The sequence below is a fragment of the Martes martes genome (genome assembly GCF_963455335.1).
Source record: "Martes martes genome assembly, chromosome: 2".
NCBI lineage: Eukaryota > Metazoa > Chordata > Mammalia > Carnivora > Mustelidae > Martes > Martes martes.
In genome coordinates this window covers 60,662,571-60,734,659 of record NC_137889.1, presented here as the reverse complement: position 1 = coordinate 60,734,659, position 72,089 = coordinate 60,662,571, and the positions used below count along the sequence as shown (strand labels likewise).

General features: G+C 39.5%; 1 protein-coding gene across 3 annotated transcripts; it reads left to right on the top strand.

Annotated features, from left to right (window-relative positions):
* Window positions 1-35,817: 35,817 nt before the first annotated feature.
* Window positions 35,818-58,042, top strand: BNIP3L (BCL2 interacting protein 3 like). Of its 3 annotated transcripts, none has more exons than XM_080795968.1 (6): window positions 35,818-36,012; window positions 43,182-43,365; window positions 48,049-48,121; window positions 53,023-53,126; window positions 53,268-53,417; window positions 55,245-58,042. In XM_080795968.1, the coding sequence occupies exons 1-6, from the start codon at window positions 35,913-35,915 to the stop codon at window positions 55,291-55,293; spliced, it is 660 nt and encodes a 219-aa protein (XP_080652094.1). In that variant the 5' UTR covers window positions 35,818-35,912; the 3' UTR covers window positions 55,294-58,042. The 3 variants fall into 3 exon arrangements, with proteins under 3 accessions (XP_080652094.1, XP_080652095.1, XP_080652096.1); XM_080795969.1 differs by having other exon boundaries at window positions 35,820-35,976; XM_080795970.1 differs by lacking the exon at window positions 35,818-36,012 and adding an exon at window positions 42,342-42,440.
* The last annotated feature ends 14,047 nt before the right edge of the window (window positions 58,043-72,089 follow it).

The window sequence follows — 72,089 nt, the reverse complement described above, 5'->3', positions numbered from 1 at the left end:
GAAGAGCCCTCTCTCATCATCCATCATGTTGCAAATCTGGAGTGTGGGAAACAACCATCCACGGGCCAAATGGGACCTCCCCCTGTAATCTGTCAATCAAGTATGGTTGGAACATTAGTTATGGATGGTCTATGGCTGCTTCCAAGCCACAGTGCAAGAGTGGCATCATTGTCAGAGACACCACATGGACTGCAATACCTAACAGAAAATCTTAACAAAAGACTTTACAGGAAAGTCTGTGCCGATCCCTGGTCTCAAAGATCCTAGGATCATGTCCCTTCTTTGAGTAGAACATAGTGCCTTCTGGGTAAAATCTAATTTCTTCACTCCCAAAGGCAAGGACTTCCATCCTTTTAGCCAGAAGTCCATCTCCATTCTCCTCTATTTACACCTTGAACGGCACATCTACATGTCTGCAGCCCAACGGGAATTCACTGTCGTTTACTTGGTAGTGATGCTAAGAAACGGAAGTGTAAAGGTGAACTTGTGAGGGTGAGCATGTGTTTCCTCTTTATTAGCCACAGTGTGCAAGGAGAATACAGTGCAGTAGCATGCTTTCTGTCCCACAGCAGTGGCCACGCAATGTGGTTCCATCATGATCTTGGAAGGAAGCCACCTTCATAGAATAAACTTCATCTGGGAGGACTCCCAAATCCCTTGTCCTGGACACTGTGTTCCACTGAAGCTGGGGGCACACAGAGGAACAGAGACACCCCCTGCCCATCAGGGTTTTGAAGGATGCCTGCTGTTCCAGGACAAAAGATCCCAAAACTATTCATCTGCCTGTCATCCAGCCAGGCATCTGTGAGAGATATCTACTCCAAGCAGAAAGGGCAGACCGACAGACAACAAATGACAGCCTTGTGTGACAAGTGCCACAACAGGGGACACTCAGAAGGACTGGGGAGTGTGCAGGGTTGGCCAGACCTGGGGGTAGGGGGACCAGGAATGCTCCAGGAGGGTGATCACAGCTATGTCACTATGGGGGATGCTCGGGAGGACTGGGGTGTGCAGGGTTGGCCAGACTGGGGGGCAGGGGGACCAGGAGTGCTCCAGGAGGATGTCACAGTTGTGCCCTTGTGTGGTTACATGTGTCAGTGTGACTGGGCATTGGCCAAACCGGAAATGAAAGGGCAGGAGGGTGAGGGGCGGTGTCCCTAAACTGTCTTCTGCAAGGCAAATTTTGGTAATGAAATTTCTTTCAGTACAATTTCACTTCACATGCATCTGTGAGTCCCTAAAGCTGATTGTGTAGAACATGAAGTATGTAGTTGGCCATTGCTTTCAAGTCTGAGGTGCCAGGGGCAGAGCACACTGGATATTTCATACTCTGCTTTCAGAGTGTGATGACTTTTCCCGCCTTCATTTCTGACCCAAGGACAGGGAAGAAAGGCAGCACAGATCTGCACTTTGAAATGTCAACAAAAATCCGCAAACCCAAGTTCTCACAGGAGCTGAAGGTTCAGGACCAGGGTGACAGGAAGGGGAGGCAGATAGCAAGGAACCAAAAGAACGCATCATGTGCATGTGAGCTGGCCCACTTCTCTACCTGTCGGAAGCAAGCCATGCCTGACAGGGAGGAGTCACACCTGCACCTGGTCTGTCTGTTTGCTGCCCTTGAACAGAGCAGAGGATGTGCTGAGTTGGGTGTGGGTGTCAGGGGGAGATGCCCAGCTGGCCACAGATGCTACCTACAAGTACTTGTAGGACCAGTTCCTGGTCCTCAGCTAAGATGAAACAATAATTGTGTTTAGTTACCTATTTCCTGAGACAGGTAATGTGCTCAGTGCTTTGGTGACTAAATCCTCTCCCATTTTATTTTTTAAAAACACTTTAGGCAGGAAAGATTGACATACAAAAAGCTGCCCATAGTTAATGTATGTAACTTGACCCTGACCCTAACCCTAATATCTAGTTAAGATATACTCGATTTAGAATATTTCTCATAAATTAGAGGATGTTTTTTAGGAGCTAAGGAATTTAGGGACCAACCTTCTCTGTTTTATTCCCCCTTGAATCTGGTAAGTCAGAGCACATTTGGCCAGTGCTATCTGGAGAGTGGCCACATGGGGGAAACAGTGAGTAAACAGTGCCGCAAACCCCACTGCAAAGACAAGTCTTCTTCATCCTGTGAAACTTTGTTCATTCAATGTTTACAGATCATTATATAGATTATGGAAAGTGTGATTTTGCTGAATTTTTTAAAAAACCAAACTAATTCTTTCAACCTGTTAAGAATAGAAGATGTTTTCTAAAATCTCAGACTTGGTGAGCCCATGAAGGTCCAGGTGCCTGGGAAAAGGCTATTACTATTGAATCTATTCAGGTCTACTTAGGAAACAAGGATGACTTCTATTCCACTTCTTTTCAGGAAGAATTTGTGTCGACTAACCGCACTTAATCCACACAAAATAATGCAGTTCAGAGGATTACAACAGAGAATCAACAGCCTCCAGAAGCAGAGAAAGAGCCACACCCAGGAACAAAGAAGACACCACGGAGGCTCTGCTCAGGCCAACTTTCAGTCTGTAGATCCTCTGGAGCTAGAATGCCCTCAATGTCCCTGGAGGTTGTGATTCAGGCAGAGCACACACCCTGATGCTGCAATGTTGTAACCTGTGACAAGTTTCCTGGTTCCTTCCTCCACAAGACGCCCCTTACCCCCTGATGACTCCAGTCTGCTTCTTGGAACTCCCATTCCCTTTTCTGACCCCATCGTTCACTTTTCCCATCACTGCCATAGTATAGAGTATGTTTAACTTCTTACTATTCTGTCACTTAAATGTTTTTTGTCATGTTTGCTGTGAAACTATACCTTGCATCATCTACCCTGATGTAGAATCAATTGTTGCATTGCATGACTTAACTGTGGACTCTGAGTGCCCTCATGGTGTCATGGGGTTAGTGTTCTGGGCAAGGTCCTCACTAAGTCAGCTCAGCCGTTTCAGTGAAGGCCTGATCCAGGCACTGTTATTTTTGTGCAAGTAAGACAGCACAGCCAAAACCTTGATTTGGGTTCACAATTGCTCATGGACCCTCAGCCACATCAGATGGCATGGAGCACAACCTGAAGACACTTGCTAGTCCAGTGTTGCTCCGGGGAATTTCCAAGGAACAGCCATTGTGTCCAATGGGGAAGTCAATAGGATTGGGGTGGAAGGGAGTCAGAACTCCTGGGATAGAATCCATCTTGGAGACTGCCCAGAACTTCCTAGGAGTTCATTCCATAGTCTTGAATGAATCAATTAATCTGAAAACATTTCCTCATTTTAGAAATGATGAACCTCAAGATCCAAGGAAGTGACTCTCCTAGGTCGTACTGGAAATCAGCAAAAGAGCCAGACTGAGATGTGAGATGGCCTCTAGCATGATTCCCCAGAGTGACTGTAGCTAGAGCCATAATCACCCATTTATCTTTCCTGGACTCCCAGATTCTCATGGGACTCTTCATGGGGCATATTCTGGGAACAAAGTTCATGTCAGTGCCACAGAAACCTCTGACACTGGTTATAATGAGACTTTGTGATGTCAGTGGAGTCCCAAGCCATAGGCCATCTCAGAGTTTGTCTGCAAAGATATGGTTGGTTGGAAACCCAAAAGTTGACAGAGGGTAGAGGAAGATGGCAAAACCTAGGGAAAGAGGGGGTGCTCACATCATACCTGGCCCCAGATGACATGCGGGTGTCCAGCAGGACAAGCCCTCCAAATGCCCCCCAACACCTTCACAGACCTCACCCCTAAGGTTTGAAGCTGAGCTTCATACACAGGTCATGAGAGCTCCGGCTAGCTCAGGAAAGCATGACACAGGACATAAGAAAGCCACAGCCTTGACAGATGTATATTCATGGACCAATAGCTTTCTCCAAATATATTATCATATGGTAAAAAATTCACTGATAAAACATGCATATTTTTTATTTAAAAGAAATCCATACTTGTTCAATTAATAAATATTTATGGAATATCTACTTAATGCAAATGTATAGCTCTAGTCCCACCTGGGAGCTTGCAAAGAGTGTGGGTTATAATCAGTGGATCAATGATAGGAAGGAATGCAGGCTAAGGGCTAAGAGAGCCATTCTATTCAGAGAGGCCCATTAGGGAAGCCCACTGAGAAGATGCTTTTAGCCAAGACCAGAAAGACAGGGCCAGCGAATTCTCCTGAGAGAAGAGTCACAGAGCAACTTGATTTTTAATTATTTTGACCATAAAACATAAACATCAAGAAATATTGTCTTAAGTATTCCTTTGGAAGATCTGGTTCTTCTCCGTAACTGTTTGAGTTACATGATAACATTTACTCACTGTAAAATATCCTAAGAAAATGTCTTATTTAAGCATGGACATCTTGTATTAAAAGGCAAATATATTAACCCTAGCAAACCTCTAAACCCTAACCCTAAACCTGACCCCAACCATGACCCTAAACCTGACCCCAACCCTGACCCTAGGTTGGGGTTGGAGGGTTCTGTCCCCAGAGACCTGGCACCAAAGCCCCAGGGAATGGGGACACCTAAGTGAAGCAGAGGGCTTATCCCACAACAAAGTCAGAAATCATGCCTTTTGGAACTCCAGAAAGGATTTAGAGGAAGAGAAATCTGAATGACATCTTGAACCAATCCCTGCTTATTTATACTTTCATACCATAGTAAACACAAAGTCTGAGTCTGATACTCTCCTTAACTCTAGCCCTCAATTCAGATGTCTCTGAAGGTCTCCACATCTAAGCAGATTACACCTTCCATGCTCCTGGGAGTACTCCTATCCTATCTTAAGACATAGATGAAAATAAGAACACACCTTTCTACCAAAAGGACATACTAGAGACCAAGAGACACACGAAAAAGTGCTCCACATCCATAGCCATTGGGGAAATACAAATCAAAACCACAATGAGATACCACCTTACAACAGTTGGCATGGCTAAAATTATCAAGGCAGGGAACAACAAATGTTGGCGAGGACATGATGAAAGGGGAACACTCTTACACCACTGGTGGGAATGCAAACTTGTACAGCCACTCTGCCAAATGTTATTGAGTTTCTTCAAGAACTTAAAAATAGAGCTACATTATGACCTAGGAATTGCACTACTAGGTATTTACCCCAAAGATAAAGATTGAGTGAAAAGTAGTGGCACCTTCCCCCAATGTTCACTGCAGCAATATCCACTCTAGCCAAACTATGGAAAGAGCCCAGATGTCCACGGACAAATGAATGGATAAAGAAGATGTGGTTCATATCTACAATGAAATATTATTCAGCCATCAGAGAGGATGAAGACTTACCATCACAACCACCTGGATGGAACTGGAGGGTATTATGCTGAGTGAAATAAGCCTATCAGAGAAAGACAATTGGCACATGGGTTCACTCATACGTAAAATAGGAGAAACACCACAGAGGATCAAAGGGGAAGGGAGGGAAAACTGAATGGGAAGTCATCAGAGAGGGAGAAAAAACACGAGAGACTTTTCATTACAGAAACAAACCGAGGGTTGCTGGAGAGGATGTGGATGGGAGATGGGGTAACTGGGTGATGGATATTAAGGAGGGCACGTGATGCAATGAGCACTGGGTGTTATACACTCCTGATCTATTATTGAACACTACATCTGAAACTAATGATGTACTATAAGTTGGCTCATTGAATTAAAGTTAAACAAAAAGAAATCAAGCAAACACTCCTAAAAATTTGTATGGAAGCACCAGATACTGAACAGCCAATGCAATGTTGAGAAAGAAAAATAAAGCTGGAGGAGTCACAATTCCAGATTTCAAGTTATACTACAAAGCTGTAGTCATCCTAACAGTATGGTACTGACACAAAAATACACACAGCGACAAAGGGAACAAGATAGAAGCTCAGATATAAACCCACAATTGTGTGGCCAATTAATCTTCTCCAAAGCAGGCAAGAATATAAAAAAGGAAAAGTTCTTCCAACAAACAGTGTTGGAAAAAATGGACAGCTATGCACAGAAGAATGAAATCACTGGAAAAATTGGACAGCTATGTATAGAATGAAGCTTGACCATTCTCTTACACCATACACAAAGATAAACTCAAAATGGATAAAAGATCTCAAAGTGAGGCAGGAATCTATCAAAATCATAGAGGAGAACATAGGCAGTAACCTCTTCAACATCAGCCACAGCAACTTCTTTCAAGACACGTCTCCAAAGCCAAAGGAAACAAAAGCAAAAATGAACTCTTGGGACTTCATTGAGATCAAAAGCTTCCGCACAGCAAAGGAAACAGTCAACAAAACAAAGAGGCAACCCACAAAATGGGAGAAGATATTCTCAAATGACACTACAGACAAAGGGCTGATATCCAAGATCTACAAAGAACTCCTCAAACTCAACACTCAAAAAACAGATAAGCACGTCAAAAAATGGGCAGAAGACATGAACACTTTTCCAAAGCAGACATACAAATGGCTAACAGACACATGAAAAAATGTTCATCATCATCAGCCATCAGGAAGTGTCAAATCAAAACCACATTGAGATACCACCTTACACCAGTTAGAATGGCAAAAATTAACAAGACAGTAAACAAGTGTTGGAGAGGATATGGAGAAAGGGAAACCCTCTTGCACTGTTGGTGGGAATGCAAGTTGGTGCAGCCACTTTGGAAAACAGTGTGGAGATTCCTTAAAGAATTAAAAATAGAACTACCCTATGACCCTGCAGTTGCACTACTGGGTATTTATCCCAAAGATACAGACGTAGTGAAAAGAAGGGCCATCTTTACCCCAACGTTCATAGCAGCAATGGCCACAGTCACCAAACTGGAAAGAGTCAAGTTGCCCTTCAACAGACGAATGGATAAAGAAGATATGGTCCATATATACAATGGAATATTATGCCTCCATCAGAAAGGATGAATACCCAACCTTGTATCAACATGGATGGGACTGGAGGAGATTATGCTGAGTGAAATAAGTCAACCAGAGAGAGTTATCATATGGTCTCACTTGTGGAGCATAAGGAATAACACAGAGGACATTGGAAGGAGAGGAGAAGGAAGTTGGGGGAAATTGAAGGGAGAGATGAACCATGAGAGACTGTAGGTTTTGGAGGGGAGGGAGGTGGGGGTTCAGTGAGCCTCATGGTGGGTATTAAGAAGGGTATGTATTGCATGGAGCACTGGGTATGATGCATAAACAATAAATCTTGGAACACTGAAAAAATAAAAAATAAAGTTAAAAAAAATGAAATTATTTTGCTTCCTTACACCATACAGACAAATAAACTCAAAACAGTTTCAAGACCTCAATGGAAAACCTGAAACCATAAAAATCCTGCAAGAGGGCACAGACAGTAACTTCTTGACATGGACAAAAGCAACATTTTTCTAGACTGTCTCCTAAGGCAAAGGAAATAAAAGCAAAAATAAACTACTGGGACTATATCAAAATAAAAAGTTTTCACAGAGCAGAAGAACTAGGAAGAAGTAATAATAAGAAGAAAACCTACTAAATGGAGAAGATTTTGCAAATATTCTATGCAGTAAAGGGATAGTGTCCAAAATATATGTACAACTCAACACCCATAAAACTAATAATCCAGTTAAAAAAAAATAGAAGACATGAACAGACATTTCTCCAAAGAAGAAATATAGATGGCCAAAGGTCCCATGAAAAGATGTTCACCATCACCCAAGCTCAGGAAAATGCAAATCAAAAGTATAATGAGATATTACCACATACTGTCAGAATGGCACTCATCAACAGCACAAGAAACAACAGGTGTTGGGGGAATGTGGAAAAAGGGGAACCCTCATACACTATTGGAAAAGCAACCTGCTGCAGCCACTCTGGAAAACAGTATGGAGCGTCCTCAAGATGTTAAAAATAGAGCTACCCTAGGATCCAGCAACCACACTACTGGGTATTTACCCAAAGCCTACGAAAACAATAACTCAAAAGGATGCATGCACTCCTATGTTTCTTGCAGAATTATTTACAAGATCACAATATGGAAACAACCCAAGTGTCCATTGATAAAGTGATAAATGACACACACACACACACACACACGCACACACACACAGAGTGGAATATTACTCAGCCATAAAAAGAATGAAATCCTGTCATTTGCAGCCACATGGATGGATCTAGAGAGGATTATCCTAAGTGAAATCAGTCAGTCAGAGAAAGACAATACCATATGATGTCACTTTTAGGTAGAATTGAATTAACAAACATACATAAATAAGGGAGAAAGAAGAGACAAACCAAAATACAGATTCTTAACAATAGAGAACAAACTGAAGGTTACCAAAGGGGAGGTGGATGGAGGGATGAGTGAAATAAGTGAAGGGGACTAAGAGTACCCTTTTCTTGATGAGCAGTGAGTAATATATGGAATTAATGATTCACGCTATTTTACACCTGAAACTAATATAACACTGTATGTTAACTCAACTGGAATTAAAATAAACAATAAAAACAATTTTTCTTTCAGTAACCTATTTGAAAAACCTTTGGTACACAATGTTCATATGCCCTACTTGGGAGTATTTCCTTAACAATATTTATTCACTCTATTCCTCGAATTCAAATTTCACTGAATTCTTACATTTTACCTGTTAATCCTAGCCCATAGAAGCCATGGTCCATCCAGGATCAGTACCTGCGCCTTCAAGAGAGTTTAAGTAGAGATATATGCCACATCATAATCCGGAAAGCTATTACTGTTTCTGTTTTAGTATGAGATGGTCAGAGTATGGAACAGATTTCAGAGCAGGTTTGTTCTCTGTCCTGGATCACTAATTCAGTGGTTGTTACTTGGATCCATTTGGCTAATAGGTTCCCTGTGGATGAGCTTGCTTCCAAGCACATCCATGGAAGACACAAAAGTGGGTGGGCTCAGTACAGGATAGGAAGAGGACCAAGTACAGACAAGGGTATGATCCCTCCCCTGATCCAGGAACTGGCATGGGTGCAAGTATGGGAGACAGAAGCAACAGGAGAACATCAAGCTGAATGCAGGAGACACAGGTCAAGGGACCTCATGATGGGTGTGGAGGCGCCTCGGAGCTACCTCTGAGAGGGAGAGGGGGGAAGGAATGAGGAAGAGAAACTGCCTGCACATGGCCCATGCCAGTTGCCCACCACTCCTGGCACACCTCAGTCTACACTTCTGACACAGCCTGGGCTCAGAATGGGCTGGCTCAGGTCCCTCAGCACTCAGTGAGGCAGCTAACTCCAGGGCTCAGGGACATGCAGAGGGAGGTGGCAGGGAAGGCTGCCCCTCCAAGGTCACCCCCCCTTTGAGAAGACAGCCCTGCAGGACTGCTGAAATCCCACTGAGAGGTTCAAGAGACATGCCGTGGATGAACTAAGGCACGGAGAAACAGAACACAATATAGGTTTTTAAGGTCAGAGCCGTCAGTTGAGGAGGTGGGAATAGCTTCGCTGAGGAGGACTGAGGGAAGGGCAGGCCAGGCTGAAAAGGAAGACGTGGCTCTCCTTATTGGAGACCTGCAGCCTCCATCCAGGGCAGGGCATCATCCTTACCTCATAGGGGATCCATGGAAGTGTTCCATCAGGGGAATGACAGAGCTGCCTCTTGAAAAGTCTACCCTAGCATCGAGTTGCACAAGGCAGAGGGTAAGGACCACATGGAGGGAGGGCAATAACCCGGGGACAATGGGGCAAGAGCAGAGGCTCATGATCATGAAGATGATGAAAAGTAGGAGGTGGCAGCATGGGAGCCCCAGCATGAAAGTGCCATGGACACAGTGCCCACAGTATAGTGACTAGGTGCCTTCTGTGCCAGGCACGATTCACTTCAGTGGACTTCAGATTAGTCCTGACCACAACCTAGGAAGTGTGCACCACCACCGTCCTCCTCTCTCTGTGCTGCTGCTAGGAATCACAGTCACCAGATCCTGATCGGTTTTCATGGAATCTGAGCACTGGCTTTCACCACACACTGTCCCCCTGGTGGCAGTCTAGTGTGACCCTCATGCCTGGCCAGAGACTGCTGTCTACCTGTCTCCACACTACTTAACAGACAGGAGAGTGTCCCTAAATTCCACAGGTACTGATGAGACAGATCCACAGGCCCCACTACCCCCCCCCCACCACCAACACCCAGTGGGTCACTTGGGACAACAGCTATTTTCACAAAACTCACCATGCCCTGTTTCTGTCACTTCCAACAGAAAATTGGGTTCTGACCCCCCCAATTTACCATACATCCTGGTTGCTGACTTGGGGCCATGCCATGAACCCACATGGCACCTTTCTGTTAGAGAAGGCCACCCCACACCCCCTGGAAAATGTTTCTAAGGAAGTACAAGTCCATCAGGGCTACAGAGTGAACAGTAGCACACAGCCTGCATGGTAGTAATCAGTAATCTAACAAGGGCTTACCACCTCCCCCTGCCAGTCTCACAAAACCTTCCTCTGTCCCCATGGAAGTCATGGTCTCCCCTCAGAAATACCCCAGGAAACTAACCTTTAAACAGAATGCTCCCTTCACACTTTGGTTCAAATCTTTTCCAACCACAATAGTATGAAAGTAGAAGTCAGTCACAAGAAGAAAATGGGACAATCAAAATATGTGGAAATTTAACAGCATGCTAGTAAACAACCAATAGTCAAATAAGAAATCAAAAGAAAAATTTAAAAGGACTTTGAGACAAATAAAAAAGAGAACCTATGAAAAGTTATGGGATGCATCAAAAGTAGCTCTAAGGGGGAAGTTCATAGACATTCAGGTCCTCATCAACCCACCTGAAAGCTCTCCAATAAATAACCTAATATACATAGGAAAGAAGTGGCAAAAAAAAAAAAAAAAAAAAAAAAACAAGCAAAGCCCCAAATCAGTAGATAGAAGGAAATAACAAGATGGAAAGTGGAAATAAAGCCAATGGAGACTAAAAAGACAAAAGATTAATGAAAATATGAGCTGCCTTTTTTGGAAAGATAAACAAAACTGACAAACTTTTAGCTAGACTCACTAAGAAAAAGAGAGGGCTCAAATACAATTAGGAAAGAAAGATAATTGATTTCTGTGTCATTTCAAAATCCTAGAGGAGAACACAGACAACAACCTCTTTCACCTTGGGCACTGCAACTTCTTACAAGACGTGTCTCTAAAGGCCAGGGAAACGAAAACAAAAGTGAACTATTGAGACTCCATCAAGGTAAAAAGTTTCTGCACAGCAAAGGAAACAATGAACTAAACTTAAAGGCAACCTACAGAATAGAAGATATTTGCAAATGGTATGACAGATAAAGGTCTGGTATCCAAGATCTACAAAGAACTGCTCAAACTTCACAACCAAGAAACAAAGAAACCCTCAAGAAATGGGCAGAAGACAGGAAGAGACACTTCTCCAAAAAAGACACATAAATGACCAACATTCCATGAAAAAATTCTCCACATCACTTGTCATCAGAGAATTCAAAACCACAATGAGATACCACCTTCCAGCAGTTAGGATGGCTAAAATTAACAGGACAGAAAACAACAACTGTTGGTGAGGATGTGGAGAAAGGGGAACCCTCTTACACTGTTGTTGGGAATGCAAGCTGGTGCAGTCACTCTGGAAAACAACATGGAGGTTCCTCAAAAAGTTAAAAATAGAGCTGCCCTACTACCCAGCAATTGCACTCTTTGGTGTTTACCCCAAAGATACAGATGCAGTGAAAGGAAGGGACACATGCTCCCCAATGTTCATAGCAGCAATGTCCACAAGAGCCACTGTGGAAGAAGCTGAGATGCCCTTCAACAAAGGAATGGATAAAGAAGATGTGGTACATACATACCATAGAAGAGTATTCAGCCATCAGAAGGGATGAATGCTCACCATTTGCACTGACATGGATGGAACTGGAGGGGTTATGCTAAATGAAATAAGTCAAGCAGAGAATGACAATAATCACGTGGTGTGACTCACATGTGGAACACAAGGAATAGTGTGGAGGACCACAGGGGAAGGGAAGGAAAGCTGAATGGGAAGAAATCAGAGGGGGAGACAAACAATGAGAGACTCTTAATCATAGGAAACAAATGGGAGGAGAGGTAGGCTGGGTGGCGGGGTAATTGGGTGATGGGTATTAAGGAGGGGACATGTGGTGATGAGCCCTGGGTGTTACATGCAACTAATGAATCATTGGCCATTACATCAAAATGATACCTTGCCTAAGTTAATTTAAATTAAAAATGTGAAAATCTTTTAAAAAAAGAAAGAAACATAAGCTATTACAATGAATATCACAAAAACACAAAGGATTGTTAGTACTATGAGCAAGTAGAGGCCAACACCTTGGACAACGTAGAAGAAAAGGGTAAGTTTCTAACAACAACCTAGAATGAACCATGAAGGGAAAAAAGAAATCTGAACAGACTGATCATTAGTATAAAGAGTGATTCGATAATCAAATCCTCCCAACAAATGCACAAGACCAGACAGTTTCACTGAAGAGTTCAACCGGTGGTGGTATAAGAAGAGTTAATATCAACCCTTGTCAGACTGTTTAAAAGATAGGAGAGAAGGGCATCTGTCCAACTCATTTTATGAAGACAGCATTACCCTCCTACCAAAACAAGAAAAAGGTGCTATAAGAAAAGGAAAGGCCTATATGTCTCATGAACAGAGATGCAAAAATTCTCAACAAATTATTGGCAAAATTAATTCAACAATACATCAGGAGAATCACACAACAGGATCCAGTGGGATTTATTCCAGGGATGCAAAGATAATTCCACATCTGCACATCCATCAATGGGATACACCACCTTAATAAAATAAAAGATAAAAATCCTATGATTGTTACAATAGATGCAGAAAGAACACTCAGTAAGATTCAATATGCATTTATGATTAAGACTCTAAACCGTCTGGGTATTGAGGAACATACCTCAACCAAAGGCCCTATATAAAAAGCCCATAGCTGACATTATACTTGAGGGTGAAATGCTGAAAACTTTTCTACTACCATCAAGAACAAGATAAAGATGCCCCCTCTTAGCACTTTCTCTCATCATTGTATTGAAAGCCCTAGCCAAACAATTTACACAAGAAAACAAGACAAAAAAAGATATGAAATCCAAATAGGAAAAGAAAATGGTCACGATTTGCAGATGACATGATATTATATGTAGAAATCCCTAAAGAGTCCACAAAATAACAATTTTTTATTAACAAATAAACAAATTTGAATAAATTAGAATAAACAAATTCAGTAAAGCTGCAGGATACAGAGTCAATATACAGAAACCTGTTGCATTTCTATCTTAAAAAGAATGTATTTATTTAACACAGAGAGAAAGCACGTGCACAAGCAGAGGGAGCAGCAGAGGGTGAGTGAAAAGCAGACTCCCGGCTGAACCCAATCCCTACTGGGCCCAATGCCAGACTCATTCCCAGAACCCCAGGATCATAACCTGACCTGAAGGCAGACACTTAACTGGCTGAGCCACCCAAGTGCCCCAACTTGTATTTCTATATACTGATGACCAACTTTCACAAAGAGAAATTAAGAAAGCAATGCCATTGATAATTGCATCAAGAAAAAAAAATCTAGGAATAAAAGTAACCAAGAATGAGAAAGACTTGGTATACTAAACACATGCTGGAAAAGGAAGGAAAAACATGTGCGTGTTGTGGGGGTGAAGGTATAGGCCAAAGATTTGGAAGATGACACAAATGGAAGCATATGCCATGCTCATTAACTAGAAGAGTTAATAATGTTAATATGTCCACCATACCCAAAGCAATCTACAGATGTGATGAAATCCCTATCTGAATTCCAATGGCATTCTTCCAAGAAATAAAAGACAGCCCTAAAATTTGTAAGGAATCACAAAAGACCCCCAAATACCCAGAGCAATCTGGAGAAAGAAGAGAGAGAGAGTCCAAGATGGCAGAGGACTAGGAGACCTTCATTTCATCTGTCACAAGGAATTTAACTAGATAGTTACCAAACCATTCTGGAGGAGAGAGAGCAAGATGGTGGAGAAGTAGGAGACCCTGTTTCAACTGGTCCCCTAAAGTGAGCTAAATATCTACCAGAACACTCTGAACACCCATAAAATCAGCCTGAGATGTAGGATTATACACTTCTGGATCTCTATGGGGGCAGAAGACACCAGTGGAGAGATAAGCGGAGTGGGAATGCTTGGACTGATATCGGAGGATAAGCAAAAGAGGGAGAGAGCCACTAGAAGCGACCCATTGTAAAGTAATACTGAAAGTGCCCTGCGGTGCCACAAGGAATTTAGCTATCAAACCATTCTGAACACCTGCAACTTCAAGCATAGATCCAAGAAAAGAATAGCAGCAACTCTACAAACAGAAAATCAACCACTTTCCACAAGGTAGGAAGTACAGACAAGTGAGTCTAAGCTGATAGGTGGGAGGATAAACCCTCGGGGGAAGGAGCCTCTCTCAGCCAGCTACCACCAAGTGCTAGGGGCAGCAGAGCACAAAATCAGAACTTTTAGAAGTATGCACCGGTGAGGGATGTCACTCTGGTGGCTGGGCAGGGGTTGGAACCCTCAGTGGAACAGTGTGGTCTCAGGATCCTCGGCATCCCAGAAACACCACGGATGCTTGAGGGCAGCAGAACTCCCAGGTATCAGAGAGGGAAACCAGCTGCAAAGAGTGAGCCCAGGAGTGGGCTTTAAACTGGAGGTTGCCATAAACTGCAATCCACGGCACAGTCTGGCCACTGCTCTTTGAGAAGAGGCCCAAGAAGAGGCACAACTGGGGAGAGCCCACTTCCTCCCCCAGGAGGAGTGGTGCCTGAGCAAGCTGCAGGAGTCTACTGGGTTTGGAGACTCCAAACGGGATTGTGTACCAGAGATAGAAATGCTTGGTCACAGGTCTGGTGAGCACAGAGTGTGGACAGAGACCAGGGAGACAAGAAGGATTGGCCACTTCTCTGTGAGGGCACATTGAGGAGTGGGACCCCGAGCTCTCAGCTCCAGAGCCAGAGACGGGTAGGCCACCATGTTCATCCTTACCCCAAAAGGTTGGGATCATTCCGTGCATATATTCAGACCACAACACATTGAAAATGAAACTCAATCACAAAAAGAAAGGTGGAAAGAACTCAAATATGTGAAGGCTAGAGAGCATCCTACTAAAGAATGAATGGGTCAACCTGTCAATTCAAGATGAATTTTAAAAATTCGTGGAAACAAATGAGAACGAAAACACAACTGTTCAATGTCTTTGGGAGGCAGCAAAGACAATCCTAAGAGGGAAGTATATGGCACTAACAGCCTTTCTGAATAACCAAGAAAGGTCTCAAATACACAACCTAACCCTACACCTAAAAGAGCTGGAGAAAGAGAAGCATGGAAAGCCTAAACCCAGAAGGAGAAGAGAAATAGTCAAGATTAGAGCAGAAATCAATGAAGTAGAAACCAAAAGAACAGTAGAACAGATCAATAAAACTAGAGCTGCTTCTTTGAAAGAATTAATAAGATTGATTACACCCCTGGCCAGACCTCTCAAAAAGGAAACAGAAAGGACCCAAATCAATAAAATCATGAATGAAGAAGGAGAGATCACACCCAACACCAAAGAAATACAAACAATTATAAGAACATAGGATGGCAACTCTATGTCAACAAATTAGGCAGTCTTGAAAAAATGGATGCATTCCCAGAAACACAGAAATGACCAAAACTGAACGAGGAAGAAAAAGAAACCTGAAGAACCCCATAATCAGCAAGGAAATTGACACAGACATCAGAAATCCCCCCAGGAATTAAGAGTCCAGCACCTGATGGCTTCCCAGGGGAAGTCTAACAAACATTTAAAGAAGATTTAATACCTCTTCTAAAACTTTTCCAAAAAACAGAACTGGAAGGAAAACTTCCAAACCCTTTGGTGAGGCCAGCATTACCTTGATCCCCAAACCAGAGAAAGACCCCACCCAAAAGAAGAATTATGGACCACTATCCCTGATGAATAAGGATACAAAAATTCTCACCAACATACTATCCAATTGGATCCAACAGTACATTAAAAGGATGATTCACCAAAGGGGCACCTGGGTGGCTCAGTGGGTTGGGCCTCTGCCTTCAGCTCAGGTCATGATCCCAGGGTCCTGGGATCAAGCCCCGCATCGGGCTCCCTGCTCAGTGGGGAGCCTGCTTTCCCCCTCTCTCTGCCTGCCTCTCTGCCTGCCTCTCTGCCTACTTGTGATCTCTCTCTCTCTGTCAAATAAATAGATAAAATATTTTTTTAAAAAAAGGATGATTCACCAAAAACAAATCAAATTTATTCCTGGGCTGCAAGGGTGGTCTGACAACTGCAAATCAATCAGTGAAATACACTACCTTAATAGAAGAAAGAACAAGAACCACAGGATCTTCTCAAAAGATACAGAAAAAGCATTTGACAAATTATAGCATCCCTTCTTGATCAAAACTCCTCACTGTGGAGAGAGAGGGGGTACATACCTCCACATCATAAAGCCCATCTATGAGAAACTCACAGGGAATATCATTCCCAATGGGGAAAAACTGAGAACTTTTCCCTTCAAGTCAGGAACATGACAAGGATGCCCTTTCTCATCACTATTGTTCAACATAGTACTAGACTTCCTAGCCTCAGCCATCAGACAACAAAAAGAAATAAAAGGCATCCAAATCAGCAAAGGAGAAGTCACACTCTCACCCTTTGCAGATAATAGAGTACTTGATGTGGAAAACTCAAAAGACTCCACTCCAAAATTGCTAGAACTCATCCAGGAATTCTGTAAGGTGGCAGGATATAAAATCAATGCATAGAAATCATTTGCATTTGTCTACAGCAACCATGCAACAAAAGAGAAATTAAGGAGTTCATCCCATGTACAACTGCACCCAAACCATAAGATACTTAGGAATCCATCTAACCAAAGAGGCAAAGGATTTGTACTCAGAAAAATATCGAGTAGTCATAAATGAAATTGAGGGAGACAAAAAGAAATGGAAAAATGTTCATGCTCATGGATTGGAAGAACAAATATTGTGAAAATATCTATGCTACCTAGAACAATACACAGATTCAGTGAAATCCCTATCAAAATACCAACCACATTTTTCATAGACCTGGAATAAATCATCCCAAAATTTGTGTGGAAGCAGAAAAGACCCCGCATAGCCAAAGGGATGTTGAAAAAGAAAACCAAAGCTAGTGGCAACCCAATTGAAGACTTCAAGCTCTATTACAAAGCTGTAATATCAAGAAAGTATGGTACTGGCACAAAAACAGACATACAGATCAAAGGAACAGAATAGAGAAACCAGAAATGGACCCTCAACTCCAAGGTCAACTATCTTCCTCAAAGCAGGAAAGAATATCCAATGGCGGGGGGGGGGGGTGTCTTCAATAAATGGTGCTGGGAACATGGGACAGTCATATGCAGAAGAATGAAACTGGACCATTTCCTTACACCGTACACAAAAAATAGACTTCAAATGAATGAAAGACCTCAATATGAGACAGGAAGTCATACAAATCCTTGAGGAGAACAGAGGCAGCAACCTCTCTGACCTCAGCCAGAGCAACTTCTTGCTAGACACATCTCCAAAGGCAAGGCAAACAAAAGCAAAAATGAACTGTTAGGATTTCACCAAGATAGCAAACTTTTGCACACCAAAAGAAACAGTCAACAAACCCAAAAGACAACCAACAGAATGAGAGAAGATATTTTCAAGTGACATATCAGATAAAGGGCTAGTATCTAAACTAGAAAGAACTTACCAAGCTCAACACCCACAGAATAAATAATCCAATCAAGAGATAGGCCAAAGACATGAACAGACATTTCTCCCAAGAAGACATCCAAATGGCCAACAGACACATAAAAAAGTGCTCAGCATCCCTCAACATTAGGGAAATACAAATCAAAACCATAATGAGATGCCACCTTACACCAGTCAGAATGGCTAAAATGAACAAGTCAGGAAATGACAGGTGTTGACGAGGATGTGCAGAAAGGGGAAACCTTTTATACTATTGGTGGGAGAGCAAGCTGGTGAAGCCAGCCTGGAAAACAGTGTGGAGGGTCTTCAAGAAGTTAAAAATAGAGCTAACCTACAACGCTGCAATTGCACTACTGGGTATTTACCCCAAGGATAAAACTGATCTGAAGGGGCATCTCCACCACAACGTCTACAGCAGCAATGTCCACAATAGCCAAAGTATGCAAAGAGCACAGAAAGCTCAGAAACTGATAACCATAGTACTTTTGGCAAAGTTTATTCATTCATATATTAAAGGTATATTTAAACTTAGTTCTAATAGAATTATTAACTCTGAGTGGGAATTAATAATATTTATGTCCTGTTCCAACAGAAAGTAAATGGAGATAAAGCACAACAGATGCTCACAGACACAATTCAAAGTGCTGGTGGTTGGATGCAGGGAGCAGTGCCCGGGAAGGAGTTGGTTGGGGTGCACAGCGCCTCTATAGTGGTTCCCCACAAACAGATACTGAAGGTGATGTCCACTTCTTGACTCTTTTTTCATAAAAGGGAAATCCTCTTCAGCTTTCCTACTGCTACTAGAACTGGGTAATAACGTAGATCTTTTTCCTGTCAGTCATATGCATTGTGGACTTCATTGGCGACATCTTCACACTCTTTGTTAGGACCTTCCTCTGACAACTGTGATTAGCAAATGAGTAGCTGGATCTATAGCCTTCAACAGGTTGAACATTTGGGCAGAACTACTTAAGTAGTATTCTATTCTTTCATCAGACTCCAGATTGTGTCTGATTGTCTTCTTTTGTGATGTTCTCAGTTCTGATGATGGATATCTATATTTCCTTCTATATTACCTTCCATGGTAGGTTTACTAAAGTGAATTTAATTTTTCCTGAAAGTGTGGATTCTAAATAATCCTATTTCACAATATATATTTAAATGAAACAGCATGCTTAAAAATACATTTATTAGAAGCAAACGTTGGAACAGCATTGGGCTCCTGCTCACCAGGGAGTCTGCTTTTCCCTGACCCTCTGCTTCTCCCCCTGCCTGTGCTATTTCTATCTCTCTGTTAAATAAATACATTCTTTAAAAAAAAAAAAATGCGGGGTGCCTGGGTGGCTCAGTGGGTTAAAGCCTCTACCTTTGGCTCAGGTGGTGATCCCAGGGTCCTGGGATCGAGCCCTGCATCAGGCTCTCTGCTCAGCGGGGTGCCTGCTTCCCTTCTCTCTCTGCCTGCCTCTCTGCCTACTTGTGATCTCTGTCTGTCAAATAAATTTAAAAAAAAAATTCTTAAATAAAAAAAAAAAGCAATGCAACAGGTCTCTGTATATTGACTTTGTATTCTGCAGCTTTACTGAATTTGTTTATTCTAACAGGTTTTTTTTTGTGTGTGTATGTGGACTTTTTCAGGATTTCTATGTGTAGTACTATGTCATCTGCAAATAGTGACCATTTTCTTTTCCTATTTAGCTTTCATATCTTTTTTGTTTTGTTTTTTGCCTAAGTGGTTTGGCTAGGGCTTTCAATACTATAAGGAGTGAAAGTGCTAAGAGGGGGCATCTTTATCTTGTTCTTGATGGTAGTAGAAAAGTTTTCAGCATTTCACCCTCAAGTATAATGTCAGCTATGGGCTTTTCATATAGGGCCTTTGGTTGAGGTATGTTCCCTCGATACCCAGAAGGGTTAGAGTCTTAATCATAAATGCATACTGAATCTTGTTGAGTGTTCTTTCTGCATCTATTGTAACAATCATAGGATTTTTATCTTTTATTTTATTAAGGTGGTGTATACCATTGGTGGATGCGCAGATGTGGAATCATCTTTGCATCCCTGGAATAAAACCCACTGGATCCTGTTGTGTGATTCTCCTGATGTATTGTTGAATTAATTTTGCCAATAATTTGTTGAGAATTTTTGCATCTCTGTTCATGAGACATATAGGCCTTTCCTTTTCTTATTAGTCCTTATAAGTCCTTGTCTTGTTTTGGTAGGAGGGTAATGCTGTCTTCATAAAATGAGTTGGACAGATGCCCTGCTCTCTTATCTTTTAACAGGTTGAACTCCTCAGTGAAACTGTCTGGTCTTGGTCATTTGTTTGTTGGGAGGATTTGATTATCAAATCAATGTTTTTACTAGTGATCAGTCTGTTTAGATGTTTATATATGTGTATGGGTGTGCGCACGCGTGCATATGCACACACGCTACATCTTTATCTATCTGTCAATGGACATCTGGACTCTTTCTGTAGTTTGGCTATTGTAGACATTGCTGATGTAAACATTGGGGTACATGTGCCTCTTTGGATCACTACATTTGTATCTTTGGGTTAAATACCCATTAGTGCAATTGGTTGGTCATAGGGTAGCTCTATTTTCAACTTTTCAAGGAACCTCCACACTGTTTTCCAGAGTGGCTACACCAGAGAAACATTTTCCTGATTAATGAAAAACAACTGTTATGCTTATCTACCCCTTCTAGAATGTTATGCAGTAACATTCTAGTTAATATAGTACATAATAAAAACAATGAAAGAGTAAAAAAAAAAAAAAAAAAGTAACCAGGCTAAAGAAGAAAAATAACATGATCATATCAATAAATGTAGAAAAAGTTTTTGACAAAATCTAACATTCATTCATGATTAAAAATTTGGTAAACCAAGAAAATAGGAATGTCCTCAACTTGACAAAGAATATCTACAAAAATCCTACAACTAATATCATAGCTAATGGTGAGAAATTTGCAGCTGTCCCTCTAAGGTCAGGTAAAGAATGTCCCCCTCACCACTTCTTTTCAACATTGTACTGAAAGGTCTAGCAAATGAAATAAAGCAAGAAAAGGAAATAAAAGTTATACAAATTGGGAAGGAAAAAATAAAATTATCTTTGCTCACAGATGATATAATCATCTATGTGGAAAATAAAAAATAACCAACAAAAAACTCCTGAAACTAAGAAACAGTTATGGCAAGATTGCAAGGTTTATGTATAAAAGTCCTTCACTTTCTATATACCAGAAATGAACAAGTGGAATTTGAAATTTAAAAACACAATTTCTTACCACCTCAAAATAATGAAATACTTACATATAAATCTAACAAAATATGTACAAGATCTATGAGAAAAACTACAAAAATTTGATGAAAGAAATTTAAAAAGAACTAAATAGATATTCCATGTTAATGAATGAGAACACTCAATATTGTCAAGAAGCACTTCTCAATTTGATCTATAGATTCAATGCAATCCCAATCAAAATCCCAGCAAGTTATTTTGTGGATACTGACAAACTGATTCTTAATGTTTATACAGAGATGAAAAAAACCCAGAATAGGTAGCACAATATTGAACATAAGAAAAAAACTGAGAGGTGCCTGGGTGGCTCAGTCAGTTGAATGTGTGACTCTTGGATTTGGCTCAGGTCGTGATCTCATGGATCATGAAATGGAGCCCCAGGTCAAGCTCTGCACTCTGTGGAGTCTGCTTGAGATACTCTCTCTCTCCCTCTGCCCCTTTCCCTGCTTGTTCTCTCTCTCGCTCTCTAAAATAAGTTAAAAACAATCTTTTAAATAATGAAAAGAACAAAACTGGAAGACTGTTACTACCAAACTTTAAGATTTACTAAAAGTCAAAAATAAGACAGAGTGGTATTGGTAAAATAAGAGATAACAGATTGGTGGAAAAGACTAAAACGTCTACAAACAGACACATGTAAATAAAGGCAATACAATGGAGAAAAGATCATCTTTCCAACAAATGGTGCCAGAACAACTGTATATTCATATGGAAAAAACTGATTCTAGACACAGTCTTTACATCCTCCACAAAAATGAATTCAAAATGGATCACAGACCTAAATATAAAACACAAAATTATAAAACTAGAAGATGACATATGAAAAAATATAAATGACCTTGCATTTGGCAACGACTTTTTAGCTATGATACCAAAGGTACAATCCACAAAAGAAATAATTGATAATCTGGAATTCATTTATATAAAAATTCTGTTCTTTTAAATACACAGTCAAGAAAATGAAAAGACAATCCACAGACTGGGGAAAGATATTTCAAAAGATATATCTAATAAAGGACAGCTCAGCAAAATATAAAAAAGAACTTTTAAAACCTAAAAAAATAAACAATCTGATTTTTAAAAAAATTAACCAGAGGCCTTAACAGAGACCTCACCAAGAAAGGTAAGCAGATGGCAAATAAACATATAAAAAGATTCTCTGTATAATATGTCATCAGGGAAATGCAAATTAAAACAATGAATACCACCACATAGCCATTAGAATGGCCAAAGTCCAAAACACTGACAAATGCTGTCAATGATGTGGAGCAACAGGAACTCTCATTTATTGCTGGTAGGAATGCAAAATGGTACAGCCACTTTGCACTGGAAGTTTGGCAGTTCTTTACAAAACTAAATACTTGTAGCATATGGTCTAGCAATTGCACTCTTTGGCATTTAATCAAAGGAGTTGAAAACTTATGTCCACACAAAACCCACACAGGTGTTTATAGCACCTTTATTCATAATTGCTAAAACTGGGAAGCAACTACAAAGTCTTTTGGTAGGTGAATGGATAAACCATGATACATTCAGACAGTAAAATATTATTCAGTGGTTTTAAAAAATGAGTTATGAAGCCAAAAAATGATATGGAAGAACCTTAAATGCATATTACTCAGTATAAAAAGTCAATGTGAAAGGCTACAGACTGTACAATTCCAATTATATGGCATTTCAGGAAAGGCAAAATGGTAAGATAGTGAAAAAAATAATCAGTGGTTACCAGGGATTGGGGTGAGCAGGCTGAGTAAGAGGAACACAGGATTTTTAGGACAGTAAAAATACTCTATTATAACATAATGATGGATACCTTCATTTTACATTTGCCAAAACCCCTAGAATGTACACGAAGAGTCATTCCTAATGTAAACTATCAGCTTTGGTGCTAATGATGCATCAGTATGGGTTCATCAATTGTAGCAAATGTACTCCAGAAGGGATGATGGTAACAGGGGAGGCTATGCATGTGTGAGGACATGGGTTATACAGAAAATCTCTGCCCCTGCTAGATATTGCTGTGAGCCTAAAACTGTTCTGAGAATTAAAGTCTATTTCAAAAAAAAAGAAAAAGAATAAGAAAAATGAATACTGCATAAGATACCTATGGGATGCATACCATCTTATGCATAATGGAAGTCCTAGAGAATATTTGCAGAAATAATGGCAAAAACTTTCCAAATTTATCAAATTTGGAAATAAATTTGATAAACACCCAACAAGTTCAATAAATCTCACAATGATAAATGCAAAGAAATTTACACATTATATTCAAATTGTGAAAAGCTAGACACAAAAAAATGTAGAAAATCTAGACAAAAGTTATTTCTCATCAAAACCAAGGAGGCAAGAAGATAGTAGGATAATATATTTATGGGATACAGAAAAAGAAGTGTTCAGAGGAAAATTTACTACAGTAAATGCTTACATTAAAAAAGAAAAAAGAAAAAAAAAAAAGAAAAAAGACTGCGAGCCCATAATTTAGCTTTCTGAATGAAAGAATTGGAAAAAGAAGACCAAACAAGCCACAAGGTAGCAGAAGGAAAAAAATAATAAAGATTAGAGATAAGGGTTCCTGTGTGGCTCAGCAGGTTAAGTGTCCAGCTCTTGATTTTGACTCAGGTCATGATCTCAAGGTCGTGAGATTGAGCCCTGTACAAGGCTCCACACTCAGCATGGAAGCTGGTTGAGATTCTCTCTCCCTCTGCCCCTCCCCATACTCATATTTTCTCTCCCTCCCTCTCTCTCTCTCTCTCTCCCCCTCTAGAATAAAGAAATATATTAAATCTTAAAGATTAGAAATAAATGTGATGACAACTAGTAAAACAGAGAATAAATGAAACCAAAAGTTGATTCTTTGAAAAGATAACAAAATTGACAAACTAAGAACAAAAAATCAAATAACTAAAATCAGAAATAAAAATGGAGATTTTACTACTGGTTTTACAGAAATAAGAATAATAAGAGAATACTAAGAAAAATTATATGCCAATAAATTATAAAGCCTACATGAAATGGACACATTCTTAGAAAGATATAAATTACCAAAACCCACTCAAGAAGACACAGAAAAATTTAAGTAGGCCTACAGTATAGTGTAACAAGTATACAGATCAAATCAGTAGTCATAAACCTCTTAACATGAAAAACTCGGGACCAGATAGCCTCACTGATTAATTTTTCCAAACATTTAAGGAAAAATTAACAACAATCCTTCTCAAATCCTTCTTTTCCAAAAAGTAGAAGAAGGAAGACTTCCTAACTCATTCTATAAAGCAAGTATTATCCCAACACAAAAGGCTGACAAAGTTACCATAAAAAAACCTACAGACCAATATCTTTTATGAATGTAGAGGTAAAAATTCTTAACAAAATACTAGCAAACTGAATCCAAGGGCATATTAACAGGATTATATACCATGACCAAGTGGGATTTATCTCAGGAAGCAAGGGTGGTTTAACATAAGAAAATATACCACATTAACAGAATGAAGGGGAAAATCCACATTATCATCTCAATTGACACAAAAATTAATTTGACAAAATTTATCTTTTCATGATAAAAATACTTAGAAAACCAGAAATAGTAGTGAAATTCCTCAACATGATAAAGGGTATTAATGAAAAACCCACAGCTAACATACTCAAAGGTCAAAGACTGAAGGCTTTCTCTAAGATTAGTTATAAAACAAGGATGCCTACTTTCACCAAAGCTATTCAACATTGTACTGGAGGTTCTGAGTAAAGCAGTTAGGCAAGGAAAAAAAATAAATAAAAGGCATTCAATTAGAAAGGAAGACATAAAACTACCTGTATTGTCACATGACATGATTTTATACATAGGAAATACCAAAGAATTAAAAGAAAACTAGTAGAGCTAATAAATGAATTCAACCAAGTTTGTAGGGTATAATATCAACATATAAAAATCCATTGTTTTTCTATATATAAGCAATGAACAATTTGAAAAGAAAATTTACAAAATAATTAATCTATAATTGCATGCAAAGAATAAAATAACTGGGAATAAATTTAATCAAGGAAGTCAGAAATGTGTACACTGAAAAATATAAAACATTGCTGGAAGCAATGAAAGCATATTTAAATAGATGGAAAGACATCCCATGTTCATGGATTGGAAAACATTATTGTTAAAATGTTAATACTACCTAAAACAATCTACATCTTCAGTATAATTGTATCAAAATCCTAGAAGAAAACCTAGTAGAAAATTTTTGTGACCTTGAATTGGGTAAGATATGACATTAAAAACATAATACATAAAAGAATAGATTGATAAACTGGACTTTATCAAAATTGAAAACTTCTGTTCTTCAAAAGACACTGCTAAGAGAAACAAAAGACAAGTATGTGTATTGGGGAAAATCTTTGCAAATCATATGCCTAAGAAAAGACATGTATTGTGAATATATAAAGAACTCTCATAACTTAAAAATAATAAAGCAACTCAATTTAAAACACGGGTAAATTATTTGAACAGACATTTCGTCAAATAAGATATACGGATAATAAGCATATGAAAAGCTGCTCAATAACTTTATCATTAAAGAAAATGCAAATTAAATTCACAGTGAAACAACACTACACTCCCACGAGAATAACTAAAGTTAAATTAAAATTAATACAATACCAGATGTTAACAAGGTTATTGAGGAAACAACTTTCAAACACTGTTGGGGAAAACATAAAGTCACTCTTGAAAATATTTAAGCAGTTTCTCAAGATGTTAAACATACTCCTACCATACGATCCATTCATTTACCTCCTAGGTATTTACCAAAGATAAAAAGAAATATATGTCCATACAAGGGTTTGTATATAAATGTTCATAGTGGCCATATTTGTAATAGCTCCAAACTGAAAACAACCTAAATGTGCCACCAGTGCATGAATGGAGAAACAAATTAGGTATATCCATTCAAAGTAATGTTACTTAGCAATAAAAAGCAACAAACCACTAATATACAAACTACATAAATAAATGTCAATGTAATTATACTGAGTGAAAGAAACCTGGAAAAAAATATGTAATACATGATTTCATTAATATAAAACTCTGGACAATGCTAATTAGAGTGACAGAAACCAGATCACTGATCAATTGGGAGTGAAAGGAGGGGAAAGACAGGAGGGACAGAATAAAAGGGGCACTAGGGAAATGTTGAGGATGAGGGGTATGTCCACTATCTTGGCTGTGGTGATGGTTTCACAGTGTATACATTAAGCCCAAGGTTATCAAATTGTGTACTTATAAAACATGTGATTTGTTTTATTTCAATTATTGTGCAAAAAAAAAAAAGTTGTTTCAAGAAAAAAAATTCATAGGCCAACATTTTAGAACATGCATTATCTTAGGGGATACTATTCTCAGAAAGAAAACTTCAGCAAGCCAGAGATAATTGCATAAATTGTGGTGATAGGATCCATAATGAGCAGTGAATCCGTAACTACAGAACTGAGCTAAAACAAATGTGGGAATTATGCTAACATATTTATGAAGAGTATACTACTGTTTCCAGGGTTTTTTTTAGCTTCCTAGAATCCATTCCCTTTGCAATGTGACATATCAGTTGGCTCTCTGACTTGCTTTGGCCAACAGAATGTGCACAGAATGATAGCTCAGAGCTGCATGTGCTCATTATTCTCGAATTTCTTCCATCATTATGCAGGGAACATGACCTGGCCAACCCATGGTCCAAGGAAGATGACAGACAGGGAAACAGAGCTGGATCACCTTTCACCTTGAAACCAAATCTACCTGAGCTGAGTCTATGTTAATTATCCTTCAGGTGCATGAGAGAGAATAAGTTGGGGGGGCGGTTAGGGTGAGTTTGGGGTGGCTCATTATTCAGCATGACTCTGGTAATAGCTATTGGATACATACATATACTGTGATGTATAAACTAATAATACTGAATTGAGTAATTAACAAACAGTGGTAGTGTGGAGAAAAGGGAGAAAAGTAAGAGAGCAGATATGCTCATTTATTTCTACTCATCAAAATTTATTAGATTAAGTTGGTAAATCAAGTGATAGATGTACAACTATATCTAAAACTACAAAGATAAATATTAAGAGAATATGATTTTAAAATGGGTAGTAGAAGGAAAGGTGGAAGAAGAGAATTACACTAATTTCATTATCGTTCCTTTCTGGACATTAAAAGAACTGAAGAAATGGAGGATTAAAGAAATTATATAAATATATAGTTGTAACAGGAACTAGTTGAAAAAAAATAAGATTTCCAAGTTATAGGATGAAATATACTATAAAACAAAGAGACCTATGGTGAAAGATATTTTGAGATATTAAACAGAGGGTATGATATAAAATAACAATATTAAAGCCAAATATGTTTATATTATTAATGGATATAAATGTGTTAAATGACTGTATTAAAAAGTTCTGATTAGGGCGCCTGGGTGGCTCAGTGGGTTAAAACCTCTGCCTTTGGCTCAGGTCATGATCCCAGAGCCCTGGGATCAAGCCCCACATCAGGCTCTCTGTTCTGCAGAGAGCCTGCTTCCTCCTCTCTCTCTGCCTGCCTCTCTGCCTGCTTGTGATCTCTGTCTGTCAAGTAAATAAATAAAATCTTTTTAAAAAAAAGTTCTGATTAGATCCTAACACAAAGACATTTTTTGCTGTTATCATGTAACACATCTAATGGAATGTGATCCAGAAAGGTGGAAAATTAAAAGAGCAGGTAAAGGCACACTACAACGTTGCAACTAAATAAAAACCAACACCACAACAGAAACTAGGATCATGATGTAAGTATCAGAAAAATTTGAACTGAAGACAAAATTATGACCACTTCATTATAATAAAGAGACAGTTATGAATATATGTGAATCAATTACTGAAGTATCAAGTATAAAAAAGAGACAGAAAGATTATAATCATATTAGGAGTGGGAAATGACGTCTTGAAATCCATGACACATAAAGAGGGAGAAAATATATAAATTTAAGTGACATTATTATTTTTTTTAAGTAAGCCCATGCCCAACGTAGAGCTTGAACTCAACCCCAAGATCAAGAGTCATAGCTTACTTTACATATGCCATCCAGAAAAAGGAAGATTTTCCCCTTGCCCAGCGACAACCCAGCCAATGAGAAAATGTCACCATCCCAAACTCTTCTTCTCCTCCAATGAATTTTTGTTCAAAACAACCCCTCCAAACTTTCTCCTTTCCACTATATAAGGATGCTCTCCTCCTTTCTTTGGACTTGCTTGGGGATAGCCAAAGTTTGCTTGTCCTGATTTCCTCTGCTATCCCGAACCAAGGTTGATTTTGTTGGCTAAACTGATTACCTTCTTTTGATGGTTGACATTTCTTGATGTTGGAAGTGGAATCAAAGGAGACAAACCCTGGAGAACTACTTACACCCAGAACTATGCACAGTACCCACTTGAGCTCCTCATACACTTTGCAAGGTACATTGTCTTCTTCTATTTTGATTTGGGTAAGTCTCCTCTCTGATTCAAGCTCTCTCCTTTTGGTCAATCTTTTGGACTTTACTTGGGATCTGTTTTTATAAAAATATCACCCTTTCTGTTGAGTATTTTGTTTTCTTAATTTCTGGTTGTTTTATTTTGTTTGTGTTCTGAGCTCTCCAACTTTACTGTGCATACTTGTTCTCTACTTCTGTTAACTCCCTTCTGTTTCTGTTTCCATTTGTTGAAGCTTCTTGGTAAGTCACCCATCCTGTTCAAAAGATGGGAATACATGTGATTTCTAGTTGGAAAATAGGGCCCCTCATGTCATGTTTTAGAGTCCGAAGATAGTTTCCATTTAATCCTTGAACCAGATTCTTGTGCCTTTCTGAAAACTGGGTAAACTTTTGGATACTTTGGAATTGTAATGGCCATTCTGGGGAAACTTTGTTTTAGATAAATCCACCTTAAGGGGATCCCTTAAAAGAGAAGTTTGCAACATCTCAGTGACAGTGGAATGCATTCTTAGATTGGAATGCGGGAGATCCTGAAAGACAAAATGACTCCAAAAACAGCTCTGAAAGGATCCTTATAGTATACAAACAAAAAAATCTTTAGTAAAAACTTTGGCCACCTGAGGAAGTAACATTAACTTAGGCCATCTGCCAGAAATATAATTTGGATCTAACTATTCTTTTGAGTTTTATACCTGACACATAGCTAAAATTTTTAAAACAAGAGTTCTAAGATCTCTGTGTCTGTCTCTATATTATGTAGGTCTATGTATGTATGTTATAGATATGTGATGTTTTTCTACCTCTGTATGATATTACCAAAATTAATTTGTAAGGTACTCTATTTAATTGGTTTTTAAAAATGCTTCTAGGGGCGCCTGGGTGGCTCAGTGAGTTAAAAATGCTTCTATAAATTAAGTAGACTGGCTCAAATGTTTTTTGAATTCACATGCTCTGAGATAAACTAAAAGCTAGTTTAAGTTTGTTGGTTTCATAAAAATAAGCATGTCTTCAGAGTTATCAGCATTAAATGTAATCAATTAAGTTCATGTTATTTCTGTTGCAAAATTTGTCAGCAAGAAAATTCACTTGAGATGATTGCTGATTTTGTCAAATGTCTCATTAGCTTTTGTGAGTAATCTAAACATAATTTGGGGGAGCAAGTGATATAGATAAATGAAAATGGAATGAGAATCTTTTAAGGTACAACAATTATGTTTTATTGTATGTGTGCTTAAAACATACCTTCCCCAAATCTTTGGTAACTTGAAACTTTAAATGATGGAATTTCATTGACTATCTAGACCATTTTTCACCAAGATCAAATACTAAAATGTTAATTACTGAACATAGGTTTATCTACTTTGGGGTTTCTATTTCAGAAAAACTGAAGATAAATTTGGGTCTGTGGGTAACAACGTATTGTGCCACATTGAAAGACTGTACTAGTTAAAAGGACATATGCTTCTAGAATTATGAATTGTATTTATAAATAAGTTTGCCAGTCTATCCTTGCTTACTTCTTAGGTTTCACTAGGAACTGAAGATTCTATGGATTAAGAATGTTAGTTGATATATGTAAAAATAAAGCTACTAGAAACAATGGGGGTGAAAGAAAATGATTATTTATGAAAGGTAAGCAAGAAAAATAGGATGTCTGTTTTCAGCAACAGTAAGTATTAGAATGGATATACATCTTCTTGCTGAGGAAAAAGACAGTAATTTTATGCTAAAGAAAAATGATTACCAGAATAAGAAAGGAAAAAGAACAAAAGCAGAATAGATACAGTAAGTTGTAGAAGGTTTGTGAAAAAAGACTCTCCAGAAAGAAATATTTTTGTGGTCCAACTAAAATTGAAATGGGTTTTTTTAAGTTAAAAAAAAAAAAAGAGGGAAAGAATTTTAGTATCAAAAATATACTGGTACAGAATTAAAATTTGTTTTTTCTATTAAAAGGACAGAGTTTTCTTAGATTATTGCTTTGCTTTTAATAAGAAATTGTAAACAAAGTTTCTTCACCTTTAATGTAATCTGCCTAGGGAACAAAGATTCGGTTTTATCTTTATCAGGTCTTTGGTTTCTTAGAAAAATGGAACCTGGGGCGCCTGGGTGGCTCAGTGGGTTAAGCCTCTGCCTTCGGCTCAGGTCATGATCTCAGCGTCCTGGGATAGAGCCCCGCATCGGGCTCTCTGCTCAGTGGAGAGCCTGCTTCCCTCTCTCTTTGCCTGCCTCTCTGCCTACTTGTGATCTCTCTGTCAAATAAATAAATAAAATCTTTTAAAAAAAATAAAAAAAGAAAAAAGAAAAAAGAAAAATGGAACCTTGTGAGCCTGGTGGTGGGTATTAAGGAGGGTACATTGCATGGAGCCCTGGGTGTGGTGCATAAACAATGAATTCTGGAACACTGAAAAGAAATTAAGAAAATAAATAAAAATTTAAAAAAAATGGCGCCTTCTCTATTAAAAAGAGCTAATGCTTTTGGCAACTATAGAATCTTCTGTATTTGCCTTTAAAATGTTTTTGTCACTTTAGTTAAATGGATAATTAAGTCTTGTTTCATAATTTTCTGTGATCCTCTTTGGTCAGGTGTTTAAAATGTTTTCATATTTTTGACAGACTTATCAAAATTCAAATTCTGGGTGAAATCTTTTTGAACTTGAACTATCTTGAGTTTTTTCAGAGGGCTCCTAGAACACCTCAAAGGTTTCTAGAACATTTGTTCTCTCTCCCTACCAAAAGGGAAATTTTAAAAAATTAATTAGGCTTTTATACGAGAAGCTTGTCAAAGAAACACCAAACCTTTTTTTACCTTATATTTGGATATGTAATTATATGCTCCAAAATTTATATGATATTCCTAAAATTCTGGTGTCCTGATAAAATGTTATCAGTCATAATTTAAAAATATATGTCACAGAAATAAGCAAATTTCTTGTCAATTCCACTGTAATGAACTGTCATCAGATATTTAATAATGGGCATTTTTAATGCCCTGATGCTTTACTCTGATGCTTTTGCAAATGTATTTCATTTAAGGAGAAATTCATGAAAAGAACTCTGACAAATACTGTAGAATACAGGTCTCTGATAGCTTTAGGATCATATAACTGAATTGAACATAAAACCTTTTCTCTTAAGTGATCTATGGCTTACAACAAATTGGTAAAATCTTTGTGAATAAAGACAAAATGATTTTTTTCTTCCTAAGTGATTCCTCCAGAATTCAGAAACTTGTGTATTTTTTCTCATGGCAGTATAATTATTTGTATGAGTTCAATAAGAATCTGTTCTCCTTGAAAACAGGCCATACTTCCTTCTTGGCTAAGATCCTATTAGAAAGGATCATTCCTACCTGGGGAATTCCCTCTACCTCCCACGTCTGAACTTTCTAGCAATTGAGGAACCCACTTTACTGGTCAGGTGCTTCAACAAATTTGTGCTGTTTGACCACTTTTACAACATTTTCACTGTGCCTACCACCCTTGATTTTCAGAACCAGCTGAATTACTAATTCATCATTAAGACTGAATTAGCAAAATTTGTAAGACCCCTTGAAATATCCTGGCCAAAAGCACTGCCTTTGGTTCTTCTGAATCCCAGATCCACCCCTTTTGAAACTGGAAAACTCCCTTTTTGAGATAATCACAGTATGCCCAAAGTACCTAGCTAGCTCCTGCTTCCTTTGATCCACAGCTGATAAAGGGGCATATACTTCAGTTTTGCTAAGGTCTAATAAAATCCTAAGAGAATGATCATACTTGGTAGAACAATCTTTCCACAGTGCTCCCAGGAGACAAAACCATTAGACATCATCATAACCTGCAGCCTGGAGATTTCATCTCCTAGAAAAGACATTTTCAGAAAGAGTCCTTCCAACCTTGCTGGTCAGAAGGGACCTTACCAGGAATTGAAGCAAACGACAGCCAAGGCAGATGACTTTCCCAAATGATTGGGCTAGGCATGTACACTTTTTTCTTGCTATTGCTTCTCGCCTTTTTTCTTTCTCTCTTTCTTGGAAAGACAATGCTCTTATTTCCTTTTCCCAATCTATTGCAAAAGGCAAATCTTTCTGACAGCTGGATCTATCGCCAGAAACTCTAATCTATTCAAAATGTCAGAGACCCCTTGGTCTTACCTGTCATCAATTTCTCCTTAGTATCAAATACCACTACTGATTAAACCCACAAACTTGTGCATGTTACCTACAGGGCTAGGTTATTATAGTCAGGTGTTCCCATACTTACCCCAGTCATAACTATGTTAACTCAACTAGACACTTCCACCTTTGCCAATCATACAACCTTCATTTCCTCCCAACCTACATCTTTTCCTTACTTAAATATGATCATTTGCCTGTACTCAAGGGTAATACAAATGGGATAACTCCTCTTTGCAAAGCTTTTAGAAAAGACAGCTTTAGGATGGGATGGCACTTTACAGAATGTCATCCTAATTTCTCTGGCCTCTGGCTTGAAATTTTCAATCAGGAAATTCTAGTTAATGTATCTATTAATAACCAGACCTTGACTGAAGTCCTCTATGCTCCACCTGGTTTCAGTTTTGCCTGCAGTGGATGGCATTTTCATGGGCATATGAATGTTTAGATAGCTGGTGAACTGGAGACCAGTGCTTATTGGGACATTTAACCATCCCTGTTAACATGCATAACAAATCAGAAGCCTCTCGTTGGTCCACCCATTGAGCCTCTGTGGCTGTCTTAAATGAACTTCCAAGAGGCATCAAGACTCAGTAGGGAGAGGTTTTCTTCCTTGGGTTAGAGTAACCACCAATGAGCTCTAATACTAGGAGAGCTAGCCAATTCCACACCAAAGCAGTAGCAGCCCAACACTCATCATTTGACTCATCGGCTAAGATAGTTTTGGACAATTGCATAGCCCTTGACTACTTGCTGAACAAGGAGGCATTTGTGCAATAGCAAACACCACCTGTTGCACCTGGATAAATGCCTCTGGAGAGAAAGAAACTCAATTACACAAGATCAGGGAACAAGTACACTGGTTACAACAAATTTCACCTGATCTCCCCAGTCCTTTGATGTGTTCAGTTGGCAACCTTCAGATTTGGGTCATGGTTAAGAACCATTATACATACTGGATTTGTCATGTTACTTTTAATTCTATTTTGTATATTATTTTTAAACTTGCTGCTTGTCAAGTCTCTACAGAAGTGATGCACCAAATAGAATAATGTAGCCCAACACTTTGAGATATTTCCAAAGCTTACAATCTAGACAAGATACGATCTTAGGAGTGGAAAATACCTGAGAGCTCCTTCTCCTACTTTCTTTGTTGCACAAGTGTGGTTCCTGTGGTTTCCATCACCTCAAGGTCTCCTCACAGCCTGGGACAGGAATACCAGGAAAGGTCCCCTCTGCCACTGAGGGACAAAGACAGACAAAAATGTTTAATTAATAAGTAAATAACCAACCAAATGCTTGAGCAGCAATGCTTTCAAGGAAAGATCTTGATCAAAAGAGGGAAATGGGAAAATGAATAAAGGAAACCTAATTCAAAATGGAGAATGGATTCAACGAAGGGAGGATTTCCACTCAGGTTCCACTCTTGGCAGCTTACCTTACATACTTCAGCAGGAAGCAGCTTACTTTACATACCCCAGTGAGACGAAGGAAGATTTTCCTCTTGCTTGGCAACAGCTCAGCCAATGAGAAGCTGTCACAACATAAAATTCTTGCTGCTCTTAATGAACTTTTGTTCAGAATAACCCCTCCCAACCTCTTCCTTTCTTCTTAAAAATTGCTTTCTTCTTTCTTCTTCAGACTTGCCTATGGTTCACCAGTTTGCGACTCCTCCGCTCTTCTTGAAAAAACTCAATTTTTCTGGCTATACTGCTTACTTTTTTCTTTTGATGATTGACAGGAGTCCTGAATGGGAAGGCAACTTTGTACATATGTCAGTTATCCTCCCAATTAATCTATTAATTGAATACATTTCTGACCAAAATCTTTTTAAAAATTGCAATGCAGTTTGACAAATCCTTAAAAAACATTTTTAGAATGGAACTTTGCAAATGTATTCAAAATTAGAATAATAGTTTAATGTAACCATAGCCAAGCTTCAATAATTACCAACACGTGGTCAATTTTGGACAGTCAACTTTTAAATTCATCTAAAGGTAGTCATGAAAAGTTTTGAAAAGACAAAAGAGGACAAACTTTCTCTTACTTTTATCTAACAGAGCTATTGTAGAGAGGCCTTAAATGGACTCATGCTTTTGAGGAAATTTAGAACGTGGTAAAGGTACAGTTTCAAATCAGTGTGTAAAGGATGACTTAAAAATTAAAAATTAATAAACACTGTTGGGTCGGTTGACTACCCAGTTGGGAAAAATTGAAGTTAATTAATTTACAACCCTCAAAAATAAATCTCAGATGGATCAAGGACCTAAATATAAAAACTAAGCCTGTAAGAAGATTAGAAAATTTATAAGGAATAGATTTAAAATCTTAGTGTGAGGGTGCTCCCAAATCATACGAAAACAATAGATTTGATTGCAAGAAAATTTTGAACTTCCGCAGGGTGAAACAAAGTTAAAAGACAAGTAACAGAGAGAAATATATGCCACACAGACCAACGAATGGACAAAGACATGGTTATATGAAATTGGTGGAGCGTTTAAGAATATAAAGTAGTTTACTGTCACCCAAGTATACCGAGCATGGATGGCTTCCCATGTCAAGCCCCAGAAATAGGTCAGATGATGGAATTCGGGTGATTATTTTCTTCCGCATGTTTTCCTGGAATTTTCCATTTTTTACAATGATCACGTGTTTCATTTATAACTTAAAATTTTAAAAAAATTGTTAATAACTAAAAATTCTGGCCTGCCTTACATTGTTCCCTGTTTGGAGCATTCATATATTGCCAGCTTTGTGCTAGCTTTATGACAGGGAGGCGCCGGCGTTTTTTCTTCCTTTGTGTCACCACGAAACCTATTACAGAAATGAATCCTTACAGATAGTGAAAAAGAAATGCTCAGAGATTGGCTAAAACAATGTCGCTGTAGGAGATTTGCGTGCCAAATATGAGCAGCTAACCCTTCCTCATTACACATTTCTCCCTAACCTCTATATCAGTTCCAGTCGCATAAGTCACTCCATCAGGCCAGTACAATGACACGCAAGAATTCATTCCAGGTGCGCGTGTCAGCGTGACTCCCGCGTCTCCAGGTCTGAAGCTAGCCTGGGAACGCCCCCTCCCCGCCCCGTCGCTTGTTGTGTTGTCATCACGTGGCCGGAGCGGGCCCTGACGTCAGGGGTGGGGGAGGGATTGCGCACGCGCAGAAAAGGGGGCGGGGGACTCGGCTTGTTGTGTTGCTGCCAGAGAACCAGAGACGGTCCTGCTGCGGCCGCAAGCCCTTCTAGCCACCTGACAATGTCGTCTCATTTAGTAGAGCAGCCGCCGCCCCCGCACAACAACAACAACAACTGCGAGGAAGGTGAACAGCCTTTGCCCCCGCCAGCCGGCCTCAACAGTGAGTGCTGGGCCGGTGGGCTCGGCGAAGAGGGTGGGGGGGGCGGGGGAGGAGCTGCTCCGGCCGCCGCCGCCAGCTCTGCGCGGGGGGCGGGAGGAGAAGGCAGTCCATTGGCCGAGGCTGAGGATGTGCGGGTGACTGACAGCTCCCGTCACCTGTCAGGAGGAGTGGCTCCTGTCTTCTTCTGGCCCGTCCCCCCTCCCGCCTGGGTCTTGGTCGGGGGGCTGCTTGGGCTTGCAGTTGGGGAGGGCTGGTGGGTGGGAGGAGAAGGGGGCGAGCCGATCCCACCTGCGGTGGGCCCCCCTAGCGTAGCCAATCGGGACGCGGGGGGGCGGGCCTTGGGGGCGCGGGGAGCGCGGTGGGCGGAGCGGGCGGCGGAGGGGACGTGGGCAGGGATGGGGACGTGCAGCTGGGACGCCGGGGGATGGACGCGGGCGGCGGGCCGAGGGGAGGGGGCGGCGGGAGGTCGCGCGGGCGGTCAGGTGTGCGGCGGGGTTCGCGCCTGGCCGGGTTGACCCCACCTCTCTGGGTCGGCCTCCCCTTAGGGCTCGGAATGTAAGCCCTCCAGTTCCCTTCCTTTGTTACCACAGGCTGGTCAGGAAAATAATTTGGTAATTTAGTGGTTACTTGTTTCACGTTGGGGGTGGGGGTGAGGAGGCTGTGCTACTTTTTTTCGTGTTTTATTTTGTTTTGTTTTGTTAATTTTTTTTTTATGAGAGTTGGCCCAAGTGAGTTTTTTGGTTTTGGTTTTGAAACGATGGGGTTGTGTGCCCTGAAAACCTTTTGTGAACAGCCTCTTGAACCATGCAAGATTGCATAAATTATGGAATCTGGGGCAATAAATGTTCAGAAACGGGATTAAAACCACACTGATACAGTCGGGCGCTTGGAAGTTAATGTGCAATATTTGAGTTACGACCAGCCACAATTGCTTATCATAACATTCTGGTGCTCAGACATCTTGTCCTAAGGGTTTTCCCAGTTGTCTTGAAAGCTCAGTTTTCTTGGAAAGATCGTTGCCCAACCTTTCTGTAATTGATCTCATGAAAGAGGCAGTTGGGACAGTTAGCATATGGCCAGATGAAATCGTCTAAAAATCATTTGGATGCTTAAATGACATTCAAAGGCATTGCAATCTCTTTCATAAGAGGAAGGTGTTCCAACGTGGCCTAAAAATTATTTTCGGGAAAAGAGTTCCTCCCCACAAGATGGGGATAGAATTTGAGTATTTTAAGATATTTTCATTGCTTATTGCTGCTGTTCCATCTTTTGATGGATTAATTTTTCTTAAATGTTGAGTTTTTGAAACTCAGGTGACTTATGTTCTGGAATTTAAGATTTATATGTTATTTCCCACAGAAAGCATTAATTTATGTGTCTTTAAACATTTGCTTCATGTATTTAATGTGCACTTAAAACACTGCTTACCATTTTTAGCATACCGTTTTAGAAGCGTGGAATTTTAGAATGGGAAGACACTTTGGAGCTTACTGTCTCTGTTATTTACTGGTAAAGAGAGCAACAGTAAAGTATGTTGTCTCAAGTTCACAGCAGGCTAGGACTTAGAGCTGAGATTTTTTACTTTCTGATAGTAGCCCAGAATCCCCTGGTAATGTGTGTTTCCCATTCTCCCCAGTAGGTTATTCTATCTTATGTACAGAGGTGACCTGCCTATCTAGCTCTCTTTAGTGTACTGTTTCTTGATTGTACTCACCATTTTCCTGCAGTACTCTCAAGTTGGCTGTTTGGTTAGTATGCATACATGATTTCACAGGAAAAAAGGAATTTTAGTTTCCTTTGACCATTTAACAAAAACAACAAATGGGGTCGAGTTGTCTGTGATTATTTATCTCTGTATCTGATAGACATAAGAGGTATTTGATGTTTTTGGTCAATCGGTTGCTGCTACGTTTATATTAGCCTTAACAGAAGTGGAAGAACACTTAGTCTGTGTGTGATACCAAAATGTTGGCTTTGGGAAGTCTCCTAGATAGAAAGTACTTTTTTTGAGTAGGGTGAGCTTTGAAAAGTTACTGAAAACCTTTTAGCTAGTGCCATATTTAATTTCTCCCCTCTTGTCTTTTATTTTGTGTTTTCAGTTCATTATACAATAGTAGTTTAAACAAAACAAGAAGCCTTACTGATTCCTTCAAGTGATTTTTGGGCACTAGGCAAAACAACTTATTCAGATATCTAATACTACCCAAATTGCTGATAAGTTGAAGTTCTTTGTTGAGTAAAGTTGCATAACTATGAAACACAGGAGATGAACTCATTGTACAGATTATCTGTGGTTTGGGATTTTTCTTCAGTTCAGGGGTCAAGACAGTTTTAATAGCAAATTATTGAAATATTTGGAATAATGAAACCTTTCTCTGACTTTTTTTTTTTTTTTAGTTTACCATCAGGAAACTATTCATTTTCCTTACAAAATCAGTAGATAAATATCTGAAGTACTGGCAAAGTTAAAACAACATTTTTCCAGTTTCCAGTTTCAGTTTTATTCTTAAGAAAACTAACAAGTTACATAAGAATATCTGTATACATTTATGCTATATAAGTTGGTAGGTAATATAAGAAAAATCAAGGTAGTAGTGAAATTCTTGTTACTATTTAATGTAGGAAGTACAGCCTTTTTCTTCTTCCTTTTTTTTTTTTCTGTTTTAAACATCTTCAGCTGTGATGTTCTTGCTCCCCCAGTATGGTGAGAAGGCTTTTAAGGCTATGGCATGTGAGACTTCACTACTTCATGATACTGTTTTGAATATATAAGTAACTGGTATGTAAGTATCCACTTGTGCAAAATGACAAACTTTTTTTGTTTAAAGATTTTATTTATTTATTTGACACAGAGAGATCACAAGTAGGCAGAGAGGCAGGCAGAGAGAGGGGGAAGCAGGCTCGCCGCTGAGCAGAGAGCCCAATGTGGGGCTCGATCCCAGGACTCTGGGATCATGACCTGAGCCGAAGGCAGAGGCTTTAACCCACTGAGCCACCCAGGCGCCCCAATTTTTTTTTTTTTAGAAGAATTTTGGTGACTGTTCTTGGTCTGGATTCCAGCATCCAGTACTTTAAATAAAATAAAGGCTTTAAGGAAAGAACATCAGACATAATGGAATGTGTTACCCTTGGTTAGGATAAGAGTTATACATGGGACCTTGGAAAGTTGTGGAAAAAGATGAGAACTACTCTCTTCCTTCTTTCCCTTCCTCTACCCCTCAGGTCTCCCACTCCCTCCTCCTCTGCAATTACTGGGCCAACCTTCACAATATACTATATTACAAAACGTAGAAGTGTGAATCTCTTAGGAATTCTCAAACACTTAAACTAAAATATATCTCATGTATTGTGTATGTGTAGAGTCTGGCATAAGAGAGGTCTTTTCAGTTTTAAGTAGTGTTTTACTATAGTGGAGAGAGCCTGTGGTTTTTAATTTTAAAGTCTGATTATTAGGAAGAGAATTCACTCAGATTTTTTTGTATTGCTTGGACAGCACAATTCTCATATCTTGTCTTGTTTCCTTTCCAAGTAGAAGGGGACTTTGTGAGAATTGGTGGAGTTAGAACATCAAGAAATTCTGAGGCTGTAAATCAGGAATGAACTAGGTAATGAAAAGCATGTGTAGTCCATTTATTGAGAAAGACAAGTTTATTTTTTCCCATCTTAGTCAAGAAATGAAGGTTTTAATAATTTGTGTGCATAACTTTTTGTGCAATACTGTTTATGCCCATAGATATCTATCTGGAAGAGAATTATTAAGGGAAGTCTACCTTTTGAGGTGTCTTAATGCACATTGTCAAATTATCATTTATTGAAGACCTGATTGTAAATAATGTAATATTAGAAACAATTTGGGTAATGGTTAACCTTGGCATTTGGATAATGGTTAAAGTATGGTATGAGATGAGATGCAAAGCAGTTGTTTTGAAGTAAGGTAATATACATTGACATTGAAAGACATCTATCTGTAAGCTGTTAGGTAAGAAATGCTTCTTACAGGGGCCCCTGGGTGGCGTAGTGGATTAGGTGTCTGCCTTTGGCTCTGGTCATGATCTCAGGCCCCTGGGGTCAAGCCCTATGTCAAGCTCTCTGCTTGGTGGGGAGTCTGCTTCTCCTTCTGCCCTTCCCCCTGCTCATGCTGGCACTCTCTCTCTCTCAAATAGATAAAATCTTTTTTTTTTTTTAAGATTTTATTTATTTATTTGACAGAGACTACAAGCAGGCAGAGTGGGAGGCAGAGAGAGAGAGGAGGAAGCAGGCTCCCCGCCGAGCAGAGAGCCCAATGCGGGGCTCGATCCCAGGACCCTGGGATCATGGCCCGAGCCAAAGGCAGAGGCTTTAACCCACTGAGCCACCCAGGCGCCCCTCAAATAGATAGAAAAGAAAAGAAAGAAATGCTTCTTAGAGAAAAATATGTATAGTACAATTCAATTTTTCTGTAAAAACAAAACCAAAAAACAGCACTGTATTTCACTGAAAAAGCTCTGGAAGTTGACATAGGAACCTTTGAAAAGTAGCCTTTGGGAATAGGAATGGGAGCTTGGGAGGAGAGGTATTTTTACTTTATATGTTTATTTTCAAGAAACACATTTTTGCAATAAGATTTTTTTTTAAAAGATACAGAATATAATTATAGTAGTGGCTAACACATAGCACTTTCCATATACTAGTGACCTTCTTTATTTTTCTCCATGCTTTATTCATTTCAATCTTCTAACAATCCTATGAGGTAGATGTAATTATTATCCCCAGTTTACAGGTGATGAACTGTTAAGGGGTTAAGTAACCTGTCTAGGGTATAACAGCTGTAAGTGTTAGAGTGGGAGTCTGCCTTCACTCTCTGCTCTTAACCACCATATTAGTATATGCCAGATAAATATTGTCTGCCTTAAGTAGAAATTACTTCAGTTATGCTGGGTATGAAGCTAATCACAGAGATCAGTTTTACTAAGGTTTTCCAGGTATGTCTTCTCAAGTTCCTAGGTTATGATTGCTCGTGCGTTTTTAATGCAGAAAGTAGAATTTAGATATTGGTTTGGAAGTCCTTTAAAAAAGTAAGGTCTGGAAAAGCCAATACTGCTACAACACTTTTCTCTTTGATCAGCTACTTGAAGTGAACATTAACTATATTTAAGGGAAAACTGGCTTCCACAGAGACCCATCATGAACTCCTGGTTCCTTAGTTTTTCTCCTACCGGAGCAGCTCAGGTCTTTTGGTTGTTTTGTTTATTTTACACTTCAGTCTTCTGTACAAGAAGAACGGATTCTGTTGGTTTAAATAAGTTTGACAGTCCTATAAAACAGTATGAGTAGAAAAAAAAAATTATCATATACCTCTTTCTTTTTCTGTCTCTTTCTGTTAAAATACTTTGCAGAACTCTAAATTTAGGGATGCTTTGGCATATTTCTCATATACTCCAGAGGCACTTAAAGTATTTAGTTAAATTACCTTTAGTTAGTGTTAAATCTGTCTTAGCTTTGCTAGTTGAACTTGTTAATCCATTTTGAGTTCTGTCTAGCCTGTGCCCATTTTTGTGTATAGAATGAGGTCACAGAGATGTCCTGCAACTGTGTTGTTTGGCAGTACAGTCCCAAAGATTTGGCGGTGGTTATGGGACTGTGACACAACACTGGGACTGCCTTAGAGGGAAAGGAAGGAAAGGGTAACTTCATTTTCTAAGTACTTGACAAATGTAAACTCTTTTAACTAGTGGGTAGCTGAATATCTCCACCTACTGGGTACTTCACCTGTGTCCTGTATTTAATCCTCAGAACAGCTCTTAGAGATCTGTATTTTTGTATCTCTGTTTTACAGAGAATACCGAAGCTCAGAAAGACAGGCAAAGACTAGGTGGTGGAGTCAGATTTCCACCCAGGTCTGCCTTTGAGCTTTTCCTTCCAGTAAGGATGATGTTGAGTTTACTTTGGATCTAGAATAGTCCTCATCTCACTGAGAGTGCATTTTAGGGTTTGAGCCTCTTTTGGTGATGGATCTGATTTACTGATGGAAGGCTCTTCGGCCACAGAACTCTAATGTTTCTGCTGAGAGTTTGGAGGAACAGCCCTATCAATCTGCTTGGTTATATTTTATAAAATAAAATTTATTACACAGAATGGAAATTAGGAAGAAAATTCAGCAGTGTTTCTTTTTGTTGTGAATTGGCTGCTGTTACCAATTCTTATTAAAATTAAAGTACTGTAATGTGTTCAGCAAACTCACTGAGCCAATAAATAAATATTTTCAAGAGCTATCCAGATTACCAGGGCCACGTCCCCTTTCCTGTGGCTCCACCCTCTTTGCCTGTTGGTCAGAGAAAACCTCAGTGTCTCCTGTACAGATGCGCAGTTTCTCCCCTAAAACCAACAAGGCTTTGTGAAACCCTCAGAAATAGGAAGTGGTGGGAGAGAAGAAAGGACACGTCCACGAGGTATGGTTAGTGCATAGGGAGAGGATAGAAAGAGGTGAGATATAAAGAAAAGGAATAAATTTGTGGGGTAGAAAGAAAGGTTTTTCAGATTTTTTTTAGTATTGTCACCAGATTTAATTAGAGCTACGTGCATTAATTTTATGTTGCACATTTGTACACAAATTGAAAATTTTATGATTGGATTTAAGTTCTCTAGAAGCTTCTAATTGTGCTGATTAGGACAGTTGTTAACTTATTTAGATGACTTCTAAGAAGTTTCTAAGCCATAGGTTTATTTCATCTGTGGGGAGGATACAATTAAATAATTGAAGTAGACTATGGGAAAAAATACGCATAAATATGTTATGTTAAACATATATAATTAAAATAGTAAAGATAAGTACTAATAAAGTAACCACTTATTTTTTAAAAAGCAATCTCAAAGTTTTCCGTAAGTGCTTATCATATATAAACTAAGCTTTAACTAGAGAGAAAATTGGCTAAAAGACGCATTTTCTAAGATACTAGTTGTAGAGTTCCAGCTTCTTCTAAATTGGTTGATTGCATGAGCTACTTCAGGAACAGGAACTATATATATTTTTAGACTTCTGTTGCTCCTTATTTATTTTCTTCAGAATACTCTTGCATTTGCTTTGAGGCCAGACCGAATTCTTATCAGAATTCACCACATTCACATCTGTGTGCACATGACAGAGTTTGGTTCTGCTGTGGTTAACTTAAGCTATCTGACTTGTCCAACAGGTTCCTGGGTGGAGCTACCCATGAACAGCAGCAATGGCAATGATAATGGCAATGGGAAAAATGGGGGGCTAGAACATGTACCGTCCTCATCCTCTATTCACAATGGAGACATGGAGAAGATTCTTTTGGATGCACAACACGAATCAGGACAGAGTAGTTCAAGAGCCAGTTCTCACTGTGACAGGTAAGTAAGATCCATACAGATGGGTTACAAGGTTAATTCCCATTAGAAAAAAATAATAAATTTTCTTTCATTTTCATTTTACAGAATACAACTCTTGGTTTATTGCAGCATGTGTATTTAAATCAGATAGCTAATTGACAAATATTTGAGTGTTTTTCACTAGATTAAATCAGTTTCCTTGTTCAGATTGTATCATTTTTTGATGTTTATCAGTTTCAAAGTCAATGCCATAAATGTTTACTTGTAGTATTTATTAAACTTTCTCCCATTTTCCTTTGTGTCCTATTTAACAGATCACATTCTGCCAGTTATGTATCTATCCCCCCTTCTGGACTATGAGGCTCCAAAAGGCAGGAGTCCTGTTTCATCTCCTTTGTACCCTTGACAGTCGTCATGCTGGTGTGCAGTAGACACTCAGTAAATGTTTGGGTCCTAGAAACTGCAGGTTGATTCAAGTTATAGTGGTATTTGCATCGTTGGAAACACCAACCAAGGTCTGCAAAGATAGTTAATTTGGAAGGCCATTCTGTGTCTTCAGAGGAACTTCTATTTCATACCTCATTTTTCTACATTGGCCTTTGGGAAAGTAATTCCACTGTTGAAGGGCTGCTTTTGGTGAAACAGTAAGGATACAGTGATATGTATGAATAAAGTGAAACTGAGTTGTTCATTTATTTTGCAGTGTAAGCTTTGATTTTTACCGGAGGGATGGGTGGTATATGGCTGTCACCAGTTTTAGACTGGTGACAGCCATGCTATTAGCATTATGGGCTACTGGATGATCTTCTGGTTGATGAAGAGTTAACTGATATTAGTCATGTAGAAAATGCAGATGCACAAGGCAAAGACTGAGGAAACACTTAAAAATGTGTACTAAAAATAAAAGTGATTATCTCCAAGGGATGGAATTGTGGATATTTTTCTTCTGAATATTTTTTTACTTTGTAAAAATTGTATATGTAGCATATTTTATTTGTCAGAAAAAGTTTAAAAAGAGTACCAGGAGTTCAGTCATGTTTGATGTTCCTACATATCTTATAATCCACTGATGTTACCAAGGTAGCAGAGGACTGGTTTGCTGGCTCTGGCACTCTGTGCGCCCCCGCCACCCCGTCTCATCTCTGCCTTTGTCCCTGTGCTTCTTAGCCTGGGATGGCTCTTGTTATAAGCAGAAGCAGAGCAGATGGCTCTTTGCTGAGCAGCTTCCCAATGATTCCAGTTGCAGCAGCATTCGTCTGTCTTTCAGACTGAAGTTTATATTAATTACATTTATATTATGGGACTTGTAAGGGGTTTCTGAAGTTTTCTGCTTCTTCTGGGCCTATTTGTAAGACTTTACTATGCATTCAAGTACATGACCCTTGATCATTGGTATCAGCGTGTCTCTTAAACTGTTGTTCACTTGCTGTTGTCATTGAGCAGAGAAAAAGGCGCCTGCTTGCTTTTCTGGTCATCTTACTTCACTTGTGGTTGTAGTTCTACTTGTGATTGGATACGAATTTACCTTCCCGTGATCAGGTTTAAGTTAGGTTTCTAAATACATGAAGCAGGGCGTGGCACATGCTTTTGAACACTTGCCTATCCCTCGGCTTCTGTATCTTTAGGCTATGGGTTCCTGGTCATCTTTCAGAGAAGGCCTATGACTATAGCTCAGTAATACTCTCCTGTGCTAACCCACCATAACATTTTAAAATGTCTTCACAATTCATGCCCTTTGAATTACCAGGCATCTCTATATTTGAAGTCGTCGAGAAGTGTTTTGGGTAGGTGGAAGCATTTTTAAGGCTGTTGGATATTCGTCCCAGAGCTAATTTATACATACAGTGACCCTTGAACAACATGGGTCTGAAATGCATAGCTATATGGATTTTTCTTCCATAAATCTAGTACAGTACTGTAAATGTAGTTTCTCTTCCCTATGAGTTTCTTTAACATTTTTTTCCTCTAGCCTACTTTATTGTAAGAATACACTACATAAGGCCTATAATGTACAAGATATGTGTGAATTGACTTTGTTACCTATAAGGCTTCTTGCCAAAAGCAGGTTATTAGTAATTAGGTTTGGGAGGAGTCAGAAGTTATACACAGATTTTTAACTGTTCAGGGTGGGTCCAGTGCCCTACAGTGTTCAACGGTCAACCATATTTTCAATTTAAAAATTATTCCAGAGATACATTTTTGTCACTGTAGTGGTTATTAGAAGATAACCCCTATGTGTTTTGTATCGCATTTTACCCTACTGCAGGAGTTGTCAACCTACACAGTAGGGAGACCCAGAGAGCTTTTAAAAATACCAGTGCACAGGCCACGTCCCTGGAGGTTCATATTCTGTCGTCAGGGATGGGGTAGAGACATGAGGGTATTTTAAAAGCTCCCCAGCTAATTCTAATATGAGCCGGGTTGAAGCTCTAATGCATTCCAAATTGTTAGTAAACGGTTCACCAGTGAAATGTTTAGTACTCTTCTAAGTGAGATTGGTGCAGTGATAGGAGTGTAGAAGTGGAACAGTGCTTCTGTAGGGTTCTTGAGTATTTCATTTACTGCCTTGACCTACTCCTGGCTCTGTGAGAATGGCCCTTCATTTGATATCTGGCTGTGAATGCAACAGTGTCATATGAGCATAATGACAGTAAACTGAGGACAGTAAAAGTGCCTCCTTCCATCTGGTTCCTGTGCTCTAGCCTGAGATTTCTAGTTCAAAAAAATGTCTAAATACACTAACATATTTGTGTGATACAGAACCAACTTTTCTCTTTTGCTGTCCCCATTTAAGGCTCTTTTATGTTAATTACAATAGTCTGAGACTCCAAGGCCAAATCAGTCTGACACATTTTGGGTGATCTTACTTATTTTTGAATCTGTCTCACCATCATCTCTATATGTTAACATTGTATACGAGCTCTTGGGGGCTTTAACAGGTAACATCACCTTTGAACTGGTTAAGCCTGGAGAGTTTTCATCTCTACTTTCAATGAGATTTGGTAGCGTGGGGTGTGGAGTGGAAAATCTAATGACCTGCTGTGGTTACACAAGCAATCATTGATAAGGTTAAGAATAGGACTTACCATGTTGTTTTCATCTGTCACATCAAGTATAGTTCATGATCATGTGTTTTTATGTAAAAGTTTATCTGTAAATTTTGTTTCTGGAAATACATCTTGTACTTTTTATTGAAGGTTCTATATTCGTATATAAGCTTATATAATTCACTCTGAAATATCTCAAAGCAAGTATTTCTGAAATAAGTAGAATGGTGGTTCTAGTCTCCATACTCCTTTACATCCCTAAAAATTACTGGGATCCCCAAAGATCTTTTGTATATGTGGGTTATATATTTTGATATTTAATTATATTAGAAATTAAAACAGATTTAAAAATGTATTCATTTAGCAATAATAAACCCATCGCATTTCTGTGTGAATAACTTTTTTAGAAGGAAAGATAACTTTTTCGTAACCAAAAATAAGTAAATAAAAAGTAGTGGCATTGTTTTACATTTTTGCAAATCTCTTTATTATCTGGCTTAATAGAAAACAGCTGGATTCTCATTTGCTTTTGCATTCCATCTGTAATGATAAAACATACCATGTAGCCTTTGGAAAATTTAATGATACGTGGAATAAGAATGACAGACATGACAGAATAAGAATAAAAAAAGGCAAATCATAATAGTATCATGAAAACAATTTTAGCCTTGAAGACCCTTTGAAAGAGTGTTGGGGGAGGTGTTCAAGAAGACATGACCGCAGGTTGACCCTGGAGCTGGACTTGGGCAATTGGAAGCTCCCCATTCCCTCCCCTGCCCCTGGAATGTGCATTCTGCCTGCCTTCCTGGCTCCCAGAAGCTGACTCAAGAATATAGCCTTGAGGGGAGCCTGCGTGGCTCAGTGGGTCACTGGGCCTTCGGATCAGGTCATGATCTCAGGGTCCTGGGATGGAGCCCCTCATCGGGCTCTCTGCTCAGCGGGGAGCCTGCTTCCCCTCTCTCTGCCTACTTGTGATCTTTGTCTGTCAAATAAATAAAATCTTTAAAAAAAAAAAAAAAAGAATAAAGCCTTGAGACAGAAACCTGGTGTTGAGTTTGAATGGCATACGTGACTAAACCCAGTTAAGGCCTCTATATACTTTTAAAATTTGGGAGGTGGGTGTGATCTGCTCACCTCACTGTCACTCCAAGATAGGCCTGGTCTGTAAATTCCCTTGTTTAAAGCTGCCACCTACCACCCTGGAGTGGTCTGCCTCTTGCCCTCCTGTGTGGGGGCCGGTTTCAGAATACACCGAGGAAGCTCTTTTGGAGGCTGGGAGCCAACTAGACTCTGAAAACTGCTTTCACACTTTGAAAATCACTAGTAATGAATTATTTAATGATGAAAGAATTTTGAGAAAAAGAACCCCAAATTAGGTTTCTGGTTTTGAAGATCTTTATAACTTTACTGGGAAAAGAATGAAAAGAGAGAAATTATCCTTGTAAAGGAAATCATCATCATCACAAAATTCCAGAATATTTTGGGTATAAGAGTGCTCTATTTCATTTGTTCTTTGGGGTCAAGATAATACTTTTTGATTGCTGCTTTTTAAAAACCATACTGCTGTTGTAACTTTCAATTTTCTAATTTCCAGTGGAGGTTAATTTACTTGACAAAAAAAGAATTAAAAGTAATGACTAAATTCTTTCTCTTCTAGCCCTTCCCCACAAGAAGATGGGCAGATTATGTTTGATGTGGAGATGCACACCAGCAGGGACCATAGCTCTCAGGTGTGTGTATATGTGTGTGTGTGTGCTTGTTTTTCTGATGTATGTTAAATAATTAGGAATGTGAACCTCTAAATAAGTATGTTTTACTAAAATATATTAAAGAGTAAGAAAACTTTAAAAAGTAGTTTGAAGCTGTTTTAAGTTCTTCAGTTTCTGATTTTGGAATTTACTTAGGATGATACAGCTCTCATTGTACTCCTTGCATCCGAGAATTTGGGGTCCTCTCACTGTAAAAGAATTGGAAAATTCTTGTCTGTAATGTATCATTCCAGTATTCCAGGCTAGTTTCTTGAGTTTATAAATAGAAAGCTGAGACAGATGTTTTATTTAAGGTCACAAAATGAATGAAAAGGAAAGTTGTAGAATCAGGCGTGAAAACTTTTTCCTGCATTTAACAGCAAACCAGAGACTTTTGAGATGAATTTCAACAGCTAGAGAGAATATCCATCTGAATTTTGCAGGGTCCCTTAAAGAAAATAAATGTAGTTCACTAAGAGTTGACGTTGTCAGTAAAATAGATGGCGGTAGTATTGAAAGTATACAACGATTAGTATTCTGAAATCTACGAGAAGTAATTGTTATTAGCGATTTAAAATGCTCATAGCTGGCCCTTGACTGTATTGATGTGTTGACTCGCCTAAAAGTGCCAGAGTGCAAATTTGTGAGGACCAGAACCATTGTCTCTCTCTACCGTGTTCATGGGCTGGCAGAGTATTTGTGGAAGGAATGTTAAAAATGCATTTGGACAGAAACTTTGCGTTGTGGGATTCTCCCTGCATAGTGTCCTATTCCCCTTTTGCACTGGAAATACTGTGCATGATAACGTGGGGTGCATCCAGTATTCTTTCTGTTTCAGAAGGCTGCAGTTTCTCCCTGCTTTTTTCATAGTCTGTGCTGTTCTTTAAAACCTAGAAAATCTACGGATTAAATATAAGTTTATTTTATGATGAGCTTTATATTATAGATAAGACTGTCGTGTACAGAGATGTTCTGACTGCAGTTGTTGAATTGCTGGCTGATGTATGTCGGTTTTGCCACGTGCATAAGCTATAACTAATGAAGAAGAAAATACTAGTTTGCATGGCAAAAGTGTACTAAGGAATCCCAAGGAAGAGAAGTGAAATTAATTCTTTGTTGTAGTCTTTCCTGAGTAAGATGTCCTCATTTCATACTGTCTTTTGTACGGACACTTTGAAAATCTAGATTAGCATTTTACAGAATGTGTTTCAACGAACATTTGCTCAATGGGAAGCTCCATAAGATAGTTCTAAAGTCAAGTGGAAGTAATACAGTCCCTGGGCTCCCTTCCTCCTCCTCCTCATCCCCAGTAGTCACAGCACATGGTAGCACATCAAAGGCTCTGACAATTCCTGCAGTAGAAGAATCCCTTAGTTTAAACCAGGTGTTTCCCAAGCTTATTTGATCTTAGACCTCCCTCCCCCACACACATACATTTTCCCCCTAATAATCTACCTAACAACCTAATGGAACACTCTAATAAGTGCTGTCTTGACTCATGGGGTGACAGTATACATTTAGCCTTAACTGATACTTGAATTTAAATAAAATTGTAGAGCTGACTGCATCCAACCTAGAATTCCAGAGGAATTTATGAAAGTCAGGCTAGAAAATACAACATATTTGGCTTCTGTGTCAGATTATGATAGTATTGCTCGTGTGGTCCCAATTCAGAAATCAGTACCTAAAGGAATATTAGTTACCGTCAACATTGTTGGATAAACCATATTAGCAATCGGAGCAGTCTATATAAACATGATTACATCTTTGGAAAAGCAGTTTTAAGTCCTTTAAGAAAAATGTGTTTTTTTAGAGTAAGACTTTTAGTAAAAGAGAAATCAGTAGGTATGATTTATTTAAACTTTCAAAAAGCCTTTTCCATTGCTTTTTTAAAATTAAAGAAATGATCATTTAAAAATTAACAACTTTAGGTTTGGGGAGAGTGGATTTTTTTCATGAGCAAGAAGCAAGCTCAGGGTTAGCAAACAGAAGCATTTACACAGGACGGTTGTGGGATTGCTCTTATCAAACATTAATATATTGTCTATAACGAGGAACAGAATGTTTTCAGCCTGTTGTAGGAGGAGGAAGGAAAGACACTAATACATACTAGAAGTATTCTAGGTGCTAAATTTATTTTTAAAAAAGGTTTTTCCCACTTCCAGTGTTCTCATTCTAATGAAAGAGGTGATATTAGCCCTGAGAACAAATGGAAGAAGTGGGGCTTTGTCTTCATTAAATCACTAATCTAAGATCACAAAGCCAGTGGGTGAGAGAGCCAGGATTGAAACCAGGACTGTCTGAGTCTGCAGCTCTTGTGCCTTCTACTAAAATAAATCCATGGACGGGGTTGATTTCAGGAGAGCTCACAAGGTCCTGAGAATGAACTAAGATGTGCTAGGTGAGTTATGGGATGAGGAAGTCTAAGGTATAATGCATTTAGGAAAATGATCATTCAGGCTATACTTTTAGGACCATAGTCCTCAAGAGTCTCCGTTTTATTTAGGTCTCTTAAAGTCCTTTTTGTAGTGTGTTTCTGGGATTGAAGGGGCCAGCACAGTGTTAGGTATCAACTGTTACTTGTACAGAGCAAAATGTCCTCCCTTTCCCCTCTGGTAAAATGGGGGTTTATGGACCCCATTCTGTGTGGTTTTAATAGCTGCACATAGAGACCATGTCAAGAAAGAACTTGACATGGGCCATGGAGGGAGAATGTAAGTGCTTTGAAGGTAAAGGACTTGCACATGAGAATAGGCTAAAATAGTCAGAGGAGGGTTATTGATTCCATTAAAAGTATGAATCTTATTTATAGATAAATTATTGCATAGTGCATTATTACCATATTAGGTGCATTTTTCCAAGGATTGGAAGGTAATTTAAAACCTGAAACTGACAAATATAAGATTAATAAAGGGAAGCACACAGCAGTAGTAAGTGAGGATAGCATAGGATTCTTGGTTCTTAAGGTAAGCATTCTAAACTGATTTGGGGAATTTGTTTTCACTAGTAGTCCAAAGATAACTTTGTTTCACTCAACTGAGAGAAAGTGACATCATCTTAAAGTAAATTAAGCCATAAAATCTTACTACATTTTCATTCTCTTGGAAAGTAGGAAATATTAACTTATTCACAAATTTAAACCGTAGTCTTTGAGCAGTTTTAAGGAGAGACATGCGAGACCAGAGTTGGAAACTGTGACCAGAAGTGACATGAATGTGTTGAATATAGTCAGATATTGTGTGTACACAAACTGATCTATAAGTAAATTGTAACACTTATTTTTGGTTTAGGATGTTTTCAGATTTATTCCAAAAAGAGCCAAGTCATGATTCTGAGTAATCTCAATACCCAATGGAAAAAGCTTAATCCTAAAGGCTACATTGTGTCATTCAGTGGAATTTGCCAAGTCCAGCAGAACTAAGTAAGAATGATACTACCAGAGTAGCAAAAATCCACAGGGATTTTACTGTCGGTTTGATAGTCTCTAGAGGTAGGGTAGCCCCTCTTACTCTCTGAACTACCTTTCTGGGGCACCTAGTTCATAGAGAACTAGCCCTGTCAAAAAGAACCACGTGGTTATATCAAGCTCTGCGTTTCATAGCTATCTACCAAGAAGATTGAATCCTATTCAAACAGAGTAACAAATCAAAACAGTTCTTAGCTTTGAGACCCTTGGGTTTGAGGTCCTAGCATCACATTCCTTAAAGCTGAGGGAATAGTACTGTTCATTTTTAGGACCATCTCATTCCCGAGGGTTCTTGTGAAAAAGAAGCTATTAGGAATTTTGCTTGTTCTTGGCCTGAAACTGTAGGTTATGATTACCAAGAAAAAGGACTTATTTTTCGGGGCACCTGGGTGGCTCAGTGGGTTAAAGCCTCTGCCTTTGGCTCAGGTCATGATCCCAGGGTCCTGGGATCGAGCCCCACATCGGGCTCTCTGCTCAGCGGGGAGCCTGCTTCTCCCTCTCTCTCTGCCTGCCTCTCTGCCTACTTGTGATCTCTGTCTGTCAAATAAATAAATAAAATCTTTAAAAAAAAAAAAAAGACTTATTTTTCTTTTACCTGATGGAAAAAAATGTCAAATTCTAAGTCATTATAAAATAAATGATTCCAAAGTCTTTTAGCTTAAGTAGTTTTGAATAAACCTTGGAAAATGTTTAGATAGTGATTTGTCTAAGGAAGTAAAGCTTAATGCTTAGGAGTTGGGGACTCGAAGAGACTGTTTACCCGATTTAAATACTGGCCTTATCTCTTGCTCCTTACAGAACCTCAGGCACTTATGTCTTCGTTTCCTCATCTGTAAAATGGAATATTAATCATTTCTGGTTTTATGGCATTGTTGCCAAGTAAAAATCATTAATGCATATAATGTGCTTAGAATGATGCTTATCTCTTGATAAATGATTAATACTGTTACTACTTATTTCCTCATCACATCTCCCACTTGTTTTCTCATCACTTTATATTGGTTAGCATATACTTTTGGAGATTTTTAAATTTTTAATAATGAAAAGTTTTGAGTATGAACAGAAGTAAAGAGAATGTTGCAGTGGACCTCTGTGTAAGTATCACCCAGATGCAACAGTTATTGATGCTCTCCACATTTCAGTGAACATTATAGCCTGAAGTGCACTTTCCAGGATCACATCCTGTGCTTAGAGTAGAACAACAGTGAGGCCCACTCAGGTTCTTTTTAAGATATTAAATGCCCTGATCGCAGATCACTGGGTCAGACTTTTTAGAAAACTGGCGTGTTTCTTACATGAAAATTGCTGATGCACAACCTTAGAGTTTTAGTATATTTTCTGTCTAGATTTCTCTTTTGTGGTGGGAACAATTGGGCTTCCTTTTTTTCTTTTTTAAAGTTGTAATTCTTCTTCACAGTCAGAAGAAGAAGTTGCAGAAGGAGAGAAAGAAGTTGATGCGTTGAAGAAAAGCGTTGACTGGGTGTCTGACTGGTCTAGTAGACCTGAAAACATTCCACCTAAGTAAGTCCTTGCACATGTTTTCTCAGGGGACATGGCAGACACTATTCCCACTCACAGGCAGTGGACCTGCTCACTCTCAGGATGCTTTCAGCAAGTGCGTTTCTGAGTTTCTGACCCCTGCCTCTGCTTTTCTTCCCCCAGGGAGTTCCACTTCAGACACCCCAAACGCTCTGTCTCTTTAAGCATGAGGAAAAGTGGGGCCATGAAGAAAGGGGGTATTTTCTCCGCAGAATTCCTTAAGGTGTTCATTCCATCTCTCTTCCTCTCTCATGTTTTGGCTTTGGGCCTAGGGTAAGTACTGGTGGACTCCTAATGGGTTTTCCCTTCATTTCATCCCCTGTTGTGTTTCCAGACATAAGAAACAGATGTGAAACAGTTTGTTTTGCTTTTAATGTTTCAATGCAAATAGGGAGAGCTTAAAAGAATTATTGAAGCTGATACAGTATTGGTACACTGGTAAGCATTTTCAATAGGGGAGTTTTATTTTTCTTATTTGAAAATAAGTTATTCATGTTAATCCTCTCAATGGTCATCTTCCTACCCCCTCCCCACTCCCCCACCCCCACCAGTGGTCATCTTTAAGTGGGCTCTTCTGTGCTTGAATTTTTCCTTTTTTCTTGTTTACAAATTATTCAAGATTAGCTAAATTTTATTTATTTTTTCATTTAAGTTCAATTTAGTTAACATACAGTGTATTAGTTTCAGGGATAGAGTTTAGTGATTCATCAAGATCAGCTAAGTTTTAAAGTAAACTAACCTTTAAGTGTATAAATTTAGGGTTGATTTGAACATTTTTCCCCCCAGAAGGGAAAATACACCATTCTATTGAATAGTCCTTGAGTGAAACTGGTAGGTTGGTTCAGGATCCTGTTTTTTTCTTTTTTTGTAGCATTTTCATTTATTCTTCTAAAGTTGACCCCACATTTACCTATAAATAATGAATTTTTTTAGGAATGTCTTTTAAAATCTTTTTTTTTTTTTTTGGTTGGTCTTGATGGAACAGTTGAGGAAATCTGTTTTTGAAGGAGGAGTTAAACACTAGTTGTTGTTTTTTTCTTTTTATAAGATATATGTTATTCTCTTTAAGCAATATCTGTTATTCTCTTTAAGCATATGCAAAGAATCATTTTCTCTATATAATATGCAAAAGCTCTGTGATCCCTTATCTCCCCTGTAAGGAACTCAGCATATGGGAGAGATTTACTCACAGTCATAAACATGGAAACATATACATGACTTTCCCATAAACTCCGTTTGTCTTCCTGAGTACCTGATCTGTTTTTGTGATGGTGAAGGCCGTGATCACAAACAGCAAAATGGATGGAAGGGTTTGTGGAGGAAGGGAGTGTGTGAGTGATGAACAAGGTTGGTGTGAGGGCAGGCAGGGGGAGGAGTTCAAATTCCCCTTCGGTATTGACTGCACAGGAGTTCATTTGCCCTCAAGAACTTGGTTTTTATACCGTCCAGTAGCTCTTCCTTTCATGAGTCTGCAGATTGTCTTGATTGCTGGTATAAGTGTAACTATTATTATAGATGAGTATAGAAAAAAAAAAGATTTGAGAAAGTTGGTTTTATTACACTGGAGGTTGGTGGGACTAGCTTCCTATTTTCCTTAACTTCCCTTCTGCTTATGTTATTTAATGGTAAAATACTTGCTTGGCAGGGAAAAGTAATATTAAGCCTTAAGCCTGAAGAGTTAAGTGATTAGTTAAGAGCCCACTATAAAGCACTGGCAGCTTTGTAATTTGGCATGTTACTGTATTTTGTATGTAAAATACCAGTAGAACTTTCTGTCTACTGTAAGGGAACATGTCAAAGGAAGTTGGCTCTGCTTTGTCATTTGGAGAGATCTGTTCTCTCTGGTTTTACTTCATCTGATCACTGCCCCTGTGCTGTCCAGTCCTGCCTAATGAGTAAACATAATTACATAAAACCAGTTTGGCTGCCTGGTGACTGGTTTTAAGGAAGGCAGCAGTGATTTCAGGGTGTTAGGGAACTGTGCACATACACCTTTAGAGTCTTTTACAGCATGGAGTTGTTAGGTGCAGTTCAGCCTGTGGACAGCTGGTTTGCATCCGTTGACACTGATGAAACACTCTCTACTCTGTTTCCTTTCAGCATCTATATTGGAAAGCGACTCAGCACACCTTCTGCCAGCACCTACTGAAGGAAAGATCAGCCCCAGAAAAGCGTGTGACCTGTGAAGTGGTGTATTGTCACAGTAGTTTATTTGAACTTGAGACCATTGTAAGCATGACCCAACCTGCCACCCTATTTTTACATATCCAAGTTCCAGTAACTCTCAAATCCAGTATTTTATTCAAACTCTGTTGAGGCATTTTACTAACCTCATTCCCTTTTTGGCCTGTAAGACACTTTAGAATTTCCTAACAGAGTTTACTGTTATTTAGAAATTTGCAAGGGCTTCTTTTCCGCAAATGCCACCAGCAGATTATAATTTTGTCAACAATGCTATTGTCTCCTTTTAGTGCCACCAGACTTAGACCTGCATCATTCATGGTATAAATTTTACACTTGCAAGATAACTACCATCTCTCTTCAAATGAGATCAGATTAGCAAATGATAGAACAGCTTTGTTGTTTTGTTTTGTTTTGTTTTTCCAAGACAAAGCAAGCTTCACTAAGCTTGAATTTATAGTTATTAAAAAAGAAAACAAACAAACAAAAAAACAAGACACAAGAAAAAAAATATCCTGGGCAATAAAAAATTATTTTAAACAAGCTTTGGAGCCACGTTTTGTCTAAACAGCCTCCTAATGGCGCCTTTTAATTTATAGGAGGCCGGCTACGTAAGTGATGGGTATGAAGTAGAATGAGAACTAAACTACATCAACAGATTTTAATAGTAGTATGTTGTAATGCTGTCTTTTCTATGGTGTAGAATCTTTATTTCTCCTAAGGAACGTCTCAGGCCTAGAACTATACAAAATTGCTTTGGGGATTTGTGTGTATTTGGTATTTTTGTTTATTAGCTTTAGCTGCATGTGAATTTTTCATGACTTTTAAGTTTTGGTTTTGTTTTTTGTTTTTTGTTTTTTAATTCTTTTCTAAGAAGGGGCTTTGGAATGAGTTCCAATTTGTGGTATAAATATAGGCTTCTTATTTTAGGAAGCACCACTTATACTCTGAAGCCTTTAAACTCTGAAGATAATTGTTTCAGAGTAATTTCAAGCATTTGTGCAACTTTGAAAACCAGACTTGGGTTGTGGGAACAGTTGACAAAGTTCTGAGAAGATGCCATTTGTTTTCTTTGGATCTCCCTTTTTACTGTTGACCTGCACAAGCCTCCCAAGGTAGTGCCCGGGACTGTGTGGGCACCGGTCACGTTCTCCCGGGGCCATCTTTTCAGTCGTGCTCAACTCCTGCAGTCCCAGAGCGCTCGGCAGCTTCCTTCAGTGATAGACTGTTTCTGTTTTGTTTGTTCGTTTCTAAAATGTGAAGCTTTAGGACCAAACTGTTAGAAAGCAGCAGGATTACCAGTTATTCCAAGTAGATTTATTGGATTTTGGAACAACTAGCATGACTCTGAAGGGGATACTATTATATGTTTTATATATAAATAATTACTGTTTATGATGTAGACATTACTCTTGACAATGTAGAGAACCATTGTTAATTTTAAAACTGGCCATTTATTGATTAAATAAAGCGCATCAGGTTTGCCTTGGATGAGAACACTGGCAACCGGATTTGCCAGTTTGCAGAAAGACAGAAGATGTCTTTCACATTAAGTTTTGTAAAATGGACGTTATAGTGGAAAATAACCTACAGATTAAACAAAAAAGTTAATTTCTGACTATCGTTTTTCATAAACATAGCTCGTTATCTTTAAGAAAGATGATATATCCAGAATTGTTTTCTGAATCATTTTATGTTTTCTTTCTAGCACTTGATGCCTAAGTAATTTTGGATATCTTTTTATTATACCTTGTTTCTATCTTATTCTCAAACCTGGTAACACTTGATTTGCCTTCTGTAACCTATTTATTTCAAGTGTTCATACTTGGATTTCTTTGGAAAGAAAGTGAACCTGACAGCCCGCTGATTTTGAAAACCCCAAGTAAAATTGGAAAGGCCGATAGAGGTGAAAGAACTAAACCGTTAAACTGCTACAGTATGCAGCTTGTATTACAGTTGGTATCCTGGGAGGGAAAAGTAAAATCAACATTAAAATAAGAGCAACTTTTTTTTTTACAGGTAACACATTGCCGTCCTTTGAAATTCAATAGCAATTCTATCAGTAGTGTGGTTGAACTTGGGTACATTTATGATTTCTTTTCAACATTGGAAATAAATTTAGTTCTGCCTTTTTCTTAAACTATCTGTGAAATTTTGGACTATTACTTAAAACATAAATACATGATCACAGTAAAACTTCTCCTAAGATGAAATCATGCAGTATTTATTGATAGCTCTAACATACGGAATACATGTTTATGCTCCTACCCAGATTTGTGTTGAACAGAAACAGATTGAATGGTTGGAAAGGAGACTTTGACAATTAACAGTTGACATTTGAAGATTAATGTTCAAAAAGCTTTATACCTGTTTACAATTTGGGGACGAAAAGACAGCCTTCATTTTTCTTGATTGATGAAAACTGGCTAACAGTACTTGTAAACAGAATCATGAGCAAAACTGCACAAACTTGCACATTGAAAAGTGCGACAAGTTACTTTGCAGTAAAAATACTTACTATTCTAAAAAGTGAAAATTGAAGATTTAGCCAGTCGGGTGAATTTTTAAGTGAACCAGTTGTTGAAATTATTGGAATTAACTGAGCCAAAGTGATATGCATTCTTCATCTATTAGTTAGCACTTTGTATCATTATATACAGTTTACAAGACATGTATAACTTGTAGCTATAAACATTTTGTGCCATTAAAGCTCTCACAAAACAACTTCTGTCAGCATATCATTTTATGTCATGTGCGTGGCTTGGGAGTTTAGAGATGAAGTTTTCCATCACTAAGTTCCTCAAATACTTGAGGGCCTAACAGTGTGCAAGTGCATGGGAACAAATGCTATTCCCGTCCTCCTGACTTCCCTACTCACAGGGAGACCCGTCACCACAAAATATTATTCATGAGAGAAGTGTGTATGAAGTATGATGGGGCCAGATCATTCAGAATTTTGTGGTGCAGATGGCATCAGGATATTTTTACAGAAGAGGTGATATATTGAAAGATGAGTAAGTACTTGTTCAACAGGTGCAAAAGGGAATCAAGAGTATACCTGTAAAGGAATGGCAGAAACTGACATGTGAAAAATACATTCTAGAAAGACCTGGAAGGTCATTGTGGCTGGAAAGCAGGATGGGTAGAGAGGAAATTGAAAGTGTAGTTTAACCTTGAACCAAGTTGAGATTTATGTGCTCTTCTGGGAGTTGAACTTACAGTTAGTGGAATGTCCTTGGGGCGTTAAATGCAGGGAAATGACTGAAGATGAAGTTGTGGATGGTCCTGGTAGAGTGAGGAGAAAGCACCAGAGGCATTAAGAGAGTTGATTCTCTAGGTAAGGAATAGGGCCTGCCCAAGGGGTAACCCCAGGGATGGGACAGTTGGGCCAGGGTGGATATGAAGATCTGAGGGAAAACCAAAGTCAGTAGTGAGAAGATGATTTAGAGAGGAAGAGGGATGTGTGCCTGTCCTGCCCCCACTTTTTTTTTTTTTTTTTTTTTTTTTTTGCTTTGAGTTTCAATTGATGCCATAACTGAGAAAGGGAGGACAGGAGGAGAAATGGAGTAGTGGGAGGAAAGAAAGATGACTTCAATTTTGAATACCCAGAACCTGGTTGGAACCTAACAAATAGACACTTCTTCCATAGCACTAGAACTCAGGAGAAAGGTCTGGAATGGAAATGAAATACACGAGGCATTTATGCATGTGTATTATATACTATTTGAAGAGTTGACCAGGAGGAAAGGAGAAAACAGTGAAGTCCAACATTTGAAGACTGAGCAGAAGAGGGGCTCAAAAAGGTGAGCGATGTAAATAGTAAGGTAGGAGAACCTCTCCCCTAAAAGGGGAGGAGGTGGCCAGTCCCATCAGACTTAGTGGTTAAGGAGGTAAATTGAAGAGAACCTTTTGATTTTGGTTGATGAATCACCACTGATCCTTGAAAGAGCATTTTCTGTAAGAGCAAAAGAGGGGTCCCAGGCAAGATTATATTGGGTCAGTAAAAGACTAGCAAGTAAGGAAGTGCTGGCTTTTCTCAATCTGGAGATGACTAAAAGGAAGGGAAGATTTCTTAAGAGGAAACCAGGTGATACTATTGTTTACTTAAGTTGGATATAGGATAGGATAGTCTAACAAAAGAGCACAAAAGGAAGACACAAGGGAGCAGGAAAATACTGGAATAAGACCCTGAAGGGAGTAGTTGGGATATGTTAAGGACTCAGAGGGGAGAATGACCTTGGAAAGGGGGAGAAGGACTTTTGGAGCCGTTGCACAAACCTAAACATTCATGATGGGAAGTGGAGAGGTAGGCGAGCAAGCATCAAGAGAGGTCTTTTAGGAGCAAAAGAATGAGGAGTTGAGGAAATTCAAGTCTGAAAGTCCATTCTCTGTATAAAGACTAGGTTTTGAAGATGAAGATGGGGTAGATGCAGGAGGAAGATGGGATTGTTCTCCATCAGTATCTCCTGATCTGAAAGGAGACTGGAACTAAAACATAAGGTTCATGAAGCCTTAAAATTGCTCCTGCCATTATTCTCCAGTAAAACCAAAAGCATCAGTCCAGTCGACCCAGAATAGGCTCCCCACTTTGCAGCCTAGTCGACTTGATGCTTTTGAGCTTCAGCCACCTTAGATTGGACTAGCTGATCTCTTAGGGCCTTTTAATTCTGTCCTTACTCTTAGTAAATTACAGTTCAGTCTAAAAAGCAGGTTTGAGAATGGCTGAATTAGGTATAGACATTACGGAATCCTAGAAATAATACTTTATATTTGGTAGTGAAACAAGAATGTGCGTGTTTATTCTAAATGTTTCCTTTATGCCTCTTGGTAAGATAACCAAAATTCAGGGGAAAAGCTATAAATTCTAAGTTTAGGTGAGCTAACATTCCACATCACAAATGGTTAATAATCTTCAATAAACTAGTAGGCCCCATTCGTGACATTTTAACTTTCATGTGTTTTAGCCCGGAGATGATTAATTGTACCTCTTCTGCTTCATGAGGGGTAGAAGTTCAAAGTGTTGACCACTTTCGTAGACTAATTATAAATTTTAGTGAAATCTTGATTTAGAATGTGGGGATCAGTTTGTAAAGATGTCCTCTGCTTCACTTATTATTATTTCTTACTCTGGAATGGTAGAAATACAAATATAAAGGTCATGAAATTAGCCAGTTTATGAATTCAAATCAAGGGGGAAAGTTTTGACAAAGGTTTTATTTCTGTAGCTGAGAAGACAGTTCATCAGAAGTTATTAGACAATAGCAAGTTTTATAAATAACTGAAAAGAGCATTTGGATGTGTTTCAAGGGGTTTTTGAGTAAGTACCAATGGGTGGTTAAGCTGCTGATCAATTCTTAGACTTTGAAATGCAAATTTAAAGTTAGCTTAAGTGGAATGGGGTTGGAAACTTGAGGCGAGGGAAGGAGTACAAATCATACTAAAATTATTTGGTTACCACTTAGTGAAGTTACACCTACCTCCTCTGCAGTTTGTGTCATGTTTTGAAATGCTCACAAAACAAAAACTCAAAGCTTTAGTTCCCCAACCTCAGTGAATTTTACCTGTGCCCCATCTCAACAGAGTCCTGTCCTCCACTCCCACTCCTAGCATGAATACAGAAAAAATGTGGTATATTTAATAAAGAAACAAATGACAGGCTTTTTTGTTTCTTTTTTTAAGTGCTTCCAAAATGATGCTGACACACAACCAGGTCACTGACCCACAGGTAAATGCGAGTGGTGCCTGCAGCTGTAATCAAGCCAGGTGTATGCTGGGCTCCAGACCCTTCTGTCCAATTTCCCCTTAGACATGGCCACTTAGCACCTCCTGAACTTGTATTCCCCATCTCTCTTCCTCTTTCCTTCGATGTACCCCTCTTCTTGTGTCGTTTTTGAAGAGCATAAGTATCCCCTCAATTGCCCAAACCAGAAACTTGCCAGTCCTCCACACGTGCATCTAGTCACCATGCCTGTTAATTCCAACTTCAGAATATCTCAGCGCCAGCAGCTGCTTCCCACCTTCAGCTGCCTTAATTCAGGCCACCGCCCCCAGCATTTCTTGGGTCACTGCAAGAGCTTCCCAGCTAGTCTCTAGGCTCTGTACTTTCAAGCAGCCATAGTAACCTTTCCAAAATTCAAATCAAGGGGCGCCTGGGTGGTGCGGATGGTTGAACGTCTGACTCGGTTTCTGCTCAAGTCACGATCTCGGGGTAGTGGGACCGAGCCCCCAGGTCCAGGGTCTGTACTCATCGGGGAGTCTGCTTGGCATTCTGTCGCCCACTCCTTACCCCTCCCATTTGTGTAGGAAGTAAAATAAAACAAAAATCTGATCGTACCACTGTCACTCGGAAGCATTAAACGCTTTCCCATTGTCCTGAGGATAAAGTTTCCAAAGTTGCCGCCAGGCCCTTCCTCTTCAGGTCCTGCTCATCTCCAGCCTTACCTCCCCATGGTTGCCTGGCACCACCTCCCCAAATTATGAATATACCTCTGTGCTCTGCAGACCTGTTACCTTTTTAAGTGCTCTTTCCTCTGCAGGGGATCTCCTTTCCCCCACCCCTCCTCCTCCACTTTTCAGGGCTCAGCTCACAGTTTGCTTCCTCTGGGAAGCCTTCTTGACAGCCATCACACACACACACCCACACCGAGGTGGGTTAGGTGCTTCTCCAGTAATCCCCCTGAACATCTGGCATTTACCCGCATTTGCCCTGAATTACGATTCTTTAACACTTGTCTGTTTTCCTGATAGGCTGTGAGGTCCTCCAGGGAAGTGCCAAATCTTGTTTATTTCCCACCATCCCAGAACTGACAATGCTTGTCATCTGATGCATGCTAAAAATATTAAAAATGACTGAATTTTATTTTTGACACCAAAAAAAAAAAAGAAAAAAGAAAAAGAAACCCATGAGAAACCAACCTAGTTTTGGGCTAGTTTTATTTAATTTACCTAAATTAAATAAGTGGAATAGCAAGATGGAATATTTTGAGATAACCCAGGAAATCAGGAAAGATTGAACTCTTAAGAAGAGTTGAATAAAATTGCACTACATTTTTGAAGTTTTGTTTTTAAGACAGAAGAGGAAAATGTTTAAGAAACACTTCAGGAGGGGCGCCTGGGTGGCTCAGTGGGTTAAAGCCTCTGCCTTCGGCTCAGGTCATGATCCCAGGGTTCTGGGATCGAGCCCCACATCGGACTCTCTGCTCAGCAGGGAGCCTGCTTCCTCCTCTCTCTCTGCCTGCCTCTCTGCCTACTTGTGCTCTCTGTCTGTCAAATAAATAAATAAAATCTTAAAAAAAAAAAGAAAGAAACACTTCAGGAAAAGAATAGAGCCCATGGACATCTGAAATTCCCCCGAAGTGACAAGTCGAATTGATTACTTAAGATTCTGGTGAAACCCAGAATCTCCTCTTCACCCTGGCCAAGCGGGTGCCCTGTGAGTTTTGTATTAGGATTGTCACATGCAAAAATGGCCACTCTGCGTGGCCATTTGTTTCAATAATGGGATTAGGGGGTACTGCAGGATTAGCTAGCATGACGTTATACATGGGACTGATTCATTTTCGCCAGATAACCTTGTTTATGGGGTGGGATTGAATTAGATGTCTTGCAATGAGATGACTGCATGTGGGAGGTGTCTGAACTAAAATTCAGCCTACAGAGAAAGGTGAGGCGAGTTTCCTACAACTTACCTCCGCTGCCTGTTAAGAAAAACTGTATCTGTTGGAGATTTTCTTTTTGCTGAGCATTGTTGTGGCTGTCAGTTAATAGAATCCTATAGGTAATTTTACTGCGAAGGACCCAAGGCTCAGAGGTGTTCAACAATTAGCCCGCATACTACCATTAATAAATGACAGGATGCCAATTCAACACAAAAGTACTTTCCAGAGCCCCAGTCTCTTTTTAAATCAAGCATCTGGGGTGTCTTAGTTTTCTCAAAATAATTCTGCAATATCAATTTATATCCTGAAAAATCACAGCTTCTCACCAAACGTTATGCAATCATTAATATTCTTGAAAATGCTTATCAACAGTTTTACCAGTAGATGTAGGAGATAAACAGAATGGGATCAAGTGCTGGGCAGTGTTGGCAGCATGGTGCACTTTGTTACATTTGGCAACACTAATGATCCTTGGGTAGAGGCAGATCTTTGAGCTTCAAGCTATCCATTTGGGCATCAGATTCAGCATCATGAATAAATCTGGAAAAGGAAATTCATAGACATTTTAACCATTTCTGAAAGCTAATCTTCATATCATCTGTGCTTTTGAAAATGCTACCATGTTCCTGCCAAAGAATCCATGTTTGGGGGGGATGTAATTCAGGGTGAGAATAGCATGACAAACTGTCAGTATCGCTGTTTTTTAAAACATTGCCACACTTGCCATATGATTTAATAAACAGATCACTGTTTTGGGTGAGGACAGAGGGGCAACGGGGCGGGGCGGGGAGGTGGAGAAAATACAGAAACATGGAGGGAGCGCTAAGCATGGGCCAGACATGGACTTCAGAGATCTTAACATTCTGCAATTTAAATCTCATAACAATCCATTTGAGGTAGTTGTTTTGGGGGTTTTACAGAAGAGAAAATCTGAGTTTGGTTAAATGAGCCAGGTCGCTGCCCTGCATCCTTTCTCATAGAACAGCTCCTGGATCCCTTTGAGTTTTAGTCTATAGCTAGGTGACACCTCCAAGTGAACTGTCCTTCACCCAGTACACGCTCCCTGGTTGCGGGGCCAACTATTCTTTGGTGGATGTGAGCTTTTCCTGGTGGGGAAAGAAATCGTGGTAATCCAGCGGGTGCAATCTCTAAGGAATTTTCAATATCAACCAATGCAGTATTTTCCAAACTGGTTTAATATTTGTGATTTTTGCCATTTAAACGTAGGAGAATTGGAGTTTTAAAAATTATTCTGTGTAAGAATAAGGGATTCCCAGTCCACAAGGGCACCTAGGAACCTTATGTTTCATGCATTCTTTAAGCCAGCAAGTGTTCATTGTGCACGTGCTCTGTGCCAGGGACTCCTCCTCTGGGACACCAGATTTATAGCTGTTATATTAGTCAATTCTGACTAGTAGATTCTGGTAGAATCTCACTCTAGTGACATAGTGTCTATTAAAAAGTTGATTACAAGTGACAGAATCTTTGAGAGGACTGGAGAGCCACCTCACTACCCAGAGGGCAACTGCTGAACACAAAGGGCAGTGTTTTCATTCTGTTCTCGGGACCTCATGGGGCAGCCACTGCTACAGCCACCACCCAAGCTGCTTCTGTGCCAGGAGACACCACACCACTGCTTCCGCCTGAAAGAGAGATGTGAATTTCCCCTTTCCTTCTCTGTTACCATTTCCCGAACCCAAATCCTTTAAGGATGTGTTGATAGGGAGATTGTCTGTATCCTACCTAAAGGAGGGGCTGGGAAAGTGAGCAGAGCTGGGAATGGTCTTTTGGGCTCCTTCCCTCTCCCACCAAGATTCATAAAGTGGTTGATTGTTCTGACATAAAAGTGCTGGTGCAGGGTCACTATGAGGAAAGACAAATGTCATCTATGACTGAACAGAACAGATAATGGGACTTTCCATCTAGCAGGAAAAGTGAACATCAAAACTACACAAATTATAAGAAGTGTTAGGATGAAGTGAAGAACACTCTGAGCCTGTGACATGGGGACTTGAAAAATGTGAGGGAGCAGAGGAGATCGCCTGAGACCACACCCTGGACGCTGAGCTGAAACCGCTGGGCGGAAAGGCAGAGAACATTCCAGGCAGAGGGAGCAGCATGCGCTGTTAAAGTGAGAAGAACATGTGCAAAAAACTGGGAGAAGGTCAGTGATGAGGCTGACAGCAGTCAGAGAGAGACAGGCAACAAACAAAACAGGCCTCGGAGGCCAAGCTCATGATGATGGATGTCATTCCAAGAGCTTGAGAAAGCCATTGAAGGATTTCAAGCAGTGGAGCAAAAAGCATAGATTTGCATTATTAAAAGACCACTCTTGGGGCATCTGGGGGGCTCAATTAGTTAACTGTCTGCCTTTTTGCCTTCGGCTCAGGTCATGATCCCGGGGTCCTAAGATCAAGCCCCACATCAGGCTCCCTGCTCACCAAAGAGTCTACCTCTCCTTCTCCATCTGCCTCTCACCTAGCTCATGCACTCTCTCTTTCAAATAAATAAAATCTTAAAAAAAAAAAAATGCTCTTTTAAACTTAGAGAATGACCTTGAGAAGAAAAAGAATGGATATGGAATGACTGGTGGGGATGAAGAGGTTATATAGTGGCTTCAAACTAAATTTATGTTTGTGGAGATGGGGCAAAAAATGGATTTGAGAAATATCCAGGAGGTAAAATCAACAAGATGGGGTGAATGATGGGACAGGCCACCCCAAGGTAAAAAGGGTTACTTCTTGATTGCTACCGAATGACGGCGCCATTTCCTGAAGTCCAGTGGTCCTGAGGATTCAAGGGCTCATCAGAGAATCCACTCCAAGTGTACTCAGGTCACTGGATAGACAAGTCTGGAACCCCAAAGAAGGAACTGGGCTGCAGATGCAGATTTTGGTCTTAATCTGCAAAAGGGTAATCAATGAAGGTATAGCATGGATGATGTAGTCTAGGGGAGAGAGGGAAAGAGAAGAAAGACGTCTAGGAGAAGCCCCACAGGCCTGTAGCACTGACAAATTTGGATAGAGGAGAAACTAAAAGGAGGTAGAAGAGACAGAAAGAAAAAACCAGGCCATGGGACTGGGGAGAAGAGCGTTTTATAGAGCTGCCGTGCCACGTGATTTAGGATGAGTTTAAATGAGGGACTGCACTGATTTAGAATGAGTTTAAATGAAGTTGGGTTCATCATCAATGGCAATTGCAGACTCAAAGATTCCAGGGGATGGGAACTAGACTGGAACAATTTGCTGAGTGAGAAGAGGAAGAAAGAGGGATGGCCCTTTCTGGAAAATGCGCCACAGAGGACAAGAAAGCAATGGGGTGGTAACGGGATAGAACTTGGGGGAGGATCTTTTTTTTAAAAGATGGAACAAATTTGAACATATTTAAATATTTATGGATGGGGGGTGCCTGGGTGGCTCAGTGGGTTAAAGCCTTCGGCTTAGGTCATGATCCCAGGGTCCTGGGATCGAACCCTGCATCGGGCTCTCTGCTCAGCAGGGAGCCTGCTTCCCCCTCTCTCTCTGCCTGCCTCTCTGCCTACTTGTAATCTCTGTCAAATGAATAAATAAAATATTTAAAAAAAATAAATATTTATGGAAGGAATGTAATAGAGAAGTTGGAGATGAGGGTGAGGGATGACAAGGGACAGGGTTTTGTTCTGTTTTTTGACATGTTAAGAAGACAAAGCCTTCTCAAGATGTCTTGGTGGTATCTCAGTCTCCAAGCCCCTTATTGCTCCCAAAAGGCCAATGGGTAATGCCTGCTGGCAGGGGGTGGGGGACAATTGTTCCAAGCATGGTGCATGGAGTGTGAATGGCATTGCATGACTTCAGAGAAAAATGGCTGAGGGGACATGTGGAGATGGAGGACTTGATACAGGCAAAGGGAGTTCAGGCACCTAAAACAGCTTTATGACAAGATGCTATTGATGTCACATACACATGCCTATTTTTTAAAAAACAGGAAAAAAATATTTGCCACCAATGGGCTTTGACTTATACTGAAAACCTTTTCTGCATCTGTTGAGAAAAGATTTTTTTCCTTCATATGTTAGTGTGGCAAATTATATTAAGTGATTTAAAGCAAATTCATTTGTGCTTTCCTGAAATAAAATTCAGCTGTGACTGTAAATATACAAAGCTGGATTCAGTTATACACGAGTGGGGCTCAGGTGTCTGCTCTCCCCCAAACCCACTAGCCCTTCTTCCTTCAGGCTCAGGGAATCCACTCTTCCTAAAGTTGGGCCACTTCCCTCTTCCCACCTAAAGCTGGCCTCTACCACCTCATGGACAATACACTTGAATTGCTGAGGTGGGTCTCTACCTTTGAAACACAAAGTTTCCACAGTGACTTCCGGAGCAACTTGCTTGCCTGCCAAATTCTGTTCTTGCCCTGAAATCTGTGCGCACATACATACACACATACCCACACGTGAACACATGAGTACACACACAGTATCAAAGAGGATCATAGCTTTAGGAGTTATAATTACAAATATTCATCTCTCCCTCCTGAGACTCTATCCAAATTAAGGGAGAAAAACTCAATAAAGGTATAAATCGATCCTTATAAAGAGAAGGAGAGGAGTATCAGCAGACCGATTTCAGCACCATTATGGAAGCAGAATGCCAAAGGAACTTGGAATTTGCCCTCTCCTTACACTTACGGTGATGTCTCAGGACTCCCAGACACTGAAGCCCCGGCAATGCCCAGCTGACCCCCTCCTGATTCTGGCTCTGCCTCAAACTAAGCTGTTTCTAAACTAAGCTGTTTGAGATCCATAAGCCCCGAGATGGAGTCTCCTTGTCTCCCTGTGTCTGTAAGGAGTTTTATGAAATTGGGTTCAGTGTGATGGATATGCATCAGATTTGAGGGCCGATTGGGAGAGGGCAGAGAAAGACACTTCATGATTCAAAGGTAGGGGGTGGGGAGAAGCACAGCACAAATTAACATTTCAGAGCTTAATGTCTTAGACAAACTGATAGTGCTACTGAATGAAGTCCTTTTCAGCTTTTTGAATTAGCATATAATTAATCAGAATTTTTTTACTACAATATGTGGGTTTATTGATACCAACATTTGCAAACACAAACTTATCTAGTTTTATTTATTTTTTTTTTTTTAAGTAAACTCTACCCCCAATGTAGTGCTCAAACTCACAATCCTGAGATCAAGAATAGTATTCTCTACTGACTGAGCTGGACAAATGCCCCCCAAAACCCAAATTTATTCATCTTTTCTCATGAAAGTCAAATTTGGAATGTCTCAAACTGATACAGTTTAGTCCCTTAGAGACCAAACAAGTGTTGTTTTTTAATTGTAGTAAGACATAACAAAATTTACCATCTTAACCAGTTTTTCAATTATCATTTTTTAGTAGTCTATTTTCCAGAGCAGTTTTAGGTTCCCAGCAAAACTGAGTGGAAGGTACAGAGTTCCCATATACTCCCTGATCTGCATATGCATAGCCTCCCCCACTATCAGCATCCCCCAGCAGTGGGGTCCATTTATTCCAATTGATGAACCCACACTGACATATCATTATCCTCCAGTGTCCATAGTTCACATTAGGGTTCACTCTTGGTGTATATTCTGTGGGTTTGGATGAATGTATACTGACAAGTAACTATCATTACAGTATCATACAGAACAATTTCTCTGCCTCAAAATCCTCTGTGCTCCTCCTACTAATCCCTCACTCTCCCAACCCCTGGCAACCACTGATCTTTTTACTGTGTCCATACTTTTGCCTTTCCCAGAATGGGATACAGTTGGAATCATATCATACATAGTATTTTCAGATGGGTTTCTTTCACTCAGTCACATGCATTTAAGTTTCCTTCATCTCTTTTCATGGCTTCAGAATTCATTTTTAAAGTCGCTGAATAGGGGCACCTGGGTGGCTCAGTCATTTGGGTGTCTGACTCTTGGTTTTGGCTCAGGTCATGATCTCTGGGTAGTGGAATCAAGCTCCTCATCGGGCTCTATGCTGCTTCTGTCTCTTTCCCTCTCTCCCCCTCCCCCTACTCATGCTCTCTCTCTCAAATAAACAAATCTTTTAAAAAAATAATAAAGTCACTGAATAATATTTTATCTATCTCTTCTTCTACTGAAGGACATCTTGGTTGCTTCTGAGTTTGGGCAATTATGAACAAAACCATACAGACATCAGTGTGAAGATTTGTTTTTAAAGGTTTTATTTATTTATTTGACAGAGAGAGAGATCACAAGTGGGCAGAGAGGCTGGCAGGGTGGGGGCGGGGGGGAAGCAGGCTCCTCGCTGAGCAGAGAGACACATGTGGGGCTCCATCCCAGGACCCCGAGATCATGACCCAAGCCGAAGGCAGAGGCTTAACCCACTGAGCCATCCAGTCACCCCCAGTGTAAAGATTTTTGTGCAGGTGTAAGTTTTTAATCCCTCTGGGTAAATACAAAACAGTGTGACTGTTGGATCATACAGTAAGAGTATGTTTCATTTGGTATGAAACTGCTGAGCTGTCCTCCAAAGCCACTATACCATTGTGTATTCCCAATAACAATGAATGAGAGTATCTGTGACTCCACATTCTTATCAGCATTTGGGGTTGTCAGTGTTCTGGATTTTAGCCATTTTAATAATTGTGTAGAGGTATTTACTGTTTTTTAAAATTTGTCTATCTCTGATAACATACAACATGGATTACCTTTTCACATACTTATTTGCCATCTGTATATCTTCTTTGGTGAGGTGTCTGTTAAGGTCACTGGCCCATTTTTTAATCAAGTTGTTTGTTTTCTTATTGTTGAGTTTTAAGAGTTCTTTGAAAATTTTGGCTAACTGTCCTTTGTCAGATGTGTCTTTTGTAAATACTTTTTTTTCAAGTCTGTGGCTTTTCTTTTCATTCTGTTGACATTATCTTTCAAAGAGCAGAAAATTTTAATTTTAATGAAGTCCTGCTTATTAATCCTTTCTTTCAAGGATTGTGCCTTTGGTGTCATATCTAGAAAGTCATCAAGGTCATCTAGATTTTCTCTTATGTTATCTTCTATGAGTTGGCATTTTACATTTAGGTTTGTGATCCATTTTGAGTCATCTTACCTTTTTTAAATGTGCAGCTCAGTAGTCTTAACTATATGCACATTATTGTGCAACAAATCTCTGGAACTCTTCCATCTTGCAAAACTGGAACTCTACACCCATTAAATAACATCTCTCCATTTCCCCTGACCCCCAGCCCTACAACCACTTCTGTATTTTCTCTATGTATTGCAGTATCTCTATGAATTTTACTATTCTAGATACCTCATATTATATGGAATCACATAGTAACCCTCTTTGCATAACTGGCTTATTTTCCTGAATGTAATGTCCTCAAGGTGCATCTATGTTGTAACATATGATAGAGTTTCCTTCTTTTCATGGCTGAATAATATTCTGGGATGCCTGGGTGGCTCCATCGTTAAGCGTCTGCCTTTGGCTCAGGTTATGATCCCAGGGTCCTGGGATCAAGCCCCTCACTGGGCTCCCCACTTGGCAGGAAGCCTTCTTTCCCTCTCCCACTCCCCCTGCTTGTGTTTCTGCTCCATCTCTCTCTCTCTCTGTCATAAATAAATAAAATCTTTAAAAACAAAAAAGGCTGAATAATAATCTATTGTATGTGTATGTATATATACACCACATCTTCTTTATCCATAAACCACATTTTCTTTATCCATTGAAATGTTGATGGACACTTAGCTTGTTCTCTTGGCTATATTGGAAATAATGCTATAATGAACATAGGTATACACATTTCTTTGAGAACTTGCTCTCAGTTCTTTTGGGTATATACCCAGAAGTAGGATTGGTGAATCATATAGTAATTCTGGTTTGAATTATTTGAGGAAACTCCATGTTATTTTCCTTTGCAGCTGTACCAATCTACCAGTGGTTCACAAGGGGTTCGATTTCTATACATCCTTGTCAACACTTGTTATTTTCTGTTCCCCCCCCATTTTTTGTTGTTATAGTAGCCATCGTAGTGAGTGTAAGGAGACCAAGGGGTGTGTGTGTGTGTACTTAAGATTTATTTATTTTAGAGAGAGAGTGAGAAGGAGAGCACACATGTGAGTAGGTGAGAGGGGCAGAGGGAGAGGGAGAGAGAGAATCCCAAGCAGACACCCCACTAAGCCTGGAGCCTTACGTGGGGCTCAATCCCACAACCCCAAAATCATGGCCTGAGCCTAAATCAAGAGTCGGTCCCTCAGCTGACTGAGTCACCCAGGCACCTGCCCAAGATTAATATTTTTAATTTTGACCTGGAAAAGTTGTATCTAATAAGCTGTACATCATAGTTAAAAGTGTCTGTATGCATGTGTGTGTCTAAGAGAATGAGACTACTGCACAGATGTACACAGTATAGTTTTGCTAAATAGCAGTGAGAACATAATTGGAATCATTTTGGAGAGAAGGAGTCAATGTGATGTGGTGGCAACACCCAGGGAGTAGAGACAGTAGTTCGCATCTGCTTTGCCTCTGACACTTGGGGTTGGTGCCCACTGAGGATGGAAAGGCACATGCGTGTAGGAGAGCCGGCTGAGACACTCAGGCAATTCACCGCATGGCCAGCTAGGATAGACAAAGAGAAACAACCCAAGGAGGCTCAAGTTCATCATGGAGCTGAGTTCTTCCCATCACACACTGATGTTGCTGGACCTGGGTACAACTCTTTCAAAATACAGATAAAATTTGCTTTGCACAGCAGACGTGTTGGAGAGATCCTGTGACTATGGGAAACTGCTTTTTCTTTTTTTTCTTTTTTTTTTTAATTTTTTATTTCTTTTCAGCTTAACAGTATTGATTGTTTTTGCACCACACCCAGTGCTCCATGCAATCCATGCCCTCCCTAATACCCACCACCTGGTTCCTCTGACCTCCCGCCCCCTGCCCCTTCAAAACCCTCAGATTGTTTTTCAGAGTCCATAGTCTCTCATGGTTCACCTCCCCTTCCAATTTCCCTCAACTCCCTTCTCCTCTCCATCTCCCCTTGTCCTCCATGTTATTTGTTATGCTCCACAAATAAGTGAAACCATATGATAATTGACTCTCTCTGCTTGACTTATTTCACTCAGCATAATCTCTTCCAGT

What these genes read in the sequence shown, in the direction of transcription:
- BNIP3L (XM_080795968.1), top strand. Translation starts at nt 35,913, where the DNA reads ATGTCGTCTCATTTAGTAGAGCAGCCGCCGCCCCCGCACAACAACAAC. An exon ending in GCAGGGACCATAGCTCTCAG is followed by an intron (nt 48,122 to 53,022) that starts GTGTGTGTATAT and finishes TCTTCTTCACAG; the next exon opens with TCAGAAGAAGAAGTTGCAGA. An exon ending in CCTGAAAACATTCCACCTAA is followed by an intron (nt 53,127 to 53,267) that starts GTAAGTCCTTGC and finishes TTCTTCCCCCAG; the next exon opens with GGAGTTCCACTTCAGACACC.